The sequence below is a fragment of the Brienomyrus brachyistius genome, unplaced genomic scaffold (assembly GCF_023856365.1).
Source record: "Brienomyrus brachyistius isolate T26 unplaced genomic scaffold, BBRACH_0.4 scaffold75, whole genome shotgun sequence".
Taxonomy (NCBI): domain Eukaryota; kingdom Metazoa; phylum Chordata; class Actinopteri; order Osteoglossiformes; family Mormyridae; genus Brienomyrus; species Brienomyrus brachyistius.
The window spans coordinates 465,330-525,594 of NW_026042350.1; the positions used below are offsets into that span (position 1 = coordinate 465,330).

General features: G+C 46.0%; 2 protein-coding genes and 1 long non-coding RNA gene across 8 annotated transcripts; 2 read left to right on the top strand and 1 right to left on the bottom strand.

Moving 5' to 3' along the window:
- The first annotated feature begins 5,086 nt into the window (after nt 1-5,086).
- Nucleotides 5,087-34,773, top strand: LOC125726755 (plexin domain-containing protein 1-like). Of its 3 annotated transcripts, none has more exons than XM_049003196.1 (14): nt 5,087-5,243; nt 18,618-18,781; nt 21,723-21,866; nt 22,380-22,449; nt 23,489-23,611; nt 23,742-23,860; nt 24,470-24,569; nt 25,107-25,202; nt 25,390-25,471; nt 27,407-27,467; nt 27,540-27,669; nt 28,227-28,262; nt 31,332-31,489; nt 32,275-34,773. In XM_049003196.1, exons 1-14 carry the CDS (start codon nt 5,102-5,104, stop codon nt 32,392-32,394), a joined length of 1,545 nt encoding a protein of 514 aa, XP_048859153.1. In that variant the 5' UTR covers nt 5,087-5,101; the 3' UTR covers nt 32,395-34,773. The 3 variants fall into 3 exon arrangements, with proteins under 3 accessions (XP_048859153.1, XP_048859154.1, XP_048859155.1); XM_049003197.1 differs by having other exon boundaries at nt 27,543-27,669; XM_049003198.1 differs by lacking the exon at nt 5,087-5,243 and adding an exon at nt 16,271-16,425.
- On the bottom strand, nt 29,468-32,345 carry LOC125726758 (uncharacterized). 4 transcript variants are annotated; one of them, XR_007388389.1, is made up of 4 exons: nt 32,214-32,309; nt 31,624-31,753; nt 31,073-31,527; nt 29,468-30,855 (listed from the first exon to the last, which is right to left on the bottom strand). It is a non-coding gene; the product is annotated as an uncharacterized LOC125726758 (long non-coding RNA). The 4 variants fall into 4 exon arrangements; XR_007388388.1 differs by lacking the exon at nt 29,468-30,855 and adding an exon at nt 31,984-31,997 and having other exon boundaries at nt 30,968-31,527; nt 32,214-32,322; XR_007388386.1 differs by lacking the exon at nt 29,468-30,855 and having other exon boundaries at nt 30,968-31,527.
- A 1,924-nt stretch (nt 34,774-36,697) lies between the features above and the next one.
- LOC125726756 (LIM and SH3 domain protein 1-like) lies at nt 36,698-59,938 on the top strand. Its single transcript, XM_049003199.1, has 7 exons — nt 36,698-36,953; nt 44,462-44,556; nt 50,828-50,912; nt 53,019-53,126; nt 56,359-56,437; nt 56,776-56,867; nt 57,108-59,938. Exons 1-7 carry the CDS (start codon nt 36,885-36,887, stop codon nt 57,279-57,281), a joined length of 702 nt encoding a protein of 233 aa, XP_048859156.1. The 5' UTR covers nt 36,698-36,884; the 3' UTR covers nt 57,282-59,938.
- The last annotated feature ends 327 nt before the right edge of the window (nt 59,939-60,265 follow it).

Here is a 60,265-nt window from a genome sequence, read left to right on the forward strand (position 1 = left end):
TACCACATTGTCCCTAGGTGTGCATGTGTGAATGTGCCCTGTGATTGGTTGGCGCCACATCCTTGCTTGTTCCCTGCCTCGCACCCATAGCTTGTGGGATATGCTCCAGGAGCCCTGCAACCCTGAATAGGACAAGAAGTTACAGAAAATGGATAGATATTATAATCTATAAAAATATTGCCCCCAGTCAGCAAATTTTACCAGTAGCACTCCCACCTTCACCCTGTTCGATACGATTTTCCCCTGGCACCTATTATTGACATTTCATATTTTTAAATTCCCTCTCTTTTCTATTTTGGCTCCAAAAATAGCTGAAATGGTCCACTGCAAGACTCGCAGAAGTTAGTCCTCCCCTGAGGGCCGAGAGGGTGCTGCGATTGACTCAGATTGTCTTGCACCCATGAATTGAGATTGACCAGTAAGTGACCAGTGCTCTGCGTAAATACAGATGCCTGGGTTCCGCTGTTTGTTGACAGCACTTACCTGCACTAATATTCTCGAATGAGGAGGCACACTTTGCGAAATTAAGCTGCTATGCACTGGGCCGATGGGATGAGGCCTAGCTGCTCACAAACCACAAAAGCTTTCTTTTACATCGTATACACCTTTCTCTGCCCATGAATCTGTCTCCAATATCCTTTCCTTTTGTGTTTTGGGGTGTTTTCTGGGGTTGCAAAAAACAGGACATACATCTTTTTCAGACTTTTCATTCTGCTATTTGCTTTTACTAGGAAGATCCCACTGGGAACAGTAAGAAAGGCTGATAGCACTCCAGGCAGAAATGTTGGCTTCTTTTTACTTAATTGTTACTCATGCATCTGTTTCTCATTTCAATACATACACAAAACATTTAAGAAATGCTTTTTGCAAGATGCAAGAAGTTTGATTATTTTTAAAGCGTGCAAGAAATTCTCAAGTTGTGCAAAGATTTTGATCTCTGAAGTTGACACACCTGCTTCAGAAATCCGAAGCCTTTTTTTATATTGATAGAACAGATAAGTTCAGAATTTATGGTTTAGAATGGAAAATGGGATGTTAATCTTACTGACTGGCTTAGAGCTTCTTCCAAGACACTGATGCATGATGCAAGATTTCACTTTTGGGACCAAGCGAAGACGACAGATCTGGTGGAGATGACGACATGCAGACGTCTACTGCTTTTGAAAGACGGGGGACATGAAAGAAGTAACATATCTGAGGAAAGTTTCGGCAGAATATCCTTACAAAGAAAAATCTGAACATTATTCAAAGAAGCCCAACTAAGCCAGTAACATAAACTACAAGGATGGAAAATGCTCTAACATTTCCTTTGTCATCCACTAGATTAACTGAAACTGAACTCTCAATCTTTTCACATTATGGTGTCTTAATGCTGTTTCTTTATGGAGTGCACTGAGAGGCACTTAAATGCTGTACCAAACAAATCTGAAAAGTACTGCAGACAGTTTTTACTGTAATTATGTATATTAGCAGGTCTTCGCTTTGAAAAGCAAGGATTGCTTGGATTTGGGCTGGTGACCATCTGACCTATAGTCAAAAACCACTAAGCTATAGGTCACAGTTTATGCACCAAATGCACCAGCAATAATCACCGTCATGCACAATCATAGTGCTGCAGGGCCAGTCAATCCGGTAGGCCACACAGGTGACCACCTAGGATGCCAGCTTCTGAAATTAGCTTTCTTGCACCCCTATAAGTACTTGCGCCCCCTACAGTGCTGGCACAGAACAGCTATACCATGTGGAGTACCAACTTGCCAGCCATTTTCACTGTTTGGACAAAGTTTTGGGCAGAGGGCGCTACGCTAATGCAATCTGGAATTACCGGGAATATATGGGAATTAATGGAAAATTCCCAGAAATTTGCAACCATACACACGACAAATTGTGAAAGGCCACAATCACAGTACCAACTACTGAAATAAATATTTCTCTGCGGATGCAAAAGGTGTAGAAAATCGAAGCAGTATGAAAAGTCTTAGCGCAGACCGCCTGCCATGTGAATAAATACAGACTACAAACTTGTCCGAATAAATGATGCGAAAGTAAGAAACTGCCTGGAATTGCCCTGTGGCATAATAAAGCTGAAGAACAATGAAGAATAGTGAGAGTCAGTTCTTTTGGCAGCTCCAGACGATGTTTCAAACAAACCCATATCCCTTGTAGGCACGTAACTCAACGTCTGTTCATAAGCTGTCGCTAAAAAGCTGCATTTTAGCATTCTGCTGAGGAATGACACGACCATCCCACACACGAATGCACCCAGACTTCCTTTCCTTGTCCACAACGTTAGTAACCGCAATCCGTTTGCTGAATTATTTGGCGTTATTTTTCAGTTCTTGTCTCTTTCTCAATCGTCCTCCGTGGTCCGAATTCTAATCGTTTCCTGGTAAAGCTCCAGGCCCAAACTGAAAAACACCAGGGAATGTGGGCCACAGGAGGAAATGTCGGACATCTGTGTTGGGCAACGAAGGAAGGTGGGATCGTCACAGACGGCACCTCACTTTGGGCTTCATTCCGAGACGTTTTCTACACAATGATCGGTGCTGACTCTGGGCCAGGGGCTCTTCACACACCCTTCAAAACAGAAGTTCAGTGTCCCATTAGCCAGCGCTACACAGCCACCCTTTATACGGGCATTCCCAGGGCTAAGAATATCCCACTTACGCACAACTTACGCACAACTTATGCACAACTTACGCACAACTCGCCATAAAGTCCATTATATAAAAAATTTGGGTTAAACACAATGGTTTGTAATAATGAACGAACACACTGCTTTGTAAAGCTCATGAAAATAGTGCCAAGCTTCAATGCTGCGAGTAATCAGTGAGTTCCTTGACTCAATGAGCAGTATTGTACTGTATATCGTAAGTGTTACTACTGTATAATTATTATTATTATGTACTGTATTATTTTTTTCCAACTTACCCACAAACTTGACTCAGGGAAAGGATCTCATTCATAACCTGGGGACTCCCTGTACCAGGAGACTTGAATATGACTTTGCTGCATGCAGTATTGTGGACAACATCACGGAGAAAAGGTCACCAGCTATCTACGATGCAGAATCTTTCACAGCCCCCCTTAAAACTAGTATGGCATGTAGATTCCATCTGATGTTGTTAAAATCCATTCAACAGCTTATCTCCATGGACCAAATAATCTTCTTCTCAGACCATCAGATGCCTGGAGGCAAGTATCTCAGGAAACGAAAGATCCTAAAAAAATAGTATGATACTTTGTTGACAAAAAAACCCATTTCGTGCCTGATAGGGTCCCAGGAAAACAAGTATCCATGGCTAGTAGCTAAATAAATTCAGCTGGAATATGAAAATGTCCCAATTGAAAATACGTGAGTATCTCCTTAACATCTCAGGAGCCCAGCAGCTTTACATTGAATTATCCTGGTCTCATTGTGCTCATTTTTGAATATTTCTCAAGTACAGTGAGTTCCGTTCTAGGTTCTTGATGGATCTCCTTGTACTCCTCAGTTTCAAAACAACCCGTCACAGTTTATATTAAATTACCCCAATGTCCTCCTCTCCACTGCGACTACAAAACAGTAGGGTTCCTTGGGTAAATATTTTGCTTTGACTCTGAACCACCCCTTAGCTACCACTAACCACTTCAAACAGCGACACATGGTGGTCGTTCGTCATTGGTTATGCTCTTAGGACGGGATCAACCTGTTCCGACATTATCCCTTGAATGGAAACAACTGTAATTTCTTTTTATCATTTTTGTGCCGCAGTGCCTAATTATCTCAGGTCCGTGTTCCGACATCATTAAACCCCTAACGACAGTTTCAATGACTGTCTGCCGCACATTGTGGATATTGGTTGTTATTTGTTTCAAACTTGAGATTCTATTACATTTCGTTATCTGCTTTGGTTGCCATATCTTGTCAGTTGGGGCATCTGTGTGCTTTAGTATGTGATGTTCTGTGGGGACTTTGAGGGTTTATACTGGTGAGGCATTTGTTGACCAACTGTAGTTTATTTACACGCCCACATGACTCCCTGCAGGATTGCAAGTGCTGTGAGCTGCAAGGCCCGGTTTTAGCGGACGCATGCCGATGCCAGAGACTTGATTCACTGTGATTGTTTTTAAACTGCCGTTTCCCAATTCCGGCGACTTGTGCAAGAATGCAAAGTTTAGGCAGTTGCAACATACTCTTTACTTAACGGACCTTTTCGAAACTCAGGGTGTGAGTGAGTGAGTGGAAGAGCGAGGATTAGTCTATCCGCTTCTCCCTTACAGTCCAAAACCGGGCATTAACTAGAAAGTGATGTTAACAAAAACATTAGCGTTACTATTATCCAAATACCATCACATAAAATTACACAATGTACAAATGTTAAATAGGATCTATGCATATTTGTTAAATGAAAAGTGGTCTCACTATCTCAGTCTTTGGGCATCTTCAAAAAGCATCACATCTTAATTTAAAAATATTTCACAGCTAGTTATAGTCCTATATTGTTACGGATTGCAGAATGCAAACACAAAAGGCTTTCCTTTTCAAACTGAAAAACAGTTGGACTTAATACTTCAATATTTCACTCTTCCGATCTTAATATTCTGGAACCTCGAAGTCGGGCTCAGATAACTGAAATCTCTTTATTTAATTTCCACTAGGGGGCAGAAGCTCTCTGCCCTGATGACGCTCATTCATTTTCCCCCCCTCTTTTCTCTATGTTTGAATTCTAATTCTTTTCACATTTACAATAAATGGAAGAAATCCCATATGTGCACAAGCCCCATTATGCATAACGTGTCTATTTTTACGGAGTGACGGGATCTAACCCAGTTTAGGTTCCATACGGTTCTGTGAAGGAACAATAGCAGTGGAACAACAAAAGACAGCAAAGGGACCAAACAAGTGAAGCAAAACCAGGGATAATAGAGAAACGAGGAACCACAAGAGGGATGGAGAAGGCAGAGAGAGAGAAAGACAACACTTTTATCTTCCTAACTGCAACGCCTCACCATTTATTCCCCGAGTCCTGTATCACCATGGGAACAGCAGTGCAGCAGTGAAGGGGAGAGAGAGAGTGAGAGAGAGAGGAGGAGGAGAGAGAGAGAGAGAAAAGGACACATGAACGTGTGGGACCTGGAGGAGAAGCGAAGGAGGAGAAGGAGAAGGAGAAGGATGCTGTCAAACATGAGCACTGGCACCTTGTTGTCGATCTGCTTTATCCTGGCAGAGCTGGGGGGAACTTGGGCTCAGGAAGGAACAGGTAAGCACCCCCTCCCTCTCTTTCTCCTCCTGCACCCCAGGAGAAGCCCAGAATCAGCTTTGCCTGTCCCTAGCCAAGTCCTGCTGGATCTCACCTAGCGCTAATCCTGCTGCTCACCATTGAACGCCCCACAGAGGAACTGGGACTCATTTTTTTCTGAGATCCATCTGACAGGTGGATTAGTGCACCGTAGAGCCTTATTGGGGTAGTTTGAGTAGTTCGGTAGACCATTTTGGGGGTTTCGGTGCTCCAGTCCACCTGCGGAGCCTACCGTGGAGATGCTGAACAGCGTAGGAGAGATGACATGTTCAAGTTCATTCACAGACCCCCGCGGCTCTCGCAGCACCGGTATCCGGGTACAGTTACGCCACGTGTGTTTTAAATCAGCGCCTGGTCCGACCAGATGCCGACCCCGATGATGCGGGAGTGTTTAATCGCACCCCCCCAGGAATAAAGCCAGCCCTGATGGGCTACGCCATTCACGAGTCGACCTACTCGGCTCTAGTCCTGAGGAAGATGTTGCATGCGGCGGCACACTGGTGCGTTTTCGGGGGGGCTGGGGGGCAGGTGTTAACAGGACATGCGAAAGCGTGATCTCCACTTTGTTGCTGTTGTCAGTGGCCCTCTGCGTTGAGAATTGCGGTTTTGTTTTGGAACGGGGGGGAGGTTAGACACTCGCCCTCCGGCGAGTAGACTGATGAATCGATTGCGACAAAATCCACTGCAGGACTGCACTGTTGCTTCTGGGGTGAGTGGCTTGCCGGATAACCGAGGAAGAATTTGTCATTTTCACTGTCGGTGGGAAGCGCAGGACAGAGATGTGGGGCTGAGCTGGCTCTAGAAAGCGAAAGTGCACGCTTTGTGTGTAAGTGTATCTGTGCATAGATCTGCTTTTTGCTTGTTTATGTTGGCGTTCTGGTAATTGCACAGGGTACTGTGTATTTTTAAAATACCGCAGCTGTGTGTGTGTGTGTGTGTGTGTGTGTGTGTGTGTTTGTAATTATTACATTGTGCAAACCAGATTTCCCCACAATGTGGTACAAACTTGTAACTTTTTATCTTGTGAGGGCAATTTTTTTGGTCCCCACAAGGATAATCTCAGTTTCATGAAAATCTGTTAATGCAATCAAAAAACAGAAGCTGCCAAAACTCTTCTCTATTGTTTGGTTGCTTATCGTTAAGGTTTGGGCTAGGAAGGAGTTGAAGTTGTCATAGTTGGGATTAGGGTGATGCTCATAGAAATGAATGGAGATTCCCCACGAAGATATGAATGCTAATGTGTGTGTGTGTCTGCTTGTCTGTATTTTTTATGCTCACGTGCATAAGATCTTGACAAGTTTGAGTGCATAAGCATGTTTTTTTCTCATTACTTTCAACAGGGTAGATTTTGGCTGCCAGGTATTTAGTAACAAACTACCGCACTCCATCATCCCCGCCATGCAAAGCACAATCTTATGTTGTTCTTTTTTACCCGCTTGCAACTGTCTTGCATTCCTGCACCTCCACCTGCTATTGCATGCAGCCTGACGCCCATTGGCGTGGATGCAGAACGTGTGGCAAGTAACGCAATCTGTTTCTGCAGCACGCTTCGCACCATCCAAGAAACACGAAGTACAAGTGGTCAAAGCAGTGCGGTTAGGGTTAGACACTCGTAAAGCACTAATCATGTCTGACCATGGGCCACAATTTTTCTTTTTCAAAGCTGGTTGATTATAACAATGCGCAACTTGATGCCAATTTCTGTCTTACTTTTCTGTCTGAGCTGAGGAAAATTTTGTCTGCAATTGAACTGGAGATACAAAAATTACACGACAGACATGCTAATCTCCCCTCTGGGGTTAGTTTGTTTGTTGAAAGTCTTCTTTGGGGTCCTGGGTAGAGACCAGGCCCATATTCTGTCCTCCAAACTATAATCTTTGGTCTCTGCTGCGGAGGAATGACAATGGATAGTCCTGCGCAGTACAGAGCAAATTAGTTGGCCGAACAGATATAATCTGAGGCCAGGAGGAAGACACAAAATCAAGCCTCAAGTCAAAATTCAGGTCTGGCCTACAGAAGAGACACATGTTCCTCTGTTGAAAAAGATCGGCCGTTATATAAAGCCACTCATTAGCTTAAATACGGCTGTTTTAATCCTTGACTAGCTGCTCTTCTTGTGGTTGGATGGTTCAGATCAGATGGGACCACAATGATTCTCACAGACCACAGGCTTTTGGGTACTCACATATCCTTGGCATCCATCTCTTCTGACTCGCACCCAGTCCCCCCCCCCCCCCCCCCCCCCACACACACACACACACACACCTGAATTTCTAGTGTTTTCTTAGTCGCTCAGAAACAGTAGAAATCCTCAGCTAATGCAGTAGTGATGGAAGAAGCTTGTTTTTGAAGCACATGGTGGGTGACATTGCGTGCTGCCACCCACGGTCTGTGTTAATCCTCCACCCCGTTGGTTATTTTATTGGTTCCAGTCCCAACCTCTGGAGGTTTCAAAGCCATATTTCTCCCATAATGAGTTCCTGACTCTGCTACAGGGAAAACCCACTAATACTGACACCTATTATTTTTTTCTTGGCTTCCCGGGACAGGTGGTCTTCATTTAATCGAGGTCTTGTTGGTGAGTTATTTCACGGCCCTTTCTTGCGAAGGCCGATTTGTGCGGCGGTTCATTACTGAGTTACGGGAAAGAACACGGTGAATCATGGAACAGTCCAGAATCAATAAGTCTGAACGCGACAGCCCCTTGAGATTAGTGTAATCAATTATTTCACTGGATGCTCACTCTACATCTTTATCTAGCATTTCTATTTGAGCACCAAGGTGACTTATGTCTGTTTGAGGGGGGCTTTAGGAGATCAGTTATGGGCAGATGGAAGCCTTGTGCCCTGTTCTGCCTGAAATAGTCTCCAGTTTCCCTGTGAACCTGACCAAGATGGTTAGAAGATGGATTGATGGATGGATGTACCTATGGAGAATCAATGTGTTGTGTTGGAGCAGACTTAAGCATAAGCGCCTGTGATGGAGCAGAGCTTGTTGAAGATGGAGAGCCTGCTGGTGAAGTAATGCAAGGTGAGGGAGGTGGGCCTTGTAAAAGATGTGGGCGAGGTCTGCAGGTAAGCAGCAGGATCTGATGAAGGAGAAAGTTCAGGTGATCTAGGTGGGCCTGGTGCTGGAGAACGAGAGCCTGTTGCAATAATGGAGGTGATTGCAACAATGCAGAAAAACTAAGATGATCTGGACATGGTGCAAATGAATTCTGAGGAAGGAAATGAGGTTTAGCAGCATATCAAGCATTAGGAGAGTGGAGCACACCAAGACCGGTAGCAGCACTGTCCATCTTCTAAAGGGCGTGTCTGCTTAGCAGGTGGCCAGATTTTGACGGTTCTTGTGGTGTAATGGTAACCAGCATAGGGTTACCTAGACTTAAGACTCAGCTCTTTTCCACCATGCAAAATGGGATTCACGCCAACTAAGTTTGAACTACACATTCGGGCATGGACTGAGAAATTCGGAACAGAACTGTTTATCGTAATACAATATATAAAAAAAAACTGCAATCGTCTGTTTAAAATAAGCATCTATTTGGCTAATCAACCATTGGCCGTTGGGAGACAAAGAGCAATAATGAACATAGACTGGTGTCCTCACTGTAGTGACCTCATTGCCCAGACATTAACTAATAAAATATAACCTTCAAATTTTTTAAAAGAAGTGTCAGACGCTCCAGATTTATAGGGAGGAACACGCCTGACCCCCCCCCCCCCCTTGCCCCGATGCCAAATAGCTGCTCCGTGGAGAAGGAATGTTAGAGGCAGCTTGAGGAACATGAACATGGCCCATCGCTCGCTGCTCGCACTCACAGGCCTCCTGTCAGTAATAATCCCACATAACTTCCACATTAACACGTATCACAGATGACAGCGGGTTTGCACAGGGGTATCGCGGGGATTCGGCCCAGCGCTGTCATCTCCCCAGTCGCTGTCATCGTTGTCAAACACAAAGTCATCTTTTCCATCCCATCGAGCATCGTGGCATCCCCATGACTTATATTTTGAGTTATGTCTTTAATTTGGATAAATGATTTTCCGTGTTTGTTTTTTTTTGGTTTTAACTAGGGCCACAATGAGGTATAAAGGCTCATTTAAGGAATCATATTTATGACCAGAGTCTATTGGCAGCACATTACAAGGCAGACATTTCCTTAGCGGGGGGGGGGGGGTGGGTGGGATATACAGCCTGCAAATACAACATGTAAGCTATCCTGGGTAAAAACACAAAAGTTTTCATAGTAAGTTTTGCATCTTTCAGGCTTGAAGCCAACTCTGGTAATGCACCAAAAAAATGGGTCTTTTTGGGGATTTAAACTGACAACCTTTTAGTTATAAAGTGAGAGACTGTACCACTGTGCCATCCATAACCTGCCCGTCACATTGCCGCACGCTTTGACTTTGATCCGGACAGATATCCCTAGACCAAAGCACTGTCTACAAAGCCTGCTTAACATTCTGCAAGGATTGTAATGACTATGAGCTGCGTACATCATTTAGAGTGAGCAGCTTTTCAGATGGCTCTGCTCAGTCCTTCTGTCAGTGGTTGTTTTGTATAAAGTTCCGCGTGTGGCTGTACGTTAGCATTTTCGCCCAGCCCCATTGGAACATCTGCTTTTATTTACCATGCGCAGCTGAAAGTTCTGCTCCAAACAACACAAATTCGGCCGCCTGATGAAAGTTTATTTCATTAATGACACGCCTAAATTTGATCACCCCCCCCCTGCTCCACCCTCAAATTCCTCGTAGATTCTCCAGCTGGGTTTAGGATGATCAATAATCCCGATCGCTGTGGAAGAAAATCCCTTTAGTTCTGCTGTTACACAACATAATCCAATCAGGGCAAATTTTCTGTTTCGTTTCGAACTACGGAAGAATTGTCAAATGCCCAAATATTTGTAACTAAGAATGCTTCATCCAGAGTATAACAGTCAGCAATCAGGTGTTTGAAACTAGATCACTAATGTTGCTTGAATGAATATATATATATAGATATTCTTAGACTTCAGAGTTCAGCATTCGGTTACATATGTCCCTGTGAGTTATGAAAAAGGTTGTGTGGATACAGAAGAAATTAATAACCATAATGGTAATAGACCCATTGTGTGTCCCTAGCCCCCTCAGAACGGACACTGTTAGCCAGTATCCCAGCAACATCTTCACTGACTCCTTGAACCATTTAACGCGTACTAGTTGTCATGACAATAAAACATAATAGATGTTCTCGCAGAAAATATGAGCGACAAAAAAAGATGGGTCGCGCTTCCTGAGCTCAGACCGCAGCGTTTTATGGGCTGGCCCGGTGCCAGGACGCCTCTGTCTTTCGAACTCGACACTGCGTTGGCATTTTAAAAATATATAAATAAAGGCTGGTTTCAAAGGAAATTGAAACTGGCACAGCGTGCCCCTCCGCCCTCGGCTTCGAACCTGCCGACTGCCCCCATACTCTGCCCTGTTTGCAGATACACGCAATCGCTGTCGGCCATATGTCACCACCTTCTGATCCCTAGCCTGCACCACCCACCATGCTCCGGAGTAACGTCTTTGGTCCGCGGAGTTTGTGAAAGTCAGTGATCAAACCAAGGATCTGGATAATTCAGGCGTTTCGGCGCTAAACCACAAAATCATGCGGGAGACTATTCGGAGCCTGTGATTTATAATTGCTCGATCAATCAGCTGACAGGACAATCGGCTAATAGACTGCTGCAAGAGAGCTGCGCCAAGCGGTCAATGAACTCAAGCCAATACAAATCAGCCAATCACATGTCAGCCTGGCAAAAAAAGTACTCTGAGGCAGAGTCAGTACAGGTTCAGAATTAAGTGTCCTCAACATGCTACATTTTCAAAATGCCAGCAGAACATGACTGCAGGGAATCAGTGAGATTAGGCTTTTGCTTTATTTGGAAGATGTTGTGTAGCTCTTGCTCTCATACTGCTTAAATATGCACCTGGGTATTCGTTGGAAGCTCAGCCTATATATGTGTAAGTTGACTCCTTGACAGCATGTATGTTTGGATGTGATATCTGCCTCACTTGTACGTCGCTTTGCACAAAAGCGTCTGCTAAACAAAAATAAACTAAAATGTAAATGAGATGCAGCCGAGTTTTAGAAACCTTACAGTCGGGGACTCAACACACCCCAGAGAGAGGGGGTCCTGAGATGTTACAATCGCTGGCCCTCATGGGAAGATGTTGGGATGGCTGAGTTAAGTTAGCGGTGAGACACATAACTGTCGAAACATGCAAAGCTCTCCTCTGCATATGAATAAGCACATTTTCACAAGCCCCAATTCATTAGTTTCATCTGACTTATAAATCTGAGGCCCTGAGCTACGTTACTCAGTCGGACGATTGTCTTTGCAGCGGCGGTCTAATACATTTTACTCTGTTTACTTCCTTTTGGGTGCCAGTGACGGCAGTAGAAGGCACCTGGCTTTAATGCGAGATGCAGGGATTGCAAAACTGCTTCAGACATGCATCTTACGGCATGTCTTCTTGTGGTTTTGGGTGTACTCCTTCCTAAACTTAAACTTTTAAAAGTAAATGTGCCCTTTTAATAGCAAAATTGGGCTTAGTTGTGGGAGTGGCAGTTGTGTTCCATCACTTAGCTGACGTCATTTACATTGGGGGCTGTGTGTTTGGGTTAGGAGTCTGTGCTCATGTTCAGAAGGTTTCTGGTCCAAATGTCATGGCTGGCAGAGTAATTATTGTTGTACCTTTCAATAAAGCCATTAACCAGATAAACTGGCTCTAATGGTACTGGATAAATGGCTGACCTTGCTCTCTGACCCCAAGCGTCGTTCTCATTTGTCAGGTGTCTCATGGTGAGCAAGAAAGGATGCGCAAAAACCAAAGAATTCCTACATACCAACATTCATTCTGCACTCATACTGTATGTACAAATGGCATATAAAGGAATCATTAATTAGCAGACATTTTCGTGGGCTTATTTAAGCTTCATTACGGTAATAGTGTGACATTAGTAATCTCAGCCTTGAGCCAATAACCCTTCAGTTGGCAATTCCACATCCTTCATGAACGTGTCACCTGCTGTCCCACTAAGGTCCTTTATAACCCACCTTTGGTGTACAATCTACCCCAGATTTGCTAAAAGGCAACCAGGAGAGCACCAACGCCATGGCCATGGGCTGCAGCAGGGTGGAGGTGATTTCCTTGAATCTTTCACATAAAAAAAATTACATGATATCCTGGACCAAGTCTGCTGATTAAATACAATGTGCCAGAGAGATTAAGTCAGCAGAAAGTCATCCAAGAGGCAAGACCAGAAAGATACGCTGATACATCTGAGTTTGTAACAGTACATGGGAACTTAACATACTGTGTGGCAGGAGCCAATGAGAAAACCAGTTAGCTAACCGCTAAGACTTTCGTTAAACCTAATAGATGGAAGGGGAAATGAGTATGGGAGTGACCCGTGCTGTAGAGCAGGGCCCAACCAGGGAACCTCCTGATGCTGACACTCTCCATGATGTCTTTGGCCAGTACAGACTGCAGTTTCCAGTTACCTCAAAACCTTATTGCAAACGTGCCCAGGTCCACTTGGCCACTGCGTTTGAGGTGGTAGACTTTCACCCTCATTGCGTCATGCGACAGCCTTTGTGGTGGTGTTCTGGTGCCAGCCTTGACCTTGTTAGCCCCAGAAGGGCTTGTCCCTCACAACCAATGCTCACTGCAAAAAAAAAATTGGTTCAGAGTCATTCTAGGACAACTCGCTATATTTAAACACAACTCTTTTCATTTCTAAAATGCTCGCGTGCTCGAAGGTAGTCGCAAGCACGCATGACCCTCTTTTCCTATCCTTAATTTCCAGTTTGGTTCTTTGTTTGTGATTTACTTCCTGTCTAGCCCATCCATAGACCGCCTTGCCAGACATGACGCGTGGCAAACAAGTCACTCTGGAGTGAGGTTTATATATATCATTTATGATTAGCATGTGGGCTAGCAGCTGGACACTGCAGTGACCCCACGACAGAGTAGATGTTGCCCAAATGGCGCATTCCATGCTGGCCACTCCACATTTTTTATTCGCTTTCTCCGCCTCCAGTTCCAGTCTATTTATGCAGCTGACGCCCTCTCTCCTGCCCACTTATAGAACTTTTAGAGTCTGTTTACCACAGCCGAAATTCAAAAGTCTCAGGAAAACAGTGGTGAAGAACTGGGAAGGACACCCACACCCAACAGGTGACCGCTGTACGTCTAGCTCATTTTCCGGTGCCTCTTGTTTAGTCATCATTATTTCTGCTTCTCCTTGTGTTGGGGAGATGCTCATTCCTTCCCTTATCCTCCCTCCAAAGTCTTCCTTGCTGTGCAGCTCGAGGAGTGAAAAGCAGCAGCAGAAGGGTGAACGGACAAACATTTGGTTTAGAAATTACTTTACTGGGTCCCTCCCAGTCTCAGTGATTTTTCTAAGCCTCCATATTAAGACCTTTCTAAGTCTTCCTCTGGAAGAAAAACCAGGCAACTAATTTCTATTGTTACAGAAAGCAGTTCCTGTTCATTTGGAACGGAACAGCGAGTCTATAAATCTACAAGCTTTGTCATCTGACACATCATCCACTCTTCAGCTAAATCTTTCACCCCTTTGTTTCTCCCCCACTCTACAGGCACCCAATTAGTATCTTAACTGCTATATCCCCTTGTGTCTTTGATTACATCAACGTTTCTCATTATTCTCCTGACCTGTTGCCCACTAAGGGTGCATTTTACAGTTAGATAACCAAATTAGTTGGTTCATTTCCATAGATATGCTGAAGATAATAAACTATTGTTGCCAACAGTCTTGTCGACGTGATTATGATAGCTATCGGGGTAAGGAGGGCTACCCGCTCTGTGAAATCATATCTGAAATACTCCTTAAGAGACGAAACCTCAAACATCTGGGCCTACTCTCACATCAGGTCAGATCATGTAGTAATAAAGATCAAAATCTACTTATAAACATGGTTTATATTACTTGAATGTAATACATGGGTCAGTTTATACAAGGGATGCATTTTGCAGGCACGAACATGAACATGTACATATGTCCAGTTTATGTTAATACTGCAACTCAAACAGCAAAGCTGCAACACTACTGGTTACTGCGTAGTGACATCAACCCCCTCCTATTTCCATTTTGCTGTGCCTCTTCAGCCTGGCTGTACTCCAACCCTGATAGTGACTTACGATAGTGAATACAGATTAACACCAGCTGCTTTGGGAAATCATGAAGGACACACAGGCCCATAGCCAAGCTCACTCTCCCTTGGTTTCCTGTGTAACTTTCAAACCACTACAGTCTTGCAAAGGTAACACCAGTCTCAATAATCAAGTGACACCCATCACATTTAAGAATGACACAGAACTCAGGCTTGAATATCCTCCATCGCAGTACATCTACTTGACCCAGAGACTCATTTGAACTTAATGTAGCAAAACTAACAAGCTGCCTTTCACTCACTTAACAGCTTTTCATACCCCCGCCCCATGCTGTATTCCTATGTAACTAAAACCAAACAGGCTTTTTGCATCCTGGAATTGTCTCCGCCAGTTCTTTTCATCCTTAATCATTTCAAAGAACCACACTTTAGTCTAAAACTCCATTTCATTAATCTAAAACAAGGATATGGCTGGTCCAAGTGGTCAGCAAATCTCAGGGGGACATTTTGTTTCCACTCCTGAAGAAAAACGTTCATTTCAATAATCCTCATTCTACCTACCATGTCAGCAGCTGACAGCGCTCAACTGCAGCTACAAAACGCACACTGTCATGTCGAAATTGTAACGCTTACCGATGCATTTCACAATCTAAATGGAAGTCTGGAGTCAAGCTTGTGTTGAAAAGCGTTTTTTTTTTTTTAACTATGGACACCTCATGTTTCCTCGGAGCCTTCTCTGCAGACTAGCGGTCTCAGTCGTTCGCAGTTCATGGCTTTAAAACATAACAGGGCTAGTCTCTGCAAACCAGCATTTTCTCAAAATGCCCATTGTCTGCTTGTTTACTCGCCCCATTTCCGTGAACCACAAGGTATTCTCACGTTCCCAATACGGCTGCAAAGCCAAGCCATCCGGCATTTTTAACACGGCAACCTCAATTAAAGGGCTCCATGTTGTTAAAAACATTTTTCCCCAAATCGACGGTAAGACAAATAGTTCACAGTTTGCTGTTCCGTTAAACCAGCACACGTATAATTTGAGGACTCGAAGAAAAGACCTTGAGTTTATCAAGTTTATTTAGCAACAGGCCATAACAATGGTGAGGGATTCGATAAAAAAAAATAAGCATAACGACGAAAGCATGTTTTAAGTTTTACAACCATTCAACAAGCCAGCAATCCAACATCTGAAATATAGAACGAAAGAAAACAGTTTACGTTTAGCGCCTTTAAAAACTCGCACTCAAGGCTTGCAGGCGGTTATGCATCATACAGCTTTAGATAACACGGGGACTCCTGCTCAGGCAAAACAAGTATAACAACTTTCAGGGGAGGAAAAATTAATGTAATGAAGCCATCACCAACACGGTAAGCATATAAATGTATAAATATGTTTGAACGCCGGCTTTCTTGGAGGCCCACGATCAAAGACCCTCAAAGCAAAGCCAGGTTCAGTTTAATCTACTCAATTTTTAAGATCTCCCGGAAATAAATGCGAAGCAACAGAGACGAACTCTTCGCGGCAGCCAAGCTGACCACGGCCAGGCGCATTTTACTTAGGAGATTGAGCTTGGCAGAGTAGCCTCTAGACTTTTTTCCCCTCTTTCTTTCGCCAACGGCGCTTCAACTTTCTATAGTTTACTGAAAGCTAGAGACAAAACAGTAAACGTCTGTATAGAAAGCAACCGAAATTTAGGGTTAGACGAACCACTCCGCCAAATATCCGGCGGCGAGGTTGCGCTTTTATAGCCTGAGTGACGTCACGTTTTTATACACCGTAAAACAAATAATAGGTGCACCTCTCCAAACTGCGGTCTGCAGTTTGTTGCAGCTACTTTGTCATTTAATAATGTCTGTGCAGACAGGGGAGGAACGTGCAGGAGGGTGCACACTAAAATCCAAGTTAATTCAGTTAAGTTGATGCTTAAACGTTAATATGGAGAAGAAAATAAAACCACCAACCGTATCGCTAATGTCCAGGTACGTAATTACACGAGGCTCCAGAAATCTGTATTTTTCTTGTGTGATTTTTAATGGTAGTTATCATGTACTGAATAAACGGTGTGGATAGACGATGGGGGGATAGTTTTCTTAGTAAATAATTAGTATTCATAGTTTCCTTTTGCTTATGTGCCAATATAACTATTGTGTTATTTCACTGGGTGGTAAGGTGGTACGATCCAAGGTTAGGGCCTTTGAGTTCTCCCATCGCTCTGTGTGCTTGGAGTTTGTCAGTATTATAAATAGTACTTGAAGTGTGAAAAAACAGGTCCTGATACTCCCCTGTTATTCAGTACCAGCAGATATTGAGAGGTACCAGTATTCTGAAGAGAAAAACCACAGAGATACTGGCCCACTTCAAGCACCGATGATAATACGCTTTGCTATCCCCCCACCCCTCTTTCCCTGTGTTTACATTTTGATATCGGTACGTTGGTACTTTCAGCACTATCCACCCGCACACGTCATCTTTTACGGTCTGTACTTATGGGTAACACAAACCAGTGATCTATCACTTAATGGGATCTACGCATAATGTTTTCAGATGAACTTCTTAATGGGATTTATTTCATATCGGTCCCGGCTGTCACGCTTGTTTGTCCTCCTCGGTTTATAGCATCCTGCTCTCATTTCGTAGAGAAAATGTTGGGGGAAGATTTGAAGATTTATAGATGTGAGGACGCTGAGATTCCTGTACATTTGGCAAGGCTGGAAGGAAGAATAAAGGAACCTGATGCACTTTTGTTTTAACTTTCATCTCTCTTAAGACGTAACACATGTTCAATTTAATCGCGGCAAGGTGATGACCAGAGACGGAAATGACAGCAGAAAAGGAGTCTTACCACTAAGTTTGTTGCAAAAGCATGTCAGAAACTAGGTTTGGGAGGCTTGATCTCAGTGCTAGGTCCTCTCAGGTGAGGTAGGGAAAGGGTGGCTGGAGCCATTGGCACTAATCTAGGGGTCTTGGGTAACCACTGGAGAAAATCCCACAGGGAGAATCCCTGGAAAAATCTCAAAGGTAATTCTTCAGAACACTTTTTCCTCTGGCTCTCTTGTTTGTTTTGGTCTTCCTTCTAAAAATTCTTAGCAGGAAACTGCAGAAACGTGGCCAACAATTATTCCAGTGGATCTGTCATTCAGTTCATTGTTTATCCGCTTCTTTTGGCACTTTGAATGTTTGCGGATTGCCCCTTTCTACTGGTGCTCGTACATGTCCACGTGCGAATGGATGTGTCTGATCGTATAAGAAAGTGATAACGAGAGAGTAATCAAAACCACGTCTCAGAAACCATCCACTAAATCAGTTCCTTCTTGGGTTTCAGCTTTCTGTACTAGAGCCAAAATACCATTATGCCAAATATTCTCTCTGATGCCAGCAAATATTTCATTAATGAATGTCTGAACTCTGTTTCAACTCCTTGAACATTATAATGAACAGGGACGGTTTAAAGAATGTAAAAAAAATACTGAGTAATGTAAATGGCACCAAAACATTGGCGAGAAATATATTCTTTTGTTTTCTGTGTTCGCTCAGTTTCCAGACATACCAGTGAAACGGCTGGCATCTTGTTGCATGGTTGCAAATTTAGGCCACCAGGCTTATTAATCTGATTCCATTTGTTAATCTTCTGATGCAATTTGTTAATTTACATGTATTCATTTATCTGACACTTTTATCCAAAGTGACTTCCAGTAGAGAGAGAGAGAGTTACTATTCATGTTCAATCCCTGTAATTTGAACCCATGACCTTTGCATTGTCAGCACAAACTCTTACTTCAAAAGCTACTGTGAGGTGGTGTGGTATTAAAAATACGGCCCAATAAAATAACAGAAGCGTTTTATTACAGAGACGACAGATAAAGTTGTTTAATTTTGCTGTGACTGTGGTTTTACACTCAAATGAAGTCACATGATGGGATCATATTAAGTTGATCCGCTAATCTGTTAATCTGCAACATCGGTCCCGTCAGGATTTAATATCCCACCCAGTCTTGTGCACGTTTCCTCCCAGAAGAGTGTAAAATCACCCTTTCCCACACTTCCACATGTGTCTCAGACTTGTTTCTATAATGGGTCTCACTTGACCTCTCAATGTCATGTCAATTTAAAACATTTTTTTGGCCGGCTGCTTTCACAGCTATTGCTGACGCCTGATGTCTGCTCTGTCTAGGTCTGTGGCCGGTTCCGCCTGCAGGGAGGCCTGGGACCTCGGTTTCGCCCCGCAGAACTCGCAGTATCCCGGGTCTCCTAGCTGAGCCAGGATGGGCAAGAACAGAGATGCTGGGGGGGGGCTTGGACATCGATACTCTGCCGAACAATATGACTCACATTGTGGTGAGGAGAGCTGGAGCGTCTCTCTAACAGATGTGTGTGTGTGTGTGTGTGTGTGTGTGTGTGTGTGTGTGTGTGTGTGTGTGTGTGTGTGTGTGAGGATCATGTTTATATTACATTGTGGGGACCAAATGTCCACTACAATGTAATAAAAACCTGCTATTTTGACATTGTGGAGACCATTTTTTCAGGTCCCCACAAAGATCTATGAATGCACAAAAAAAAACATTAAAAATGTAAGTCTCGTATTTTGTTTGGTTACTTATGGGTAAGGTTAGGGCTGGGTAGGGGTTAAGGTTGTCATTGTTGGGATTAGGGCTATGTCCCTACAAAGATATAAAAAAAAATGTGTGTGTGTGTGTGAGTGAGTAACTGTCCTTTGGTGTTCTCTGGAATTTGAAAAAGAAGTATTGATGTTTAATGTGGTTCTAAAGTTACTTAGTAACGAATGCTTCAAGGCTAATCGCATAGACATGCAAACCTGCATCCATCCAGCGAGTCCTAAGCAACGCATCCACACATTGTCTCAGCGGCCTGCAGGTTTCCCTCTCAGCAGATGTCTCACTGGAGGCAGAAAGCTACGTTTCCCAGAAGCACCGAGGCCATCGATGGTCGCCAATTCCACTGCCCACCATTCAAATTCCAATCATCGTTACCCTTTGGTTTTTGGAGAGCGTGATCATTATAGCACTTTGGACAAGAATCTGTTGAGTGCATTAGCTGATGCTGGGTTACCTGGCAACGGCAGAGTTATTTAGATATTATGTATACGGGGAGTGATATCGCCGTAAAGCTATAAAGCTATTGTTGTATGTCGGTGGTTGTTGTCTCCAAGGGCAATTAAATTTGGCGACCAGTGGTTACGAAATGTGCATGAAAATACAGGAGAAATGGCTAAGTGGTTTTAGAATAATTATTTTTCAGGGGGGTTGAAGCCCCCCTTAATAGGGCCTAGAACTGCCTATGGATGTCGCCTGTTGATGGCATTGTGAATTGTTGCAGTTTTAAACTGCCAGGGAAAAGGCAGGAGTGACCTGAATGATGTTGTTTTAAGTGCAAGGGGAACCCTGGTCTAGATTGTGGTAGCTAATAAATTTGAGGTGCATTGGCTTCAAGAGTCATTGTACCGACTCACATTGTCATGGCTGGATGGGGTCTGGAAGGACCCCTCTGCACCTCTAATGCCGTGTTTGGGTCAGATTGCTCTCACATGCTGTCTGACTCACCACCAGTTTATCATTTCTTCACTTTCTTACGGTCATCCCATTGGTTACAGATGAGGTGCTGGGTCGGGGCCCAGCCCTGCCGGGTAATCCCTTTCCCTCTGGGCTCAGTCCGTTCCCCTCACCCCACAGCCTGGCCCCCTGCCCCAACCTGTGAGAACGTCCTCGGGCTGTTGTGAGTCAGACTTCCCGCCATCAGGGACTCCGGTCTCCATGACTTGCGCTCCCACACAAACAGAGGAGCTTGGGATCCTCCAGCCTCTGCGTTGAAATGTGCCCGAAACGTGCGTCGGGGCCACAATATTTTACAGCGCCCCGCTGTATTTAAAATCTAACTGTATGAAAGATGAATGAGAATAGTGGTAAACATTTTAACTGTCCGGTAAACCAGGTGTAAAATGTGTTTTCCGTGTTTCTTAATGTTAGCTAAGTTTCATGATGAAGTAACAGGTGTAGCTGACATACATTTGTATAAAAGAGTTATATACCAAAGTCTAGGTAAATGAATCTCGTTTTTGTTATTACTACTAGATGCCATCAGACTAGAGACAGCCGTGCTGCGGAACAGGGTTGGAACATTCCGGAATGCATTCATAAATTCCAATCCAAATCAGGAAATGGAACTGGAGTTAGAATTTAAATCTCGCTGAAATTCAGTTCCAATTCTGTTCTCCATAGTATTTTTTTCCAATCCTAACTCCAGTTCCATTTCCTGATTTGGATTGGAATTGATGAATGCATTCTGGAATGACCTCAAACCTGCTCCAGAACATTCTGTCTTCTGTCTGGATTTCCTGACTTCGCAATAGGATGTTTTTTTGCAAACACTCTTCATAAACTCGATCAGTCTTAACCTTTTGTCAATTCACACGTGCAAGTCTGATTGGTAACAGTAGCTGCAATGAACACGGATTACATAGTGCTTGTTTAATGGATTGAAATTCTGTTTGCGTTTGGCCATTCTGGCTGCATTATGGATAGACTTTTGGGGAATCACACTCTGTAGCTGAAGTGAGCTTGATACTTTCGCTCCGCCTGGAAGGACCATGATGCACCTGCTGTGTGGAGCATTTATGCGTACGACCAAGAGAGTGCTGATTGGAAAGGCTGTGGCTGACTAAGGCTTTGAAGAACTTCCTAAGATTATTCTTGTGAGGAATGAAATACAGGAATATGACTTTAATTGACACTTAATTTCCCTACAGGGGATCAATAATCTTTACGCCTCCCTCAACTTGCTCTTTGTAGAGTAAGTTGACCGCGAAGGGCTGCCGCCCGTAGTGGCGCCCAGGGAGCTGGGGGTTAAGGGTCTTACTCAAGGACCCGCAGACATGCTGAGGCTTTGTTCGAACCTGCAACCTTCTGATTACAAGGACACAGGCTTAGCCCACTGAGCCACACGCTGCCCCCTACTTCTGGGTAGCTTTGGCATGGAAGGCAGGCATTCAGGCAGGCAGAGATAGATTAGATAGATAGATAGATAGATAGATAGATAGATAGATAGATAGATAGATAGATAGATAGATAGATAGATAGATAGATAGATAGATAGATAGGCAGGCATAGATTAGATAGAGATAGATATATCTGTTTTTATGGATTTGGTGGGTTGGTTGGTCTGTTGGCTGATTGATTTTATTCTAAGAGAAAATTAAGGTAAAAATATCACGGTCACTTATGGTACAAAAAGCTACACTCAACTAAGCATTTTTCTCTCTCAGGAGGACTCTCATCGGTATTACACATGGCGAAGTTTTGGACCAGCCGACAAGCACACAGAAGACCTCTGGGTGGATCTGAACGACCCACGGCTCAGCCAAGTTCGAATGCACGGGATCCTGTCCAACACGCACCGGCAGGCTGCGGTGAGACCCAGAAACGCAGGCAGGCTCCAGCAGCAAGCCTAATGCTCCGCTCTGCTCATAATCTATTCCTTATGATCTTCTTTTCAATGCATCACATGGATGCTGATTCCGCCCCAACGAATCTAAGACGCAGATGAAAGGCGATAAGGAGGGGAATGTTCTCGGAGGTTCTGGCACATTGAGTTTCTTAACTTAAAGCAGAAGATCATCTAAAAAGAGATAATGAATGAGGAGGGCGTCCCCTCTAGGCCCGGCTGGGTTATATGTTCTGTGTTAATCAATATCATGCCATTCAGATGATAATACTTAATTAGGGCTTTTTAAACTGGTAATTCATGACAGTCAGCTGACACATTTAATATGTTTCCACCAATTCGTTCTGGTGCCAAGATTACTAAACCTTTTCATGAGCTTGGTAATTAATAAATCAGATGTATAACCTTTTGGTGGCAACTTCCTTGACCTGTAGTCACACAAAGCCAAACACCGGCCTCCCTCTCCCCCTCTCTCCAGCGGGTGGCTCTCTCCTTTGATTTCCCCTTCTACGGCCATTACCTGAGGCAGATCACCATAGCAACTGGAGGTAGGACGCTTCGCTATGCGAACTGGCCCTCAGACAGAGTGGCACTGTGAGTCGTTCAGATGCTATCCCCCTTCACCCCTTGGTGCCTGGAGCCTTTCCTTGGTAATCAGTAAATTCACCATATTGTATATATTCTATTTTTGGAATGGAGATAAAGTACAAAACCATACTAGACGTACTGAAGTACTGGGACCCAGTCTAATTAGTGGTAATTTCTCCGTGCTTGCATAAAACTCTTCTTGACATTACACTGCATCAGTAATAATGAATGAATGAATAAATTATTGAAAAGTACCGATCCAGTTTGCCAGCATTTTGCGTCTTTGTTCCTCTTTTCTGTCTTTAAGCAAAATTTAATTTCACACATATTGACATCCGCTAATGTGAAGATCATCAGGTTTTTTTCAGACCGGCAGCGTTTGGTCTCGGATCCATTTTGGTTTTTATCCTTCAAGTTATTCTTATGCTTTTATGTCCCCGATTTACTAAAATCTCTGTTATCACTATAACAGCCAGATTTTGTTTCATGGTTCAAACTTTATCGTCCCGACGAACATTGTGAAATTCCTGTGCTAACATTGCAGCGCAGTCCATTTTTAGGTCCGGTTAGATCTTCTTAGTCGTGCAGCTGATGCAATCAACACGCTGTAACTATATGAGAGGTTGTAATTATAAAAGCAACAGGTTCATGTTGAATCATTCGTAGGAATTCCGCTTGTATATGTATGGTGTCTGCGGCCCTGGCAGACGGTTCTCTGCTCTCCTGCAAAGAGCTTCAGCGTAATAATTTTTTTCTAGATTGGCTGTCAATCCAGCTCAGGGACAGGTAGATAAAGTCAGTAGATGTGGCACAACGGATCGATCCTGAAGCTGTTGTACTACCTGATCTCCTCGGCCCAAGCTTAAAGCAGATGGTCTGTCCGCTACCTCGCTCGGAGTTCTTCCTCACTTCCGGGGAATGACGTATTGAGGCAGCTGCGGGGTGAAGGGGTCCAGGGGAAGCGTGACGTCCTCGGCCCTGACGTCTGACCTCTCCTAGGGTTCATCTTCACGGGCGACGTGGTGCACCGCGTCCTCACCGCCACGCAGTACATCGCCCCACTCATGGCTAACTTTGATCCAAGCTTCTCCAGGGAGTCTACAGTGCAGTACATGGACAACGGTAGGTGGACGGGAGGGTTTTTTTTTTTTGGTTTTTTTTTTGTGAGAGTAGGGGGGGGGAGGGAGGCAGGTCATGTGACCACATAATTCAACAGCATGCTGAACTCGCCCCCCTTGAACCACCCCCACAGGAAAGGTGTTTGTGGTACAGTGGGATAGGGTGCGTCTTCAAGGCCGGGAGAAGGATGGGGCCTTCACTTTCCAGACTGTCCTTCATCATTCCGGCGCCATCGTCTTCAGCTATAAAGACGTGAGCCAGTTTGATTACTTACTGGTGTCAGGTCCTGCTCTCACTCTCTCCCTCCCTCAAAATCTCACCATTCTCTCTCTCTCTCTCTCTCTCTCTCGATTCAGTTCAATAGAAGTGGCTTTATTGTCACGGCAACAAATTTCTAAAAACAACTGGCTCTAATGAACAATACTCTGCAACTATTTTGCATAGTACATTTGAATAATAAGATTGAGAGGAGTTATCAAAATCCGAAAGAAAAAAATAAAGGTAATGACAAAAACCAGCCTTCATTTGTCAGTATTAAGCAGCACTGAATGAAACAAGGTAAGTAGCATCATCGTACAGAATTAGTTTTACTTGAATAATGAACCGGTGGGATCCTTTAGACAGAAGTAGATGATTAAAATGACACCTAATTAGTGCTTGTTAAAAACTCTCCTGTGGAGTGTAATTTTTGGCACATGGTGTGACAGGAAGGGCAAATGAAGGACTAGGAAAGAAGAGAACAGGTATCATTCTGTGTCGCCCTCGGTCTCGCTTAGCAGTAATACAAAGGTTGTTTCCACACCGGTGTGACCGGTTTCTGAAATGTCTGGGTAAATTCCTGAAATGTTCATGTCAATTCAGGTTCCATTACCGGTGGAGGAGATCGGTTCCACTCTGCACCCTGTGAAAGTTGGCCTGTCAGATGCATTCATGGCTCTCCTTCCCTCTCAACAAGGCCCAGGTCAGTCATAAGGGGCATCTTCTCGACCACACTAATTCGTATTTTTGTTAATTGGTGATTACTTTTACGTGACCAAAGATTTTGTACTATACTGTACTTTTGTACTACACAGCGAACATAGCAAATGATAAAATAAGTATAGAGGATAAGAATGCCACCAAATTTTTGGATGATCAACAGGTGCAGGCAGAGTGGTGACTCTGAGGCTAGGGATTGGTGCCAGCGATCGAGTGATTCTGCTCTGTTGGGCTCTTGAGCAAGGCCCGTAACCTGCAATGGCTTCGTCCTGGGTATGACGTTAATCTACATCCAGCTCTGTAAGGAGGTCCTCCAACTTTCAGGAGAATTTGAGGGCTTGGTGGCAGGATTGGCACTCCTGCCACTGGGAAAAAAAAACTCACTCTGGTCCATTCGGACTAGTGTGGTGCTGAGGTATCACTTGTCACGTGGCTGCACTCAGGTTCTCGTCCCTGAGGTGGTTCCTCGTGTGGTGGGTGCAGCAACATGCTGTCAGTGCACGCTCCTTACCTCCAACAGGTGCCCATCGCAGGACAATATATGAGTATCACCGAGTGGAGGTTGACACCACGAAGATAGCCAATCACACGGCCTTTGAGTTCACCCCATTGCCCAGTGAGTATAGTCTCTATAATCAACACTCAGACATCTCCACCACTAAGTTTGCAGCATTCTGTCGTGTCAGGGCTAGCAGCCAATCATGTCCCAGCACTAATAATCACTTGGGCATGGAATAAATGAGTCTCTGCTTCATACTGGAGTAAGCTGTTTAGCCAGTATCAGCTTTTTTTTTCTCCCTTAGCTTGCCTCCAACACGAAACCTGTGAGCTCTGCCTCACTTCAAACCTGACGTCCGGTTGCAGCTGGTGCAACGTACTGCAGAGGTCAGTAGAGGGGTGTGAGTGGCAATAACAGGGGATTTTCTCATGTCTCGCGTATTGTGTTATCAGACACCAATGGGCTATGTGGGAGAATTTGAGAGACCTGCGTCCGAAAATGATAATTAACGCTTTCATTGTTTCTGAAGTTTGGAAAATGAAATTTGGAAGTCATGCATTTTCCTGCTCAGTGAAAAGGTCAATCTCGTCATCAGAGCAGGATACTTCCTGCACCATAGATCTCACTATGGCATGTGAGGACACAGTTCCTTCTCATTACCATGGAAGGCGTTGAATCAGCACGGACAGAACCGTCCTTCCATATTTGTCTAATATTTACCATTTTTTTAAGCTCTCTTGCGCACAGTGGAATAGCCTGTTCCCTCCGCAGTGAGTAATCCAGATATAAGCATTATTTCAGGAAGCCAATCATCTTTGAAGTAAATGGTGCAAAAACTCTTATTTGAGGACAGCAGTTTGCTGTGACTATCTGACCAGGAACACTCTGACCTTCTGTTAAAAATACCAGCATTTTGGACTTAATAGAACTGCCGTGATTGGCTTTTAAAATAGTTTTTCGCTTTTTTAAATAGTTTTGTTTATGAACAAAAGTAGTCTGTTTACAAAAGGGAAATCAGAGTCTGAAATACAGTATCGTAAAGTATTATTTATGTTCCAATAAAAAGTTCAGACTTAACAGGCTTTCCTTTGATTATGAGCTTGTCTCTAACTAGTTTCAAACCTGTGCCAACTTGCATAGTCTAGCAAAAAAAAATAGTTGGTTCTCGCCTATGAATCCATGCATCAGAAGTGTTTCATGCACCAGTTAAAATATCCTGGTACACTTAAACGGTTTAATCTGCTTGGGTCTTCTTAAAGGAGAAATGCATTTAATTATCTCCTGTTTACAGTGGTTGATATCTGTACAAAATGATGCATAATTCTGTTTTTGTAAGCAATACAAAAGAACCACATTTTCATGTACTGTTTCCTGGCGTGTGGATGACTGCCAGTAGCTGGCAGTATCAAATGGGTCCCAGTCAGCAAAGAAATTCATGGGAAACTGGTGATTGGAACCCAGAATGGACCAGAGATGCTCTCCGTGGGCCTCCAAAACAAATCAGAAGAGAAATGGCACTTGATGAGGCTGAAATCTTTCTGAAAATCAGAAGGGTGGAACCGAGGCAGGACACTTTCCTCGTAAAATCATTGGTTAATGTGACTTTTTATTCTGGATGGAATTCGCCCCTTAATGAATCATCATCTAGGCTATAATTCCTCGCCCCATAAAAATGCCATAAAGATGCATTGATTTGTCCTTGAGATGGTTCCTGTCATAAGGAACGCCAGGAATACGAGGGATGTCGACAATGGTCTGGAGCACTTCCAAGACCCTTCTGGTCTTGCTCATATGGTTTTTTTGGTCATGGCGGAGACGTAAAATGGACACGCAGTGACGGGGGTTAGTTGATGCAACTTGTCTACTCTGACCGGCAATCAAACCTGCTTTGAACAAATGCAATTACGCGGCTTCCCGGCATAAAGAGACGCGAGTCCACTTTGTGGAAACCACAGGGTCTTTATATTGGGGGAATCAATCAAATGCCTGACTTGACTCTAAGGGGTATTGTTACTATCTCAATGGACCTCTCTATAATCAGTGAGCTCATCCACATGTAACCAAATCTATGTACGCTTATCAGGAAGTGAAGGATCGTGAGTTCAAGACACGTGCGAAACCTCAGTGGTGAAGGAGAGGCAGGCTTATCGTCAGAAAGCGTGTCTTTCTGGGATCTCAGTGTGTTGAATGTTCACGGCGCATGTAGGCCGCAGTCCACTGGCATCAGTAGGTGGGTCAGCGCTCACGCATGCAGGGAGCTGGAATCTTGCAGAAGAGGGGGCGGGGCCAAATTCACATTCATGTGCACGTGTTTTTCTTAGGTGCTCAGATGGAATAGACCGACACAGACAAGAGTGGCTGGACCATGCCTGTTCGAAGGAGGTAAGAAGCCAAGGTCTCTCATTTAGGGCCCCCACAGCTGCTCTCAGGTGTAACATCTTTGGTGCTCCTCAGCAGGCTGAAGACCTCACCTGCCAGGACTACAACATGGACGGGGAGGATGATTTACCAGAAGGCTTTAGCCCCTCGGGCCCCGGGGCCACGCCTACTCACGGGGCCTTTCCTGAGGGCCCCGTGACAGAAGGTAGGTCTTCCCGTCTGAAGCTAGTCTAGCCCATTTTTCTCCAGTAGCACTGCTGCCACCATCATGCAACACGGTCTTCAAATTAAAGTACAGCTGAAGTGCCTTTGCAACACCACAGCTATTCCTCCTGTTATATGTGTTCTAGCTTCTGCCATCGTATTAGGGCCCCAGGAATCTCTGTGCCTGCATAATCACTGAGGATCAGTAAAAACACATGAGGCTTTTAAAAATGCATCTTTTTAAGGGAGAATTCTTTGAAGTTGGGCACATAGCATTCTCCAGTAAAGGAATCTTTCATAACTAATGTAATAATTTACAAGGTACCATCAGAATTTGAGTTTGTTCAGTTTTAAGGCTTTTTAGTATTCGAGTACCTAACCCTCCTTGATGGCACTTATTTTATTTTATGTGACTACTGATAATCTGTAAAACACAGTTGTGTACGTAGACAGAATTGTTAAAATGTGTATATAAAGCATGCTTGTTTTAAATAAATTGCTCTCTGAAATACGTTGAGCGTCCGACACATAAATAACCTGTTTTATTTACATCCACAGATGATACTAAACACCTCATTCGTTACAGTGGCAACGGTGAGTTTGATCAGCAACTGAAAGAAGCTCTCACTGTGATCTAATGCTTTAATTAGGCGTCTCCCCAACAATACAGACACTAATTAAAACAAATTTCCCAGTTTAATAACTAGGATGGGTGTGAGCTAGAGTATATTCAAACTATTTGGATTCTAGTCATGTGCGGTGTGTTTGTGTATTATGTTTATATTCCATTGCGATAAAAACCTGTTATTTTGACATTATGGGGACCATTTTTCAGGTCCCTACAAAAATGTGAACACATCCAAAAAACTATGGGTTGGGATTAGAGTTTCCCTCATAGAAATGAATGGAAAGTCCCCACAAAGATATAATTACAAACGTGTGTGTGTGTGTGCGAATGTGTCTGCGTTAAGACTCTGCAATTCAAGATCTCCCCAGTCAAAGAGGAGCCCAGTTCTTATTGTCGTTAGTTCCCAGTTATCCGATTGAAGTCTTCTCACCTGGAGTGGTGTTTGAAATGCAAAACAGCTGTTCACTCTTCCATGTTTAAAAAAACCACATCTCATTTAATCCCTACTAATAGCAACATGTCAAATTCTGCCACTTAGTGAAAGAAATATATTCTCTAAGAACACGTCCTTCTCTGACAGACTGCTAAAAACGTATTTATGTTGCAAGAACGCTGCCAGTTCCTCCATAATCTGTGCATAATGTTCAGGGGTGTATGAAATCAAGTTTTCTGTTGCCCCTATGTAATCTGCTGCGTGTGACTGAATCAGTCAGACATTGTAGCGCTCTGTCATATGCATAGAATGGAGAAGAACAATGAGAGTTCTATATGCCCATTTAACATGAGCATTTCTCCTCTGCCAGCATGTTAATGTCTGTAAGTTCAGTTATGATGGATGGAGTGTTTTGTCCCAAGTTATTTACTATCCATCCAAATTGTTGCAGACCCTATTCAGGAAGAGGGATGACAATCACAAATGAATCTTAAATCTGTAGCAGACATGCAGAGACACCGCTAAGTAGAAGACAGAGAGACCGCGTGAGTCATCCCAGGGTGTGTTTGAGAGCCTTTTTTATATACAGTGCAATTCTGTAGCTCTTGCCTTTGTCCTAAAAAAAAAGAAACCCCATGCAAAATGTTAATGCAGTAATTTTTTATAGTTAAAAAAAAATAATGCATCATAAATTATTGTAAATACAGGTTATGTAACAAAACAAACGGACACAGCATTTCATGAACTCTCTGTTCTAGCGTAATTGCACAATGCAGTGCCGTCATAGGCTACGGACAGCTGTTGGAGCATACGCTCCTTTCATCAGATGATTTTGTCCAACTATATCAGGAATGGGACTCCGACGAATGCTTTGTTTAAACACTTGATAGACGACTTTCAGCGAGCCGAAATGGACTTTTAGCATTTGGATGCGAACGGCAGTACATTAGTTTTATTTGTCCTCGCTGTTTCTGTGGAGTCGTTTGGAATAATGCATAATGCACAAGGCAGGAACAAATAATTTAATGATTAGATCAACGGATATGATGTAGGGTTGTGATGTTTAGAAACTTTTTCTTGCTATTGAGGGCTTTGATACTACTGATCGGTGCTTTCCTTCGTTTTGGTTCTGAGGGGAATGCAGTTGAAGTAAACGTGCTCGGTGATTTATGGATTTCGCCGTGTCTTGGTGCCGCCAGACTTTGCTCTGTGCCGGTGCTTCGTTCATGCAGATGGTTAGCGAATACATTTAGATTACAGATTAAATCTCTAAAACAAGAAGCGGAGTCGGGTGACCAAGTATATCGCGTTGCTTCTCTCTCACCGCCAAGTTTACTGACCCAGAAACATCACCAGTCTCCTGCTTGCTAGTTGTCATCGTCATCAGTGCCAGGTCTTATTTTTCATGTTCCCTGTTTGTATCTGTCTGCTCTCCTGCCTTGAGCCCATCCCTGCCCCGTTTCTCCAGCACCGACAAACAAATTCGCTATGCCAGCGCCATTATCATTTGGTCATAATGCGGTAATGCACCCCTGCATTTCACAGGTGGCCTTACCGAGGATATTTAAGGGCTTGAGCGATAACAATTTTACCGGCGGGCTCGCGGTTCTGGGACTGTAAGGACTGGTAATGCTCCGCAAATAGAGCATTGTGCTAACAATGCGAAGGATGTGGGGCCTGAATCGTTTGATGCAACACGTGAATACTTTTAAGTCTCTTTAGATAAAAGCCTCAGATAATTGGACGTAGGGTGTTTGACTTTCCGTCCAGAAGCTTCCAGTGATATGGGGTCGTTATGGAAGCTAGGCCTAGATCTTCATTTTATATGCTGCTTTATACATCTGTATTCCGTGCTGTTTTGGTCTGTACATTGTAATTCCTGTAAAAATGCGTCGATCATGCTCAAACTCCAAGTGTGTTAACTTAATCGGCCAATAGAGAAGGGCTGGCTCTAGATTTAGATGGAAGAGCAGCTGCCTTGGACTTCAGTGCTCGTCAGTTTCCATGGTAGGTGGGTCTCCTAAGTAAGGCTTTGCCTAGAGCATCTGAAAAGGCAGATCCAGCCCTGCAGTGGAGTGCCGTCTATTGTCTGACAATCTTTCATATGATGAGTCTAGTCAAACAATCTGGAAAATAAAACAAACGGTTCTGTTGAGTGCAGTATGACGGCCATGATGTTAGAGTAATGGGTGTCCAACAGAAGGTGTTTAATGCAAAAGAAGGACACATGGTGTGAAGCAGATTAAGTCTTTTAATTAGTAACAGAAGGACCATTATATTCAAATTGAATTAGTCTGATGTGTCTCATTCTTATAGCTGTTGCCACGATTAGTGTTCACGCACCTGCTGCCTTTGTGATGGTGGGCGAGAAGTCGGGGGCTGTTTAAATTATTCTTTAATTTCCCGGTGGTCAGTCTCTTTCATCTCCATAATCCATTTACCACGCCTGTCAGGGGATTTTTAAGACAGAAGCTGACTTCTGTAACATCCCTCCTATCCACGTAAACGTTGACGTTAATTAAATCGCTGAACCGTACCGGAGTTCGCAGCCGTTCGCCGTCCACATCTCGCTTCGCTCATCTTACGGCTCTCTCACTTGCAGGTCAGAAAACGGGACTTCCAGGACAGCAGGGGGCGCCGGTGCACACGGGCGTAATCGCCGGGGTGGTGTCAGCCGTGGTACTGCTGCTGGCCTTTGCAGTGCTAGCACTCTACATCAACTCGCACCCGGCTGCCAGCCCACCTCTCTACCTCTTACCGGTCAGTGTGGCGTTTTGCTGCTCCACGCAGCTCCAGTCCTGGTGACATGAGGAACATTATGTTTCAGAAAAGCTTTTAGTTTCATTCGCCATTTTTAAATATGACGACAAATTGAAATACTAAGGCAATTTTACCTGTAAAGCTACCAAATTCATGCTAGGACCGTGTCCACGGGTCATCCAATCTGCTGTAAGTCTGCTTATGTTTTGTCAGTTGCCTGAATTTTCTGCAGCTGAAGGCGTCCAACCTCAACATAATGAGGAACTAATACCAACAAATCATAGAGAAAAATGTATGAGTCAAAGGAAAGTGCATGCAGAGTGGAAGGCTTCACAAGTGGGAAGGCTGTTCAGGTCATATTTGGCTCAATGAACAATTGGTGCTGGCAAGAAAGAGCATCACAGTGGTTGTGAGATGATGTATTTCGTGTTTGGACTGTTTTGATTATTTTTTTCATCACGATTTAATAAAATGTATTATTAAATGTCACTCACCATAGTGCATGGAGCTGAATATGAAGGAAAAAAAATATATTAGAAAACATTTTTTTTTTGTAGCTGTTCATTTCCGTCTTGTCTGATAAGTGGTATGTTTTCATGGCTATTTTGATGAGTAAGGAACTGAGAAGGTTCAAATATGCAGATAATGTGACTCTCAGTGGCCCATATTCTCCATCTGCCCGCCCCCTAGCCCCCACCCCGATTTCCTACATCAGCTTACTCACCTTTACCACACCCATCCCTGCCAAATCCCGCCTGACGTCTCGATCTCTGCCGTCTCCACAGCGACGCAGTAAATACTGGCCCTCCATGAAGTTCCGGAACCAGAACGGCCGCTCCACCTACACCGAGGTGGACGTCGGGGGCCACGAGAAGGAGGGATTCATTGAGGCAGAGCAGTGTTGAGGCAGGAGCTCAGAATTTGGGTGCGTGTGTGGAAGACACAGGAGGTGGGCTGTTTCTGAGAGGCAGAGGACCAATGGAGAGGCAGGGGCACCAAAGACCAAAAGAAGAAAGAAACATCAGCCCCCAAAACACACTCTCAAACTCATTAGGTTTATCTGGTCACATTCATTCATAAATCCTTCCTGAGGATTGAAAAAGTAAATATTAAAATAATGATTTAAAAATTGCTGGAGGACCTATTTGGGATTGCGGGGGCATGCTCTAACATCTTTGGCAGTCACATTTGCTCACTGCTCACTTCTAAAAGATCAAGACGAAATACACAGATGGGTAACCCATCACTAATGCAAATAATGTACAGCGAATCTTAGTCGTACATTTTTTTTTTTCTTTTTGGAGGAAAATCTGTTTTATATTGTCATGCTGTTTATCGATTGCATATAAAAATCACATCGAATTTGATATTTTGTAAAATATATACAGTTTTTGTCACTGATGCTTGCCTGCATATTATTTTTTGCTATGAAAAAGAAGCAGAACTCCCTGATGCAGAATACGACATAAGGCACAGTTTGATCAGACTTCTCATGAAGTTAACAGTCCGAGCAACTGTCCATTTTCCATAGCTGCTCCTCCAGTACGAGGCCATGGTGAACCTGGAGCTCTTCCCAGGAAACTAAGGGCATGTCCTGGATGAGACGCTAGTCCAGGTCAGGGCGGACACTCAAACACTACGGGCAATTGAAAGACACCCATCCCATCTACAGACTGCATGGACCACCCAGGGGGAATCAAGCCCACAATTCTGGATGCTTAATCTTACGCTGCTCACTGCTGAGCTGTCGTAATGCCTTGCGCTGTACAGATTATCAATCAAATTATTGCGTGGAAAATAACTATGAATAAATTAAAGTTCATACATTTTCATTAGGTCGGTATTTCCCAACCCAGTCCTCAAGAACACCCAGACAGACCACATTTTTGCTCCCTCCCAGCTCCCGACATATCTGTACCAGGTATCCGTTACTTGATTGGCTGGGAGCTGTGGAGTGTTTGGGATTCCCTGCGGACTGGGTTAGGAAACGTCTTGAACTAGTGGCCAGTGGAAAAACCTGGCATTTTTTGGCATTATGCTTTAAAAATTACTACACAAATATCGGCGGTAATGTTTATAAAGAATCAAAGAATGTTAATGTCATATATTGGATGATCAAATAAGTAACTGGAGCAACAGTTCTACAATCTAAAATTTGGACGTAGTCTGGGTGATTCAACACCTTGGCGGTTTTCGAACGTAGGTGAGCATGGATACTCCTGCTTTTCTGCTTGTTTTCAGAAGAGATACCAAATGGACACAAAAGCGACAAAGCCTTGGGTATGGGCTCCTGCCCTGTGCATTATGGGAACTCACAGATGGACTATCTGCAGCGTATCCAACAGCAGGTGTGGGGAAGATTACATCATTGGCCACATCCTGTAATGTCTATGTCTCCAGAAAGGCGACGTCCATTCTTTGCCAATTACGTCGATCCACACTGGTCTTCCGGGCTAATCGGTGCAATTTATGTCAAAACGTCATAAGAACATCAGCACAATAGAATAATATTGGTTGCCCTGCAGCTCTGCCCTTGTAGAGCCGTCCCAGAGCTCCGCTAAAGCCTTTGAAGCAGTCATGATTACACAGATGCCAGCAGCTTCCCCTAAACAGCAGCTAGGTCTCCAAGCTTCAAAATAGGCTCTGCTAAATGCAGCAAACCCAAAGCCACAGCTATGTCCAATAATAATCTAAATAGAAAAGGCTTTAAGGACAGCTGGTGTAGCATTATGGTGCTATATGTATTAATAAAACCTACGTGGTTTCCGTGCATTTTCTTTTTCACATTAAGCTTTAAAATGGGAAACAGCCACAGTGAAGTGTGAGGAAAAGAAATTTGTGCTGATTTATTATTATTATTTTTTAAATAAGAACCTCCGGTCATGGTTTGTTAGCTAGGTAACTAAATGTTCGTTTTCTGGAACGATCCATTAACTCAATCATTGGGCTAGAGTACCTGTAAAAAAAATCGGCACACTATGTGAGATTGCCCCCTGCTGGACAAAAGAAGATTAGCCGATACCTAGAGATCAGTTAATGAGGATTAAGGAAAGATGCCAATTACTGAATTTTCACACAGTAACAAATTTGTATTAAATAACGCGCTGGATACCACGTGTCCAGTTTAAAACAACAATAAGCCCCAGTCTTCATCACTGGAGTAATTTTGCTCCGCAATTTCTATTAAGGCAGGCTGGCTTCCACCGCACTGATACAAGCCCCGAGAACATATACTCTGATGTGGTTCTCACACTTTTTCAATAATAAATGTAATGTCAAAAACATTCATGTCGACTCGGCTTGTTTTTATTCAGCGTGTGATTTTAGTGATCCTTAGCAACAGCCTAGACCCATCAAATGTCTATTTTAGGCATATCTAATCCAATTCAGAAAACCCACCACAAAAAGAAACATCGCAAAATTTGAATTAGTTTGTGAATCGTTTGTGGTCTCAGTAAACCTCACTTTACTCTTTCTGCAGTACCAGGTCATTAAGGTGCTCCTACTGCAATTCGTGTATGTAATAGTTCCATACTCCATGTCCCTAACGCCACCCAGCTCAGAGGACACTAACACACCCCCATCCCCCGGAAGTTCAACAAAGTTCAATCTTTTCTACACCTCGCTTAACACACCTTACTGTTGCTATTTTTTTTATGTTGGTAACAGCGAAGGACCAATCGTATCCCGTTCTATATTTGACATAGTTCATTTCCTCTTTTTTTTTTAAAGCATTTTAAAAATTGGGAGGGATTAGGACATGTTATGCTTTTGAAAGCACATTGTAAAACAAATGTTAAAACAAAAGCATTCAGGAAACAAACCGGTATCGGTTTACAGCTGGTCCATAATCATCTATAGATAAGTATGAGGAAACGTGTTGCATTTTTGCAGGGACTTTATTGAACGTTATGAGTTTGTAAGGGTAGCTTTTTATTTGCTTCCAAATAATTCGTTTTAGCTAATAATAGTTTCCAACCCGATGGCGACGTATTCTCTGATTACTTTGAGTAAGATATCCGTTAATCCACCTGGTAACTGTTTATTTACCCTGGTCAGGTGTAATCTGGTAATTATGTCCTTGACATTTGTTATGGTAGGAAAACTCGGGAGATAATTCCATTTACGATATTTATAAATATGTTTATTTGCTCAACTATCCATCCATCTTCCAACCATTTACCCTGAGCAGGTTTGAAGTGGGGGGAACTTGAACCTGTCCCAAGCAGCCTTTGGTACAAATCAGGGGTACAACCTGGAAGAGATGCCGGTGCTGATTCGCTGACGTTTAATAAAATGAGAAAAATACAAATACTCGTTCTTGAAATTGCGAAATCTCTTGAACCTCTTACGTGCAGCGAGACCCACATCTACAACCGCTAATGCTGTTTTTGGCTTGTATAAGTATATTAAATGGCTCTTTGGAAAACATAATTTCTGTCAATTGTCATGTTGATTATGATACTTATCATAAAATTGGATTTTCGACTTGATTGCTTTTCACCATCAGCTGGATGACAATACGCATTCGTTTCTAGTCAAAACTAGTTATTTAAAATGTCATCTTATTTCATGTTCATTGCAAGTGTAATACTTAGTCATCCTTTTGAACAGGAAAGGGAAATTGTTCCCATCAAGAACACAAGAGGTCCCCAAAAACGTAAAAATGGAACTAAAACGGAAACGTATGTTTATCTGGTATACAAAAAGATCGTTTATGGGCGTTCTTCTGATGTTACTTTGCTCATTATTCAGCGGTTTTGATGTATATTTAGAACACTTCAGTGTGCACTGATGATCCTGGCTTGGTGCAGAAGTCATACAATTCTTCTGATTTTAAAATCCATTTTTGTTTAAAATAGATTTATGGTTTCCAGGTCCGTGCCAGAAGTCAATATTAAGACAGTCCCACCCGAAAGTCGCAAAGGGTCCCAAACGCTATAAGATTCACGTTATTTTAACCGACGGCGACGTGCCCACGCACCGCTCGCTCCCATCTTACGCCAGGTCACAGACTATGAAAATATAAGCAAAACGGCGCCGTGAAAAACCAAAGGCTATAGATGCATCCGACAAATAAAGTAGTTTTCCTTCTTTACGGGGGATTCCTGAAGAGCTCTGTTAAAAAGGGCCACTGTAACGTTATATTAATTTAAAAAAAAAAACGATGGCGTGGAAGCTCTGCAGTACCGCCCCTCCTCAGCACCCCGGCGTCGTGAACGCGCTGCACGCCCCGGACGCGTTTACTGACAGTCAGCTGTGCGATCCGTGTCTGTCTACCTGCCTTGTACAAAATTTACCGTTCTGATCTTTTTTTTTTTTAGGGGGGGTCTTCTGATATTACATATAAAATCGTATGTTTTAATCTAGCGGATTACCATAACACTCCAGGAAAATGAACCCGCTGTGTAGCAGATGTAACCGAGTCGTGTACCCGACGGAAAAAGTGAATTGTCTGGATAAGGTAAGGGGAACCTCTTTTTTTGTTTAGCGTGTTTTTCTTTGAAATTCATGAGCTATTCTGTTGCTCACCTGCACACCCGATCGCTCGTCGTTGCGCTAGCAGCAAAGCGGGCATGCTAAAAGGCGCTTTTGAAATATATGTAGATTTGCATCCAGCTTCCGATCCAGGAACTAGCTAATTTCTGGCACTGGCGTGGAAACTGGCTTTATAATGACCATCGTTACCACTGATCGGCAGCCGAGCTCCCCCCGCCAGCCGGGCCCGTGGCTTGTGCGTTTTGCTGAACGTGTCGGTGATCTGGCGACACGCACCGAGTCGGCCTCCTTTGGGTTTCTCTACAACCGGATCCTAGGAGCCCTTTTTTGCGCCAGATCACGCAACCAGTGTGTCCCGGAGGCGCGTGGGGGAAACCCGCACGCGCAGCCTGCATCTCTTCCCCCCCAAAAAAAAAAAAAAATCCAACGTCTCAAAAAGTGTTTTAATGCATATATGCATTCTGCTTGCACATACGACAATGAGACAGGGCAGACTGCTATGGGCGTGGGAGTTTCTCCCTTTTCTCTAGGGGAAAAGTTTAGTTTTTAGGCTCTTAAAGGCGCACCGACATGCCCGAAGCCGCAGTCGGTGCCCGTGTCGCCGTGCGCGCCGCCCGATCCCCGCCGCAGCACCGGAGGGCTGGAAGCCCAGGCCCGCCAGGCAATAAATGCAGTTTAACCCCCCCTCCATTTCCGTGTTTTAGATCGCGTTTATAGTGTGGGTTGTGGATAAATCGCCGCTACTGCACAAGATAACGTTGGATATAAAGAAGGTGATCACTACGTGTTTCTACTTAACATATAAAAACGGTGTAATTGCTCTCATGCCGCTGTTTTCTCCTCCATAACCCGTCGTCATTTACCCTCCGTGTTATTTATGGTGGGAGGCCGGGCGATCATACCTTCCCCTCCCGGATAAGCGAGGCGGATCGGGCTCCTTTGTCCTGCTGTGAGTGATGCTTATGCGTATCTTAATGTTTTCCAGTGATCACGGATGTGGTGGGAGGGAGGTCATTTTGCGATTTTTCCCTGCACTGGAAGGCTAAATTGGTCAGTAGGCCGCTGCTATGTTTGGAAACTTCTGCCAGATCTGGGGGAGGTAAACGATGCTGTTTCGGATGCTATAAAAGGTGTGGTTACTTCATCTATGTTCATTGCTACACGTTTATTTAATTTACTTCCCTATATGATCGGCAGCGGTTTCCTGTCCATAGGACTGTGATCCACAAATGTTCATCGTGTGTTGGGTGATGATACAGTCACCTGGAATTGCTATGAATAGGTGCTTACGTTTGAGGATTCGGTTACTGGGGGAAGGTCTGTATACTTGCGTTTGCTTGTACCACCTGTAAAACACCCTACCCCCCCCCCCCCCCCCCCGCCCCCCAAGCCTAAAGTATACTAATCATTATGTGTCCCTTGGGGTAACAAGCTGACTTGCATTCCTGTGTGTGGTCCCTCTCCTCTCGGTCATATAAAGCTTTTTTCTAATGGGCTGTCAAATGGAACATTCCGGAAGGAAAGCAATACAGAGGTGAAGCCTGGTCAGATAACAGTCTGTCTCTTGTTACTCTCCTGTCTATGAATCATGTCTGTCCTGTGACTGTAGAGTGAATTGGTCAAGAAGTAGTGGGGGAGGCGTGGAGGGGTGGGTGGTTAGTATTTAGGTGTAAGTTGCTGGTTGCAGTGTGCGTGACACGTAGTCGGGCCCGATTCATCATTGTGGTATCACCTGACAACGTCCAAACGAAAGCTGAGGTGTGTGTGCGCCATTGGCGTAACGCTCTTGAGAGCGTGGTCCGGTTTGGGTCGACTGGTTTCTTTGCGTTCAGAGAGACCTGGTCTTTGTGGACAGAGACCGTCGGGGAGGAAGGGAGAAGCCCTGGCTGCTGGTTTGACTGGGACGTTCCCGTGATGCCCTATGGCGCTGGTGACCCCCCCAGACCAACTGTGGGCCTGAGGGAATTCATAGTCAATTTGAAATTTTGCTTGACTTAATTCCACACAAATTCTACAAGAATTTGTATTTTATTGAAACTTTAAATTCTAGCTTCTGTAATGTTTTTTTTATGCCATATAAACTTTACTGAAATCTAAAAATACGCACACTGGCCTAAGGCGTGGAAGCCTACAGTTGCTGTGCTGATATTATGGTCTGTAGAAGCGGTTTGTGGTTGACGGGCTCCCTGCTTGTTGAGACTTCACGGTGTGTTACGCGGACACGTGTGACTGAGTTCTGCGATGTCGTGTGTGGTCCTCTGTTAAATTGGGCCCCCCCCCCACGCTTGCAGAAAGGCTCTCTTTAACTCTGACACGCACTTGTGAAAGAGCTAGCATGTCCTCCTCTTAGTGTGTCCTGGCGATTTAGGGTAATCCTGGTCGGCCTCTGAGATGTGCCTCTGATTCCAGTTTCAGGTTTACATTTCCTTCATGAAGGGTGAGTGCATGATTGAGTTTGCCCCCCCCCCCCCCCGCTTTCTCTTCAGTGAACCAGCGTGTCTGAGGGACTCTCTCATGTCTGTTCCACCCCCCTCCTGCCAGCCATCCTTTGTGTTTATTAGCCAGTGGTGTGAGCCGGACTCCTCGGGCTGCGTCCCCAGGAGGGTGGCATGGCTGCGGCGTCACGCACCAATGCAGGCACCTTGGAGCGGCCCCACCCTCTCTGGAAAGCGCCATCGTCCTGCCGTGGGGGGGTTGGGGGGTGGTGGACGCCAGTACGTTGCGCCGTGAAGGCGAGCTCAGCCAGTGGCGACGGCGCCGTTGGGCCCGTGCATTTCAGTTGGGGTGGGGGTTGATGTGGTACTGCAGCCTGAGCGGGGTCATGCGAGGTGTGATGTCACTGGCCTGCGAGTGGTGTGTGTGTGTGTGTGTGTGTGTGTGTGTGTGTGTGTGTGTGTGTGTGTGTGTGTGTGTGTGTGTGTGTGTGTGTGTGTGTGTGTGTGTGTGTGTGTGTGTGCAGGAGTCATAAAGGCACAGCAGAGTTTGACTGTGGGTGGCCGAGCTCAAGGTTTCAATTGACGGGGAGGTGATGCACTACTGCCACACCAGGCCAGGCGGCTCCAGGCAGCCGCTTCCCGCTTTGCACGCCTGCAGCCCCTCTGCCTGCGTGTTTTTTTTTTTTTTTTTTTTCTTCTTCCTGTCTTTGCGGGGGTGGTGGGCTGCTACTTTCACAGACGCGTCTCCGGCCGGTCGCTCGGCTGAGGGTGGATGCAGTCACCTGTATAATCATCTCCGTCTAGCCGTCCACTTTAGCTCGCTGGTTTTGGTATTCGCGGCAGCGCTGGGCCATTCTTCAGCGCTCCACCCTGGTCCCCTGGCATTTTCCTGTCGCCCCCCCCCCCCCCTTCAAGCTGTCTGTACACATGACAGCCTCTGAACACCAGCAAGGCCTGACAGGGCTGATTATCTCAGCTGGTTGTCAGAGCCTCTTAGCAGCCAATTCCAGCTAATAGCATAACCGGCCCCACCCCCTCACAGCTGGGTGACACCTGGACACGTTTGCTGTGCGGCGCGACGACTGGGCAGTAGTTTACATCCCTCCCCCACATGGAAAGTCGCTCTTGGAGCTCTAGCTTTGGGTAAACATGTCTGATAATAGCCAGTAACAGTAATGAAGATGCCCCTGGATTTCTCACCCCAAAATAGCAGCTTTCGTCTAAATAGTCTACCGTAACGGTGACTGCGCGTTCCTTCGTCCACACTTCTTGCTTGTTTACCCAAATCCTCTTGGCTTCATGGAGATCTGTCCGGCCCAGAATTGAGCCTCTGTAGCACTGGAGCGAATCTTTGGCTTGGCTCCCGTGTTTGGCCTGAAACGACCACTTCTTGGATCAGGCGGGGGGGGCGTTGCCGAGTGAGGTGGGTGGAGATGAGGACCCGAGATGGTGGGTGTCAGACAAAACTGGGTCACGGAACTGCTCCCATTCCAAAAATAAGCCAAGAAATGAGAGAGGAGACTCCCAGTATACCTTCCCAGAGCAGGTGGGTCTCTGGGGGTGGGGTGGGGTGGGGGGTCTGCGCTAGGGATTAAGGGATGCCAGGCTGTTGAGTTTTTCCAGCTCCTGGGTTCCTACAGTGATGACGGGAGCAGGGCAGCGCGCGCATCCCGCTCGCGTAACGATTCCTGAAACCGGCTCCTATAACCACACCCTGGTAGAACAACTGAGGTATGCATGGAAAATCTCAAATGTAAAGAAAGTACTGTTAAAAAGTTTGGTTTCGGAAACGTGAAAGGGAGCCGGAGGCGAGGATCGTGGGGGGGGGGGGGGGGGGGGGGCGGCGAGGATCGTGGGGGGGGGGGGGGGGGCGGCGAGGATCGTGGGGGCGGCATGACCTGAAGAATCACTCTTCAGTCGTCAAAGGTGCAGTTTGAAAGGTACGGGGAGTTTTAATCACTGAGACTGCGGCAAACATGAGCAGGACCATTAAAAGGAGATTTAAAATAAAGCCACATAAAAGGTAGTGTGAAGGATTTGGCCATTAGCTGTGCTTCACACCAAGGGGAAGTTCATTTGCATACAGCAACAAAACAACATGAAGTGCACAGATTTCACAGCGCGAGGACTCGAGGCAAAGTGCAAAGGCGGCACGCATAGTTCAAACACAGTTGCACAAGGCTAAATAAATAAGAGAACTTAAGACATCAAGGCGTTCATTTTTCCAGTCCGTCGCTGATCGGGCGTGCAGCCGTGCGGTGGGTTTCTCAATCTCCCAGTGCCTATTGTATGGATCTCCAGTTCTTCCCAGGAGATCACCGACGTTGCTACTTTCCACCACGGTGGCTGAGGGATCTAATCAGATTAGCGCCCAGCCTGTCTTACAAAAGACCCGACCAGTCGGATTACCGCAGTAAGTCGGACCGTACACGTGTGAGCCCGGGACAAAGTACAGGGGCCGCATCCGGGGGCCTCTCTTTCCCATAATCCCCCCACTCCGATTCAAACTCCTTGCATTGCTGCCTTTTGAATGAGGTGAACCTGCAGCCAAGAGTCCTGGGGGGTTTGTCAATAAGGTGGCAACATTTAGTGTGGTATTCTCAGCCGGGGAGGGGGGCCTCGTGCCGCTAGCCAGTTAATATCCACCCCTGAAAGCCGCAGGTCAAAGTCCAGGTCGTTAGCAGGCGGCCCTCCTACCTGCTTCATCTCCTTCCACATCATAAGGGACCCATAGACGTGTCGGTTTATATTTGAGAAATGGGGAGACTCTTCTCTGTGCCGCAGCCCCCTCTCTGGAGCCCTGGGATCTCATCCAGCCATTGTCTTTGTTCATTTTGTTTGCTTGCTTGTTTGGTTGGTTGCTTGTTCGCGACCAGAGAGCGAAGCCGTCAGCGGTCTGGCAGGCACATTCTCGGCGGCTCTCAGTCTGGACATGGCTAATTCCCCCCCCCCCGTCCTTTTTTAAAACGTCGTGTCAAAGGTTAGGGTGCCGGCAGGAGCGGAACGACTGGACCTTCATATCCAGGCTGCTAAACGTCACCCTTCCCCCCCCGGGGGAGGTGGCTTAATGATTTACCTTCCATTATCCAGTCCTTGTGGCAACGTCGCTGCCGTTTTATCCGTCTGATGGCGGGCTGGAGACAAGGGGGCGGGAAATTCTCCGGGGAAAGCCCCCGCAGAGTGAGAGGCCTTGTTGCTGTCTGCATGCGCGAGTCCGCATTTCATGCGCATGATGCCGCCGCCGATTTTCCCGCCCCCGGCAAGATGTGGTGCTGCGAGAGGTGGTGGGTGGGGCACCATGCAGAACCCCCCCTGTTCTCCTCAGCGACATCATTAGGGCTAGTTTAGGGGGCTTTAGTGCTGGTTTGCCCCTAAATAAATATAAACTAATTAGTTTAAATAGTGTATCCTCATTCATTGTCTTTAAAATAACCCCCCGCCCTGTAAAGGCTTAGCTCTTCTTTTTCCTAAATCTCTAGTCTTGCTCCTGGTCCCCCCCCCCCAATTTCCTTCCCTCTCGACTTGTCTGGCAGCTGCCTGTGTTTACGGTCGTTCATTTCCTCTCTCTCTCTCTCTCTGAAGCTGCTTCTGCCAAGTGACCACCACCCCCCCCCTCCCATTCCTTCTCAGCCCCCACCCTCAGACTCACCCTCCCACGCACGGGCCTGTGCTGGACGCCACAACGGTGGGGGCAGGGGGGGCGATCACAGTCGTTTCTGACACGTGACTGACACCTGAAAGTGCAGCTGAGCTTCGCTCGTTGTCCAATTTAATTACTTTAATTAAACGAGCTTCTGAAATACAGCCTCGTCTGACAGACCAGCAAAGGTTTCCCCCCATCAGCAAACTGTAAATAAATAATGATTAATGAGAATGATCTCTTCACTCCCGTATTCCGCTATAGTTTAACTGTCATTGATCTTCTATTTGGCCTTTGTTTGCAGCCTAATATCTCTCCCTTCTAACATTATTTAATTTAACCTTTATTTATTCTCTTTTGCGCAAATAATATCTTGAATTTTGATTGGGCGGCAACCATCGGTTTAAGAACTTGCTGAAATTGTTGGGGTTGTGATTTTTTTTTTTTTTTTTTTTGGTGCGTTGTGCTTGGGATTACAGTGGTGTTATTGATGTTGTTCCCACGGAGTGGGGGTTGGTGGGGGGGGGTGTGCACTGTCAGTGGGAACAGAGATGGGACAGCCCTTTCAGCTAAATGAGGTCTCCTGAGACATTCAAGCACCTAAGCGAGTGACACGTTCCTTCAGAGAGGAAGCGGGCCGCTGTGGGACAGACCACATGCTGGATGTGGAGGTTGTGGGTCATCTGCAGTCTCGTATAGATTAGCGGTCAGGCCACCCCACACGTGCCACAGAAGGTGACGAAATCTACCTGCGACCAAACCTGCTGATGGTGCCGGGGGGGGGGGGGGGGGGGTGAGGTCTGTAGGCTGCCCACACAAATCAGTCACATCAAGCGGGCCGTCAGGTGCTTAGGTGTATATAGTGTGTGTGTGTGTAGTTCCTGTAGCTCATCACGTCAAGCTTCGCAAGGCGGGGAGTTTGGAGATGCTGCCCCCCTACCACCTGTTTGCTGGAGTGAGCATTTACTGACACAGTCCCATTTGAGGTAGTTAATGCAGAGATTGGACGTTAACTGGAACCTTAACACCAGATCACAATCATTTATTGTCGTAGGTAGGCATATATCTTTCTAGAATTTTCCAGAGCGCCTCTGTCATTATGTTAATATAGTATTTAATGTCACTAGGTGGGGCTTTAAAATTTTTCCGACAGCTTCAGTCATGTGACTGTGGAGATGCAGTTTTACTCTCTCGTCGCCTTGGCGCTGTCGATTTCCTCATTGGCTCCCGGACCCGGAAAGGTGTCGGTTCGAGCCCCGTCGAGGAAGTTAACACTCCATGTGATCCGTGTGACGGCTTTCTTTGTTTTTGTGTGCCTGTGTAACCATTGACGACCGCAATTCCCCCCCCCCCCAAAAAAAACTGAGCCTTTCTGCTTTTCTCTGTCTCCCCCCGCAGTATTGGCACAAAGGATGTTTCAGCTGCGAGATCTGCAAGATGACTCTGAACATGAAGAACTACAAAGGCTTCGAGAAGAGACCATACTGCAACGCGTGAGTGCCCCCCCCCCCCCCCCCCCCCCCCCCCCCCCCGTAATCTCCACCTCTGGTACTATATGGCAAACAGGACCCTGCCCTTTTGCCCTGACCACGCCCACGTCCCCGCCCGCTCCCCCGTGGGGAATGTCGGAAGAGGAAATTCCACAAGTTCTTCTGCAGTGATAAATTGTCCGCCACCCCCCCCTCAGTTCCATGCAACCCGCCGTTCCCAGGAAACTCGCTCCCATGGCCCCTGTGACCCTGGATATTGGCAGTCAGTAGCTCTGTGTGTGTGTGTGTGCGTGTGTGTGTGTGCGTGTGTCTGTCTGACTGTGTGTCTGCTTTCTTCTGGTCTTTTCCATTTCCCATGCTCCTCTGCTCCTCGCCACATGCAGCCCTGGAAGAGCGATCCCCAACACACAGGCAACCGTCTGGGGTAATAAACCTGGGCAGGCTCGAGTCCATGTGTAAACAGACCGCAGGGCGGGAATGTCTTGCCCAGGACCGGGTCATTGTGTTGGTCGTGTCGCCTCCATTTGACTTTGAGGCCAATCCTGGTGCAGTTTGACTCACAGGCGGCGCAACTGAGGGCTTCTGGGAGGTGGAAATGCCACCGTGAACAGACTTGCATGTGCAGCAATATGAGGTAACCAAAGTAAACGGTTTAGGGTACAAATAGTCACTGTGGCATGGGTGCCTATTAGAACCCGGACAGGCCAGTGAGGTCAGTCAGCCAAGGACCCTGTGGGGGGGTAGGGTCAGAAAAATGTGGAGGCAAGGGAGGTACACGGGGTACAGAACACCCCTCTGGCCAGTTCGGGGCAGTCATGCCAAGTTCTAGTCTGTTCTCAGGCAGTGGCTTTTCAGCAAGGCACGCTGGGCGCTCGGGGGTAAATCAGACGCTTCAGCCTCCGGTGTGGGATGTGGTAAACAAAGACCGAAATGATGGCAGGAGCCCATCCCGCCCTCCCCTCCAGGAAGGGGGCGCTGACAGGCGAGAGTGTCCGTGTGTCCCAGCGCCCCGGGGGCCCGCAAATCCGGCAGCTGTCTGGGCTCGATCCAAATCGAAGGGGCAGCTTTGTTCCTTCCCACTGCGAATAACTGCGGATTTTATCAGACTCCCAAACCACATGAAAGACACCAGAGCAGCCATGTTACGATCCGAGACACCTCACATTCTGGACGTGTAAGAAATAGCATCTACGAAATAGCTCTCTGTGGGAGGGACGGTGCTCGGGGAACACCCACGGAAATGAGATTTTGTGTGCTCAGCGAGAGGCCTTCAGGACGCGCATGAACACGCGTGGCAGGCCTGAAGCGCCGGCGGTTTTGCCAGCAGGCCGTGCAGAGTGCGAATGCGGCCACAAAACGGGCGTCCCCCCCCCCATATGCAAATCTCCGCCACACTGAGCCGTTTGTGTCCGCTTCGGCCTGTTTACTGTGCAGCCCCCACCCCGCGAGTCATAATGGAGTGTTTATGGTCTTATAACGGGAGTTTGTGCGATTTCGGACTCGATTACGGTCCCCTGAGGGAAAAGAATGCAGCCACACATCAATCTGCCGTTACGCAAGCGACCGCCAGTGCGCGCCACTGAGTTACACAAACAAGCAGAAGCGGGATTACCTGTTTGGTCATCGAAACTCACCGCAAGGGCCCCAGAAATCTGGCTTTGGCAGGCAGTCGTCAGTACGTTGCTGTTTTAGGCAAATCTCAATGGCCGGTGACTGACATTACTGTCTGGTTTATTCAAATGCATAATGGACCATGCGTGATATCGAGCATGCTGTTCTGGGGTGTGAAGACACATGACCGCCTATTAAAACTTTCCAGGAACTCGTTCCTCTTCTCCATTTCCAGCCACATGTCCCCCCCCTCCCATCCCCAATTTGCATGTTTATGTTTGTTGAGAGAGAGAGAGAGGGAGGGACACACACACACACACACACACACACACACACACACAGTTCCTGGGTTAACTGGCCTGCCTCCGGATCTGGGAATGACCTTCCTGGCCTGTCCTGTGGGTATGAGCTCACCTTCCATAGTGGGTAGGGTGGCGGGGGGCAGGATTAGGGAGCTGTGGGTGTACAGGATGCTCTTTGGGGTCTCATGTATCCCTGGTTTGGGTCACCGCCAATCTTCCGACCACCTTTGCTCCTTCTGCTCGACAAACGGAGCATTGCAAAACTCATGGGTTTGAATCCCATTGGGCACAAGGTCTGTCCCCCTAAATAGTGCAACAATATACAAACACAAGGTCTGAATGCCCATGGCCCCATATCGGTTTATTGTAATGCTATTTTGTCCTGTTGCTCATTGTGTTCTGTTATATCGTGGTGTGTTGCACCGCGGTCCGATGTATGTGTGCACAGCTGTTGGTGACGATAAAGTAGCCTCGAACGTTGAAAATTTAGGATGTACTAAATCGGTTTTTTGGCACCCTGATCCAATCCAGTATTTATAACCAACATTCAGAGTTCTAATCCAATCTTTTTAAAAAAAAAGTCACTGGAATGGAGCCAGTAAAAATGTTTAACTGTGCAGAACAGTAAACATCCCCTCCCCCGCACCTGTCCCCCCCCCCATCCGACCTTACCCGAAGCCCAAAAGAAACAGGGGCACCTGCTTGTGCACCCTGCCTGGGAGTAAACTCTGGGAAAAAAAAAAATCAGCACTTCACCTAACGACACCCAAACAAGTGTTAACCCTCTGCAAGGCGTCAAGCCATCACTGAATGGTCAACGCAGAAGATTTGTTAATCCAGGGTGTGGATTGGATCTGGGCCCCTTTCTACAATCTTTTAATAAAAATTGAAAAGTATGTACACACACAGTAGGCGCTGTTGCATTCTTCTTCTGCCTAGGCCTGCGGATTTTGCAGTATTCTTCCTTATGATGGTTCTGCAAGTGCCTAATTAGATCCGTTGCGTTAAACAACACTCTTGCATTCCAATGTAGCTTTTGGGCTACTTTGTTTCCGATCTACAGAATTTTCCACACAGCTGACATCTCAGTAGTTGGTAGCTCTAAACCATATGCCTCAGGCTTACTGTAGCATGTGACAGAACCTTACAATCTGCGCAACTGACATGATTTTGGAGAGTGCGGGAAATTCAAATGGATCTGGTTGAAGTACTGATCACCTAAAAAAATGTGCGGATCTGCCCTGAACTTTGATATTTGCTTGGGATATCATTGATAAAATTGTAAGTCTTCCCTCTACTGTAAGTTGCTTTGGATAAACGCGTCAGATAGTTGAATAAATTGCTTTAATAACTTAATCCCACTCGCATTTGGGATTATCGTTTCGGGTGTCCTCAGCAAGTTGTACGGTCTTTAATGTGACGACACACTCCTGCAGCTCGGAACAGACTGGGAATGAGTCTCAACCTCGACACAGGTGCTCCCTCATTGTTTTGTTTTTGTTTATTGCTTTTTATTGGATAAATATAGTACTTTAGATGTTTTTGAAAGAAAATTGGGAAAATAATTTTTCATAATGCAAAAAGCCTCTCTCAATGATGGAACAGTAACTAAGACCATTACATTAATTCACTATCAGCTTGGCCAACATCTCATTCAGTATGGAGTTGGATGGTCTGTAGTTGCTGTAATAGCCTCTACTCGTATTGTAGCCTCTACTCGTATTGAGAAGGCTTTCCGTTAGATGTTGGAATATTGCTGATGGAATTTGCTGCTGTTTCATGTGGTTGCTGATGTTGGATGTAGGTTCCTGCCTCTGAGCTTGTCTGGCCCAGTTCAAGAGAACCCCAGATGTTTTGAGCCTAACGGTCACGTCATTTGCTGTTGAGCAGAGCAGCTCTAGCAGAAATGCAGCGAACTGACGTGTTGGAAAGGTGACGTCCCATGATAGTGCCAAATGTAAGTTTACTAACTTGTTTTGTACAACCAACCATGCTGCGGTTAATGTTTGTTGCAGTAGATTGCATAACTCTGTGCTTTATTGCATACCAGTGAATTCTGGGTGTGACTTAATTAGCTAATTCGTCTAAATAGGAATGTCCACATATAGTTACATGCAAAAGTCTTAGGCAGCCAAAGAATATTTGTTTATGTATTTTGTTATTTGATAGAAAGTGTGTATTTGGTCAGAATAAAACACAATAAAAAAAATCACAATCGATACAAATAAATAGTAATGCAGCAAACTTTAAGAATTCCTTGTTTTGGTTTCCAAATCTCTCCCCATGGGCAGCCCAGCCATTCCATGTACTTGTTAAATTTCACTACCAGCTCAAATAATTAACTTTAATTAGCTAAGTAATTTCATGAAGTACTAATTACCCCGCAGGTACACTAGTGGCTGAGGGTTCGAGGGTTGCTTGTGAATATTGGGACTTTTCTGAAGTCTACGCTGAAATGACTACGCTGATGCACTTTGACAGACAAAATATTGTAATTTTACACCAACATAAACATAATTTTAACAATTTTTTTTTAGCTGCCTAAGACTTTTGCACAGCATTGTGCTTGACCATATAGAGTAGATGGGCTTGTATCTTTCTGGAACTTTCCACTGTGGCTACGTCCTGTTGATTTGGCATTAACTCATAAGGTGGGCCTTTTGCCTGTTCCCCCTGTGTGCTTTAGGTAAACTGGGGTCTCTGTGTCTCCTGTGATGTTCCACCACCACTTCCAGTGGGTCTCACTCCTTCTCACATTTAAAAAACACACAGTACTCTTTTTTTTTTTTTTTTTTTTCTCCTCTCTGCAAATGGAATCGGCCACATTAAGTCTGGCCTGTGATGCCGGCTGTGAGCTTCCCTCCGCCTCAGGCCCCTTCCGGGACCCTCAGCTGAATCGTGGCCCAGGCTCGGCACTTGGGGATCGTTCTGTGGCGGCTTGTTTTGCACAGAGCAGCTTCTAAAACAGTCGCCTGGCTTCTCCCTCGTGCGGAAAGCCGCCAGATTGAGGAGGAGACCTCAAACTGCTGGGGGGGGGGGGGCGGGAGTTGGGCCCCAAGGCCTGATGGGAGTATGGGCTGCATACGTGGGATGGGTGCGGCGACGGAGAGCATTGGGGGCTCTTGGGGGTGGCTGTGTCCGGGAGCTGTAATCGGAGTCTCTCTGAGCTCAGAGTGTCATTTTACTGATGCTTTGTGTGTGTCGGGGGTGGGTGTGGGGGTGGGGGGCATTTTGAGAACATTCCAGAATGGCACCAGTAGCCTTCGACTTCGTCACGCCATGTGACCCTGCTTCCTGCAGCTTAATTAACTGTCATTCTGGAGGGTGGGTGGGGGCCGTGGGCTGATATAGGATGGATGACATCTTTCTGTTTGCATCTCCTGGGAAGTGACTCCGCCTTTTAAGGGGTCGGACGTTCTTCCACCTCCCACTAGTCTCTGTGGTTTCGCTGGATCTTGAGGTCTGGACCTGCACGTGTTTCCTTTACGCTCCTTGTTCTTTTTTTTTCTTTTTTTTTTAAATCATGGAATAAAATATTTATATTGTGCATCTTATTCCCTTTGATCACTTTTCCCATATGGCTGCGCCAGAGTGTAGACATATAAACGCACATATAGTACATATAAACGCACACGGCCCTAATTTCAAATAGAAAAAACCAGCAGGCAGGAAGAGAGGATCGGAAAGTTAGACTTGGAGTGGAATAAACACCTCAGAGTGTCAAAGGTCAGCTGGCTGCCCACCCCTTTGGGATTGGCTGACTGGCTGCCCACCCCCTTGGGATTGGCTGACTGGCTGCCCACCCCCTTGGGATTGGCTGACTGGCTGCCGACCCCTTTGGATTGGCTGACTGGCTGCCCACCCCCTTTGGATTGGCTGACTGGCTGCCCACCCCCTTGGGATTGGCTGACTGGCTGCCGACTCCCTTTGGATTGGCTTACTACACGTTCAATTAGACGTCCATATATCAGACGCTAGGGAGTGTCGTTGTTGGTCCCATATGACCTGTTGCTTTGGCCTGTTCCTGTGGATCTACGTTTATTTCTGCAGAATTTGCGTTCAGGGAAATGAGCGTATTTCTTAGCGAGTTGGGGAGGTTCGGCGTTGTCGGTCTTACCGCTAGCAGGCGCGGATCGCAAGCAGCATGCAGCCCTGCACCTCCTGCAATGTTTCTGCGACTGCGGCGCAGGGTCGGTTCCTACTCCCTGCGGTGCCCGAGAGCGGCGGCTGAGTGCTTTTAATGAGAGGGTGGGGGCGCTGGCGATGGAAGGGGCCCCTCACCCCCGCACCTGCTTTTATATGTTTGTGTGCATATATCTAGTGCTTGCCACATTAACCCCCACGCCCTCTCGCCATTGCAGACATTATCCCAAGACGACGTTCACCAGCGTGGCGGACACCCCGGAGAACCTTCGCCTCAAACAGCAGAGCAAGATGCAGAGCCAGGTGGGCGCGCCGTTCCTGTCGGGGGCTCGTACCCGGATGCCCGTTATTTATGCCTTTTTTGTCCCTCTTCTCCCCATGGCTTCATTATCGCTGGTTTTAGGATGTTTTCTCCTCTCCTGTCGCCCTTGCTCAATGAAGTCCTCCTCTCTCTGTCTCCTCCAATCGCCTGCCTCCCTCCCTGCCACACCTCTCGCCCTCCCCCCCCCCCCCCCCCCATCCCTTCTGTCTCCTTCATTCATTCATTTCTTAAAGCTGGAGGAAAACGGCTCACTGCCACCGAGTCCCTACCCATAATGCCTCAGAGCCGCCCACCTCCCCCCTCCCACTCTGCCCCCTCTTCTCTTCGTGCCCCTCTCACGTTCCCCCGGTCACGCTGTCGCCGCCTCGCTGTGAAGTCTGGTAATGAGGTGTGACTGGTTTCCATGACAACGCACACCCCTCACCCCACACGCCGGACACAGAAATATGTGCACGCGCACCCACCCTCGCCCCCCGCCAGCTACTGAGGCGTGAATCCACACATCCACAGTGACCGCACGCGATGACCCACTTTATATTTGGCGCACCGACATTATATTTGGCCATCGACGCTCTGCCAGACACACATGCGTGTGGAGATTGTCGGCTCTCGTTCATTATTAATGCTGCTCATGCCCAGGAGCAGTCGGCCTGCAGTGGCTCTGGCAAACGGACGCTCATCTTATCTGTCTGCTTCTCCCAAATCCATACATCACTGTCCGAAAAGGAATGGTTGCGAGGCCGGGTGTCTGTGCTGCGTTACGGGAAGTAGCCCCATGTGACAGAAAACCATCTGTCCCCGTTTATGCGTGTCCATCCCTCTGCAGCCCCTGCTCGGCCTGATTCCTGGTCCTGGCCCATTAGTGGCGTGGCTAACCGAACATTTCCTGTTAGTGCCGTGGCTAACTGGACCTATCCTGTTAGCAGTGTGGCTAACTGAACCTGACTCATTAGCAGTGTGGATAACTAGTTGTGTCCAACTGAACCTGGCGCGTTAGCGGTGTGGCCAACTGAACCTGGCGCGTTAGTGTCGTGACAAACTGAACCTGGCGCGTTAGTGTCGTGACAATCTGAACCTGGCACGTTAGTGTCGTGACAAACTGAACCTGGCGCGTTAGTGTCGTGACAAACTGAACCTGGCGCGTTACCGTCGTGACAAACTGAACCTGGAGCGTTACCGTCATGACAAACTGAACCTGGAGCGTTACCGTCGTGACAAACTGAACCTGGAGCGTTACCGTCGTGACAAACTGAACCTGGCGCGTTACCGTCGTGACAAACTGAACCTGGAGCGTTACCGTCGTGACAAACTGAACCTGGAGCGTTACCGTCGTGACAAACTGAACCTGGCGCGTTACCGTCGTGACAAACTGAACCTGGCGCGTTAGCGTCGTGACAAACTGAACCTGCCGCGTTACCGTCGTGACAAACTGAACCTGGCGCGTTACCGTCGTGACAAACCTGCACTTGGCGCGTTAGCGGCGCAGCAGAGTTTGACAGCCCACACTCACTTACAGATGCATACACAAAAGGTCACATAGCAACACTGTGGTTTAACACACGGTGTCAGAAGTCGCATTCAGAGCGTTCGCGGACATGGGCTGCGGTCATCGCCAGGTCGAGTTCAGGTCCTTCTAGTGCTGTAACGGAGATCAGAGGTCGCGGCCCTGATGCTGCTGCAGTTTGTTTTATTTTCATTACTGTTCCTGCTCCCGCTCGGCTGTGTCGATGTCAGCAGATGCAATCATTGCTAGTTAATCACAGTCAAGCACAGCTGGTGGCATGTCCTACTGCTGCTCGAAACAACTTTCTTTTTGCCTCAGGTTTTGTTTAAGGCTTGCAAGACACAGCCCCCCTGCACACAAGTAAAACTGAGCTGAAAATAGAGAGGAAATGCGAGCTGACCAATCGCAACTTAAGCTCCACCCCCTCTGCTCTCAGACTGGTGGTTTTCTTGAACCAGCGAAGAAGTTAGGGTCCCCGTCGGTCTGCTTCTGGGACGCGCCGTTCGGCCCAACGCCGGCCCCTGCACCCCCCCACCCCCTGCATTTCCCGCGTGTGCAGTGAAGGCCCTCTCTTTTATCACAGGTGCTGTACAAGGAGGAGTTTGAGAAGAACAAGGGCAAGGGTTTCAGTGTGGTGGCCGACACGCCGGAATTGCAGCGGATCAAGAAGACGCAGGACCAGATCAGCAACGTGGGTGTTCCGCACCACCCCCACCCCAAACTCGCTTCATCTGCCCACATGTGTCGTTCTGCAAGAACAGTAAATAGGACTAACTTCCTACCCTCTCGCCCACCATTAACCACTTTGGGCCTTTAAAAGGCTATAAGCACAATCATTTGGTAATATAACACACCCTCCATTAGTAAATGATATCATAACTTTATTGGTATGAGCAATTTAAGGAATTTAACGTGAAAGCCAGTATCTAGTCTCCTTTGATGTAAGAGGAGCACTTTGTCATGAGGAAGCAAGGAATTGAAAGATGGTGTCAGCGAGTCTTCTTGCTACATTCGTATCCCATTTGTTCAGTTCTGAAGAAAGGCTTCCTCACTGAGTGCCTCAGCCGGGCTCTCTAGCTCTGCTGGGTTACGTCCAGCATGTTAGCGCCTTTAAGGTAGTGCTGGCGGAGAAACGAAATGCGGAGATGCAGGTAGACAGGCGAGCGTGGGAAGAGCCGCTTTCCTCTCTCCTAGGCGTAACCGCCTCCCTCCCGCCAGATGAACAGCAGAACCAGTATGGGTATCATTTATGATACGAGTTGCTGTTTTTGCTTCGGCCCATTTCGGAAAGGCACGTCCGGCCAGAATGTGAACGAAAGCTCGCACCCGTGCGGGGCGTTTAGCCGTGAAGGGGAGCAGCGCCTGATCGGCACAGTATTGGCCTGAGACCTTTAACTTCAGAAGCAGGAAGAATGAGACCCAAACTGCTTTACAAGGGGATTCGTAAATTTTTTGGCTCTGGGAGCATGGGAAAGACCAACACTGGACCTGGACCTCACTTGTGGCTTTTGGCCTTCGAGTGCCAATACTCAAGGGGGTTCCCCATTAAAATACCAGAGGGATTTGGCGAATGAGTCTCTTGTGGGCCCAGGTAGCCGGACTTCCTGTTCCACATTTTTTTTTGTTTTTTTTATAGACGAGATTGTCTGGTTGGTTACTGTACCAGGGTATATAGGACAGAGCAGTGGGGGTGGATGATGGGAAAAATTAAAGTGTTATGCACTTAACGTCGGCATTAATGTTCTTGTTCTGTTCAGCCTTGGGAGACCCGCTGGGCTTTAGTTTGCTTGAGCATTGAGCTGTTTGCTCAGCCTGGCTCGGGTCCACCCACCTGAGAGAGAGAGGTGTGTGTGTGTATGTGTGTGAGATTCAGGCTCACCCAGGCTGGGTGTCCGCCTGGCACCAAGATGGCAGCTCCAACTGCACTAACGGGGTATTTGGTTTGCCGCGGCTGGGTAATTGTTGCCATGGCGGTGGGATTCCGGAGGTGGAGCTTCTCTGAAACTTAGATACATGATAGCAATGCTTCCACATTATATATGCACAGATGCGCTCGGCTATGATGTCTATTCAGGTTAAGGCCCCAGGGAGCTGCATCACTGCTCTGTAAGAAATGTTACTGCAAAGTCATGGCATGTGAGCATCCTGCATCATGTACAGGTGCACAGGAGATTCATCTTCATCCTTACAAACACACACACAGATAACAGATACCCGTGTGCACACATACACACACACACATTTAGAGGCTCGACCCAAGTGATCTAATGTTTTGGGCAGAAATATAGGTCAGTACATATACAATTTATTTTTTCGGTGATCTTAACGATTGTTATAAACAATTAACTGTCAGTTATTTTTGCTGAATTCGTTTAATCCCCGAGCTTGTTTTTTGCACTGAAGGTGTGTGCTGACACATTGCAGCTAATCCTGGTTAAGGAGATAACAGGAGTTGATGAGCTCCAGTCCAGACGTGTATTTTCTTTACTTGCCTGGATCTCACTTTTGTCTTGACGTTCTCTAGTCCACATTCGCTGCAGGCCAAAGGGAAGTAGGTGGTCTCCTGTTCTTCCCCCACCAGGAAAGCCTATCAGGGCTTGGCCTTCCTGTTCATGCAGCCCTGTCATGTGCTGCCGTCCAGATCGGTCCACTTTTTAAAACTGTTTACTTGCTCCAACTCGCTCTCCCCTGCTCTGTCTATTACCCGCTCTTAAATCATATGATTTTCATCCTCGATTAAAATAATCACCACCCTAAAAATAAACACATTACATTTTCACAATTCAAGGTGAAAAAAATAGGTGTTAGATCTGGCACATTCGGTCTGTTTGCCGCTTGGGTGATTTCTGTTCATTAATTCCCAGGTTTTTTTTTCCGGTCTGCATATGGCCATTTCGACACAGCAATGCTTCCAGTTTGAATAATTAACTTCACGGTGCTTTCCACGCACCACCCAATCTCCAGCTCTCAGCCATGAGGTTCTGCCATTTTTCCTGGTATTTACTTGACTCTTATGATGAGTCAGTTATTGTTCGGCAATTATGATTATTATTTTTAACTCGCATAACTGGTTTTTGCCCACGTACTCCAGTTCTTTCGTAAACCTAATTGTTCACATGTATCATACCTATGGGAAATAAAGGCCCCTGTAGACCTCTGGTGGCCACTATGGGGAATTGCACAAAAGGGCAAGGCAGTCTAATGCCAAAGGGAAATGTTATTAGCATTTAAATATCTTTCTGCTCTCTGGCACAGTGACCAAAGAACTGTGGATGTCCATCATGACCTTATACACATATGTGCATTTACGTAGATTAACTGAGCAAGACCACCTGCCGGATAACGGTGTATGGATATATCAGATGTGTGTGAATGAAGGAGGTCAGCTAGAATTAAGAGAGCTGAAATACGAGCACATAGCATCCAGATGAAGTAAGAGGTATAGTAATGTATGATTAGCTATTAGGTTGAAGGGTGTGACTTGGTACGCTAAGTGGATAGCATGCGCTAGTGTCTTGGTACAGGTCTGCTTTGCTGCCCTGCTCTATACCTTTCTGCCATCAGGTTTCTATGCAGGGAATTGAATCACAGTTAGCATTAGCAAGCGATTATCATTGGCGAGTTGTTATCGTTAGCGAGCGGTTAGCATTAGCATGCAGTTAGCATTGGCGAGTTATCGTTAGCGAGCAGCTAGTGTTAACGAGCGGTTAGCGTTAGCATGCAGTTAGCATTAGCAAGCAGTTAGCCGGCTGGCTGTATGCTGGGCAGTGATGTTCCAGCTTATGGTGCTGCACCGGTGGAAAAAGACAGACACATATGAAGGAACTGTCTGAGGCAAGAGCAGATGTGTTTCCCCGGTGGTGTATTCCGCATGTGAGGGAGATGAGTTAATTACACAGATGTCTGTGTGTGTTTCTTTCCAGATTAAGTACCATGAGGAGTTTGAGAAGAGCCGAATGGGGGGAGAGGCTGTTCCTGCACAGCCACACAACCCACCTTCAGGTAAACACTCACACCCACACTTGAGCAAGCTCAACCAAATCCTCAACCAAGCTTTTGTTTTACATGAACTCCCACAGAACGTCTACTTTGCGTTTAAATACGTCAGAAACTACAAGATTTAAGAAGAGTGATGTTAATGCTTCCGACCATCTGTTTATACTGACGTTGCTAGTTTACGTACTTCTATGTGCGTCTGATGTATGACCCTAGCTTATTACCTCCAACCTCCCATTAACAGGAAGTTAACAGGAAGTTAAATGAAGGTTATGCGTCTCATTCTAATGACCAATCAGGAAGCAGTACATGAAATTCAACACCCGTCTGCTTCCACATTGCAGGTTTTCATCAGCAACCTGCCGCCTCTCAAAATTACAACTACGAACCTGAGCCCACACGTCCAGCAGCCGCAGCACCGCCCCCTAGTGCCGGGGTGAGGAATTTTCCTGATTTCATCTGAAATTCATTCTGTTACATATGAGAACATAAGACTGAGAAATGGGCCCCACGTTAGCATGTAAAATAAAAGTCAGCACATAATTTTTCATTGATTTTACGTACAATTTTATGAAAATAAATACAGTATGTATTTTTCATTTGTCCAATGACTCGTGCTATAGCCGAGCGCTCGCATGTAACGCGGTTGTTTTCTCCCTGCGTTCCGTCTCCGCAGAAGCGATACCGGGCTGTGTACGACTACATGGCAGCTGACGAGGATGAGGTGTCCTTCCAGGACGGCGACCTGATTGTGGACGTGCAGCAGATCGACGAGGGCTGGATGTACGGGCGTGTGGAGCGTACGGGCCAACAAGGGATGCTGCCCGCCAACTACGTGGAGCCTTTCTGAAGGGGGGTGGGGACTGGGGTATCATAACCTGGGGGGGTGGAGGGAGGGAGAATGAGAACCAGAGCCCAGTGCCATCCAGTTTTAATGCACTTTCCCTCTTTTTTTGTTTTTTTCTGTTCTTTTTGCACCCCTACCCCCTCTGAATCTGCCCCGCGTCTCACTGCAGGGGGCACTCATTATCTTTTCCCTTCTGTGTGTGTAGTTCCCCACATCCACGCTCAGCTAAGGTGCAGCTGATAAGTGGCACTTAAGTCTTAACCCAATGTGTGTACGCCCCAGAGGTCACATGTCTTAAACCCCGCCCCACAGAGAGCTTCAGGCAGCCAATCACAGTTGTCTGAACGCAACTGGGACCATCCTGCCTGGACCTTTGCTGTGTGCCATGCTGTTTGCGGTTTGTTTGTAAGCACTCTTGAGTTCTTGCGTCACCACATAACTGGAATCGGGAGAAAATTTATCGTGGTAAAATCGTAGTGAGCACTGCTAGCATAGCGTAGCGCTCCATCTTGGCCATGCCTACTACCTACCTCTCTCAGAGGGGTTTGATCACCTGGCCATATCAAAGGAGGCAGGGGACGTTGCCTGTCACTCATCCTGACCAACAATCATACCCCCCCACCTATTTGTGGTGTCATCTTTTTGAAGCAGAAGTCACAGTTAGTCGGAAATTAAATGTTGCCAAGACACTTAATTGCAAACAACAGGCCTGAATGCCTTCACATCTAAATGAATAATACTTTCCTCTCATCCTGGCCCTGGTGGGACAAGGCTGGTTAAGTCCCTACCAACGACTCACAGAAAGGTGCCCAAATCACAGAGGTGTTAAGGATTAAGGGAGAAGCAAAGCACAGTTTCCGAAAAGGTCAATTCCAGCCACTTTTGTCATTCCACTCCATCTTTTTCAAATATCACATTCCAATCTGTAATCTTCAGAAATGTGCTGGAGATGAAATCCTGAAGATGTAATCTCATGTAATTCGAATGTCTTTGGTTTTGTCACTAATCTTTTGTGCGTGTGTGCCTGTTTCTGTATCATTTTCATATCTCTGCATCTCAATTTTTAAACGAGACCGCAGTAAGCTGCACACACAGAAATACAAATTCTTAATCGGGTTGAAGCGTTGTATTATCAACCGGATGAAACCTCATTGTGCAGGGATTGTTGGAGACCCGCATGTTTGTTTACGCCTATCAACTCTCCAAAATCGACCGTAAATTAATATCATTCCGCGTTGGGCAATCGCGCACTCATATCTTAAGGGGAGACCTCCCTCTGACGATGAGTATATCATTACGCAAACCAGATGCTTAGCGCATCCTTTTATAGGCAACCTGCACAGCTGAGGGTCATTTTAAAACCTAGGTGTACACTTGCGAGCTTCATAAATGAACCTTTTTGCGCCCCCAATCCGGCTGCCTCTGCTTGCTACGCCGAAGCGGTTTTTTCTTATGTATTAACGAGCGCTGTTTCTGCGACCCTGCGTATAAAATCCTGAGCGCTACGGCAATAAAGATCGTCAGCCATGGTTTGTCGTGCACCCATTCTCCTACATGTCCTTTCCATCTTTACTGCTTCTCTTCTCTGCTCCCTCCCAAATATTTTTTTTTTGTGATGCACTGTGACTGCCACAGAGGGAGATGAAATTAAAAAAGAAAACGAAGACAATATTTTAGGAGTAGGAAATAATGCTTTAATATGTAGCTGAAAGATATTTGCAAATTTCTATATCTATTTAAAATGGGAAAAAGCTATGATAGCGAGGGATTAGGTAAAGTGCGTAAACGTCAAGGCTTTGAAATTGTTTTACAGTTAATTTGTTGGCATTTTGGCTGCGGAAATTAGGGCTAAGGGTTTAGTAATTTTACACACTAGTAGATACTGATGTGTCATCGCGGAATAGGCAAAAAGGGGCTCGTCTGGAATATGAACAGAGTGATTTCTCAATCGAACCAGCGGAATAAGTGACATTTGGGGTGGCGGATGTCTGGCGTTACTGTGTGTTTCAAAACGAGATACTGTTCACACGACACACCTCAAACGGCACTGCTGAACAAAAGGGCACCTGTCATTATTAATTATCTGTCTCATTAACCGGTAACTGGACATCTTAAAATGTTTGGGTGACTGTACACGTACAGTTGCAGTCGTATACAATCGGTGCTAACAGTGATTTGCTAGATAACATGGAGAGAGAGAACCGGTACTCTTTCCTTTGTCCAGCCTTTTGTTTGTCCCTGGGTTGATTTTTTTTTCTTTCCTGCCAGACTGAACTTTTCCGGACCATCCTTGTTGCTTATTAAAGGCGTTGATTCCCTGTCTAAAACAATCTCTCACACACACACCCCAGTCCATGGAGACGACCCCCACAACTCACAATTGCTGAAACCTCAACCTAAATCCCCAGCTTTCATCAAATAAATCCTGCATCCTTGTTTTCCCTGTGCATAAATATTTTGCTTTATGTCCATACTCGGATATCAGACATACTTAATGCATACATTCCAACTTGTTTTTTAAACGTGTATTATATCAACTGCACACATATTTAAGAATCAGCAGCTCTCGTTGTCCTTTATCGTTGCCCTGTCATAGCTTTTAAAATTGTTCTGAAGTCAAATTGATTCTCCAGATTCAATAAAATATTTTTGCCCAATAACGATCCCGCTTGTTCTTTTCTGGTGGCCTTTATCCTGCCGTGGATGTGGAAAGGAAACTTAATATTATGCAACATCAGGGAGCACATCTGGCAGCCTTGCGTCATCAGGAGCGGAAGAGGGTGGATGTGGTACCCAGCGGTTGATTAAGGCTCCTGCAGACGCCGATCGCATCGTGTTTGCCAGTGCGGACGCGGCTCCCCGAATCCCGGCGGTTTCGTAACACCTACAGACCTGCAGTTATTGCCTCCGCGACTGTCGCGCCATGATAGACATTTTGGTTCTGATGTTTTTCGCCATCATTGGCCTCGTCTTTTTGTCCTATATCA

Excerpts from the sequence above, each read along its gene's own strand:
- LOC125726755 (XM_049003196.1), top strand. The coding sequence starts at position 5,102 with ATGAACGTGTGGGACCTGGAGGAGAAGCGAAGGAGGAGAAGGAGAAGG. Across the intron at positions 23,861-24,469 it reads TCGTCTTCAGCTATAAAGAC|GTTCCATTACCGGTGGAGGA; the intron begins GTGAGCCAGTTT and ends ATGTCAATTCAG. Across the intron at positions 25,203-25,389 it reads TGAGTTCACCCCATTGCCCA|CTTGCCTCCAACACGAAACC; the intron begins GTGAGTATAGTC and ends TTTCTCCCTTAG.
- LOC125726756 (XM_049003199.1), top strand. The coding sequence starts at position 36,885 with ATGAACCCGCTGTGTAGCAGATGTAACCGAGTCGTGTACCCGACGGAA. Across the intron at positions 50,913-53,018 it reads AGAGCAAGATGCAGAGCCAG|GTGCTGTACAAGGAGGAGTT; the intron begins GTGGGCGCGCCG and ends CTTTTATCACAG. Across the intron at positions 53,127-56,358 it reads CGCAGGACCAGATCAGCAAC|ATTAAGTACCATGAGGAGTT; the intron begins GTGGGTGTTCCG and ends GTTTCTTTCCAG.